General features: G+C 37.7%; 2 protein-coding genes and 1 non-coding gene across 8 annotated transcripts; 2 read left to right on the top strand and 1 right to left on the bottom strand.

Annotated features, from left to right (window-relative positions):
- The first annotated feature begins 26,681 nt into the window (after nucleotides 1-26,681).
- Nucleotides 26,682-46,028, top strand: cpeb4a (cytoplasmic polyadenylation element binding protein 4a). 5 transcript variants are annotated; one of them, XM_027165230.2, is made up of 11 exons: nucleotides 26,683-27,428; nucleotides 27,913-29,086; nucleotides 32,120-32,210; nucleotides 35,188-35,238; nucleotides 35,348-35,371; nucleotides 35,536-35,712; nucleotides 36,722-36,811; nucleotides 37,406-37,524; nucleotides 38,292-38,406; nucleotides 40,183-40,364; nucleotides 41,850-46,028. In XM_027165230.2, the coding sequence occupies exons 2-11, from the start codon at nucleotides 27,980-27,982 to the stop codon at nucleotides 42,075-42,077; spliced, it is 2,184 nt and encodes a 727-aa protein (XP_027021031.1). In that variant the 5' UTR covers nucleotides 26,683-27,428; nucleotides 27,913-27,979; the 3' UTR covers nucleotides 42,078-46,028. The 5 variants fall into 5 exon arrangements, with proteins under 5 accessions (XP_027021033.1, XP_027021031.1, XP_027021034.1 ...); XM_047819510.1 differs by having other exon boundaries at nucleotides 27,290-27,428; nucleotides 28,044-29,086; XM_027165231.2 differs by lacking the exon at nucleotides 26,683-27,428 and adding an exon at nucleotides 27,467-27,749.
- Nucleotides 46,029-48,727: 2,699 nt separating this feature from the next.
- On the top strand, nucleotides 48,728-70,122 carry msx2a (muscle segment homeobox 2a). 2 transcript variants are annotated; one of them, XR_007144128.1, is made up of 6 exons: nucleotides 48,728-49,237; nucleotides 50,389-50,432; nucleotides 50,605-50,694; nucleotides 51,710-52,945; nucleotides 53,850-53,926; nucleotides 55,680-56,755. XR_007144128.1 is itself a non-coding variant. In XM_027165225.2 (6 exons), exons 5-6 carry the CDS (start codon nucleotides 64,684-64,686, stop codon nucleotides 66,272-66,274), a joined length of 687 nt encoding a protein of 228 aa, XP_027021026.1. In that variant the 5' UTR covers nucleotides 48,741-49,237; nucleotides 50,389-50,432; nucleotides 50,605-50,694; nucleotides 51,710-51,755; nucleotides 64,517-64,683; the 3' UTR covers nucleotides 66,275-70,122. The 2 variants fall into 2 exon arrangements, 1 of the variants encoding a protein (XP_027021026.1); XM_027165225.2 differs by lacking the exons at nucleotides 53,850-53,926; nucleotides 55,680-56,755 and adding exons at nucleotides 64,517-64,933; nucleotides 65,838-70,122 and having other exon boundaries at nucleotides 48,741-49,237; nucleotides 51,710-51,755.
- LOC113654976 lies at nucleotides 60,656-60,814 on the bottom strand. Its single transcript, XR_003443600.1, has one exon. It is a non-coding gene; the product is annotated as a U1 spliceosomal RNA (small nuclear RNA).
- Nucleotides 70,123-72,089: the final 1,967 nt, after the last annotated feature.

The following is a 72,089-nucleotide window of genomic DNA, read 5'->3' as shown; positions in this document are numbered from 1 at the left end:
GCGGGCTGAGGGGTTGATTTGATGGCCATGTTGTGGCCTTGGCTCCTGCATCATCAGTCGCTGAGGCTGATCTGGATCAGGCCCAGAACATCACGCCAGAACCACTCACCGCGGTCATGTCCAGTCCCACGCATTTCCCAAGCTTCATCACACCAGGCAGTGAGGTTTACCACAGCTTCATGTCCCTCCCTCCCTTTCTGGGCGACAGGGGCTGCTGCTGCTAACACTCCACTCTATAATCCAATGCCTTTTGCCTATGGTTTTTTTTTTGCTTTTGGACATCAGTTTACTATGGTTTTGATTCAGTCTTTACAGAATGTTCTGTCGATTATACATGTTGTCTATGACCTGTCTTGACCTAAAAAGTTATGGATGTTTTCCACTAAGGATGTTTTCACACTTGGCCATAGTACTGAGTCAGTTCTCAAGACTGAATCTGAGTTCATAAAGTTTGTTTACACATAGAGAAGAATTCCTTTTGAACCATAGATACCTCTAACTGTATAAGAAGTATTTTGACCATGAAGACTTGCACAAAACAAACACCAACACCAAAGCTTAGTTTAATTAGCTTAATTACAGTGTTCTAATCCATCTGACCACTGTTTGGGTAAAGCAAGCCCCAGACCACTGCTGCTTCTCTGAACTGCTTTCACACTTATATTTTCACACCAAATATATTAAACACCCAGAGCTATGAGTGCTTGCTTTTCACCCCAAAACATCTTCTGTCTGTGTGTGTGTGTGTGTGTGTGTGTGTGTGTGTGTGTGTGTGTGTGTGTGTGTGTGTGTGTGTGTGTGTGTGTGTGTGTAAATTACCTTTGATCTTTGTAACTGAATCATAAGTTATGAAGATGTAATCGGTCATTTGTAAAACTGAGTAAATGCTTAGGTTAATACTACGATAGATAGAAGCCTTTATTTTATCACATATACATTACAGCACAGTGAAATTCCTTCCTTCATATATCCCAACTTTTGGGATGAGTGCCTTGTTCAAGGGCCCAACAATGGCAGCTTGGCAGTACTGAGGTTTGAACCCAGATCAACAACCTAGAGCCTTAACCACTTGAGACGCCACTGCCCACAGTGTTAAATTCGGTTAAATATCAAAGTGTTGTCATATTGCTACCCAGCCATGTTTCTTTATGTTCAACATGAATATGAAAGTAACCACAGAAGTCACAGTATCAGAGCCTGGGTGGATACAAGAGGTGCTGCCTTCTTCTGCTTCCTGGACCTGCCTGAGCCATCCAGATGCCCTATTTCTGGTTGAGTCTCATCACTTGGAGTCATGAGATTGCTGTGGATATTGTTACTCAGAAACCATATGGATGTTTTTGAAATATAATAGATACAATCTGATTTCTACGATCTCCATCAGTGAACAGTTAATATCTTGAACAAAATTACACTTCATGTTATAATTAGAATAAATTTCCATGTGACACAATTGTACTTTTTGACCACACGCTCCTGTGCCATCCAGATGACATTAGGTTCTTTTTTTGAGTCTAGTTCCTCTCAAGCATTCTTCCTCCTCACATTATTTTAGGGAGAGTTTTTTTCTCTCTGTCATAACCTTAACTAAACTGATAAACATATAGGGATACATTGAACAATTTCTAATTTAACATGCTTGTTTACAATGTTCATTGATAAAAGCTCTTTACAAATAAAATTGAATTGAATATTATTAAATAGAGTGCAGTGTCAGAGCTTCTAGGACTGAGTTGTTAAGGACTTGTTAAGACTGGTTTATGCTCCCTTCAGGGGAGGATTAAAGTAGTTCAGAGAGGTCACTTTCTGAACCAGAACTAGCCGCGCAACCCCAGATGATTGTGAGTAAATGTGCAATCCCACATCTAAAGTGATGAGTCAGAAGAGATTTATGTTTAAATGAGATTATCTGGAAGTAAAATATATTATTTGATACTTCCTTCCAGGACTATAAAGATACCAGGCAATGTCTTTGTCATCATAGTCTTGAAGAGTACTGCAGACACATGTGGCATGGCTGGAGTGCTGAACGTTTTGAAGGTACACTGATCATAAAGAGGAACAAGATGAATCAGAAACATGATACTGCATTAAAATGTGATAAGTGATTCGAGCGGATTTGAATGACGCAGTTTATATAAGACATTGAGTGGATGATTAGAGCAGTGTATATTTCTCAAGAGAAGGATTGGGTCTATAAATCAGTTTTATGCATCATGCTTACGGGAAAGTACTTAAACCATTTGTTTGTGACGCAGGTAGTGAATGAAGAGCTGGTCAGTCAGAGGCTAGTGCAGGAGTGCTGGTATTTCCCTCTTGTTACTCTCTATTGTGGAGTTTTGTTTAACAGGAAGGTGAGGATTGATATTCAGGCAAAGTGCTGCCATATTTTAGGCCCTGGCAGCAATTTTTCACAAAGCTGAACCTGAGCTGAGCACGCTGAGAGCACAGCAGCCTGTGTGTAGGTGTACGTGTCCAGTGGCTACTCACAGAAATGAGGCATGTATGTGCAAAAAACGCAAGCTGGCTTGCAGCTTGGGCCGGAGGAATGCATTGCCTATCTGTCAACAGGAGACTTTTTCACTCTCTGGCATTGTCCAGGAATTTCATAACCTGCAGACTGTGTGGATTTTAGAACACATTCCTAATGCCATAGTCACCCCACTCCCACTTTGGCAGCACCTGTCCTTGACTATGAAGGGTCACTGGAAGAATAGTTGTCCTTGAGCCTCAAACTAACTATATATATATAAGCGTATTATGTGTGGCTTTGATGGAAAGGTGTCAGATAAGGTGTTGGACTAATCAGTTCTTTAGCAGAGTCTTCATCTTTTGGCTTCTCCCTTCTCTCCACCTATCCCTATATTCTGCATCTTGCACCCACTAGCTTTATATCCCCATTAATAACATCCATATACCTCCTCTTTGGCCTTCCTCTTTGCCTCCTGCCTGACAGCTCCATGTCCAACATTCTCCTACCAATATACTCACTCTCCCTCCTCTGAACATGTTTTTCTGAGAAAAAAACAACAACAAAAAAAACAAAAAAACAATCCACCAAAATATAGGAAAAATCAGATTTGGGCCACTTCTAAAAAAGTAATACAGAAAGATGGTAGCTGTCATTAAGAGGTTGGAATACTGATCAAATCCCAGGACCACTAAGCTGCCAATTCTGGGTTCTTGAACAAGGCCCTTAAACCTCAGGTATATTGTTACATGCAAATTCAAATCAACAAGTCAATCAAGAAGGAATTATTTTCTCAACAATAATAATGACAGAGCTCAGTTGTGTAAAGAGTGGTTAACGAGGCTCGTGTTGTCATGGTTATGCCGGAATCGACTAATTGAACTACATTACCCATCAGCCCTCAGTACATCACATGTCTACATCACAGGTCCCTTCCACATGTAACCTCTAAACAGCACCCCATTTACGTTTAGCTTTTTGTTTGTCACTGTCAAGCTTTTGTTGTTTTTGTTGTCATGTTTTGTCACAAGGCAGATTACATTGTAACAGCTAGCTTTAACCATTCAGGTAGTTTGTACCGTAAGAAGTGTTATCTTTCTAGCTGGGCTGTGGGGTGTGGTAGCTTAGTGGTTACAGTGTTGGACTACTGAGTGGATGGTTGTGAGTTTGAGTTCTAGGTCCAGAAAGCAGTGATGTCTGAGCAAGGCCCATTACACTGTTGCTCAGTGGTATAAAATGAGATTAAATTGAGTCGCTTTAGATAAGGGGAACTGAGAGATTAGGAATAAAGCTAATGTTTTACCATGTGGTTTCTTAGTGAAAGTACAGTAGGAACTTACCTCTCGCCTGTAGCTAAAATCAGTTTTTCAGTTATAAATCTTTCTTGTACCTTTACTTCCATCCTTAATACTTATGAATTACTAATGAATTCGTTAAATAAGTTAAATAAGTAATTGTGTGCACATCCCATCTTCTGGCAGGTGCAGGACAAAAGAAACTGCTAAAGTGAAAAAATGTGATGTCTGCAACACTGTTTATAACTCCCATATTTATTAATTTATTAAAAAAGCAACTACTTGACCCTACTGGGTCTTCTTCAGGCAAAACCTCTTCTGTGTGTGTGTGTGTGTGTGTGTGTGTGTGTGTGTGTGTGTGTGTGTGTGTGTGTGTGTGTGTGTGTGTGTGTGTGTGTGTGTGTGTGTGTGTTGCCTGAAGAAGACCCAGTAGGGTCAAAAAGTTGCTTTTTTAATAAATTAATAAATATGAGAGTTATGTGATGTGTTGCGGACATTACATTTTTTTCACTTTACTAATGAATTCGGACACATTTTGACTGTTGAAATTACATTAAAATGATGAAATAAAAATGAATTAATTACACAGTAAATCTTGGTGTATCACTTCAGTGGGATATTTTGTTGTAGAAAGTATAGCACACCTTAGCATTTTTGTTATATCTGTGTTTATATGAATATATTTTCATTATATTTACAGATCACCATTTATTTCAGAATCAGCATGGCGGACATGTGGGTTCACATTGCTTGGCATAAATTGAGGTCATCAGCTTTCTAGGTCACTAATATCTATGTCTATGTTATACCCAGAAATCACATTTTGCTCCCCATGTTCCCTTCTCCAATATTTCTCTATGGTCCTAGCCAACAGCAAATGAATACTGTTCTCTGTGTGGGGCCTGTGAATGCACTCGGGGCCTGATGGGCACCACCTGAGTGATGATTCTGTCTCTGCCAGAACGTCTCCAGCATGGCTGACCTGCTGGGAACACAGTCACCCTCTGTGCTGTCCCTTCCGTCTCTCTCGTAATTAGAAAGGTCCGAGCGCACAGCACAAGCACTGCTCTCATGCTGTCAGGCCACATTAGGGTGAAGGGCACTATCCTGGGACACTAGCTCCCCTGTGGCTCCTTCCTCGTTGTGGCCCAACACACCCCAGTGACCCCAAAGTACACAGCTCACACAAGAGTCACTCTCAGCCTAGATGGATATTATTAGCCAAATGTGTTTAGCATTGCCATGAGTAGCAAAAACCAGGTACTTGTGGCACATCCAATCATTGCTTAGCCTGTGACTGTTCTTATTGCTACACTACAAGCTATATGACAGTTGCATACATACATACATACATACATACATACATACATGCATACATACATACATACATACATACATACATACATACATACATACACATATATAAAAATCTTAAGACCCATTCTAAGTATTTGCATTCTGGTGGATCATAACCAGGTTGTAAGAACTGCTTCAAAATGTCAAAAGAATAAAAGGGAGCAAGAGATGAAAAAAAAAGCAAAGATTTATTTTTAATTTATATACATATAATTATATTAATATAATTTATTAAAAACTGCATTTAAACTCAAACAGGCTGTTCATCAGCTGATCAAAAGTTTTAGACCATAGCCCGAAAATTCCCACAACAGAACTGTTTTCAGGAGGCTGGTGAGAACATTGCTCCATGTGGTGAATATGGCTTCATGAAGGACCTCCACAGTCTGCAACTGGCGTCCGTTTTTATAAACCTTATAATCCCTCACCATCCATCCTCAAACATTCTCAAGGAGATTTAAATCAGGGGAACACGCATGATGGTCCAGAGGTGCAACATTATTGTCCTGGAAGACGTCCTTCGACAGGCCTGCGTTGAATTGGAGTGTTTTCCTGTTGAAAGACCCAGTCATTACCACACAGATGTGGGCCGTCAGTCAAGAGGGACGTCTGCTGCGACATGTCCACATAACCAGCCTCCGTTTGACACCCCTGCACAACCTGAAGCTCCATTTTCCCAAGAGAAAAGAACCACAGATCATAATGGAGCCTCCTCCACTGTGCCGGGTAGAAAACACCTCCATTCGAATCTCCTTGTCATGCCAGTAACGTTGGAAGCCATTAGGACCATCCAGGTTACATTTTTTCTCGTCCGAGAATAAAACTCCCTTCCATCTTTCAATGTTCTTTGTTTGTTGCTCCCTTGCAATTTCCAAACGGGCAGGTTTGTGATGTGGGAGGAGACGTGGCTTTTGAAGATGTTTTTTGTTCTTTAAGCCCTTCTCTCGCAGATGCCGTCTTATGGTGATTGGGCTGCAGTCAGCATCAGTAATGGCCTTAATTTGGGTTGAGGATCAAGTGTCTTGTTGACTGTCTGAAGGACAATGAAAATAAAGTCATATTTTTGCACAGATTTAAATTTTAAAGGCTATGGTCTTAAACTTTTGATCATCTGATGACCAGCCTGTTTCAGTTTAAATACAGTTTTCAGTAAATTGCCTAATCTCTATTTTTTTCCTCTTGCTTTTGTTTCTTCTTTTCACATTTTGAAGAAGTACTCACAACTTGGTTACGATCCACCAGTGTGAAGTGTGAATACTTGTAATATTTTCCCTGGTCCTAAGATATATCTACAGTATATAGTAATGGTTGACATAACATCTGCTGTATATAGACACACTGTGTATATACAGTACATTGATCTTCCTTCTCCTAAAGAAACAAATCATCCATGGTTATAAATCATTACTGCAGGGGTTTTGTCACATTGCTTTAAGAAAAATAATTCTAAATATCCTTATCGAACATCTGAAGTGTTATTGTGTGATAATAACAAAAAGCCTATCAAATCTCAATTTACCTGGAGAAGGATATGACACCAAAAATCACACGATGGTTAAAGTCACAGAGAGATTGAATTTTTGATTTACTGATGAATGAAGTGAGCATTAATAGAAGCTCTTGGGTTATATCTGCAAGATTGTATGAATTATGCTGCCACCACATGATTGTATAAATGCACAAAAATGCAGCTGTACAGGTGTTCCTATAATTGTTCCCGTATGTTGGTCTTCTTCAAACTATTGCTCCAAATATGAGTCTTCTTTTCACACAGCTCAGATGAGCACACCACGTGACTCATGTGCCGATGGCATCACCCACAGCACCAGACATTCAGACAGGAAACTGCAAAGGAACTTGCTGTTCTCCAAACAGATAGGTTACTGTGGTTAACAATGTCCCCACTGGCCTTGCACGACAGCCATGAACTCGCAAAGAGACGTGCACAAAACCCAGTGCTCTTTCCAGGCCTCCTTTTGTCTCCGTATGAATAATCTCCAGTCCCGTGAGGTAATCAAGCCTCTTAGACGAAGCACTCTCACAAAGCTTGTCATTTATCCCTATTAGCAATGCTGTTACCTCATTTCTTGGTTAACTCAAATTGCATGGAAAAGGAACAAGTCAGCATGGTCGAAGGTTTGCCAGCAGACTGAATTAGCTGTACAGCGGCACATTATGAGTGCGGCAATTACGGTCGGTTAAGCTGCATAGATGCACATTGTATGCCTCCCTCGTGGTCTGGCGAGCAGGGGGAAAGCCAAATAGTGGACGATGAGGTCATGATTATGCAAACGCACATTTATGGGATATGACACAAACTGCTAACCCATGCACCATAACTTGCACACACAATTACACTGGCACACGCACAAACATACACACACACACCACACACACAGTCAATCAACGTAAGTACCAGTTTTGAAGACTGAAGTGTTCCCTGTCTCTGTGTTTGCTTAGTGTAAACAGGACATGGTGGGAGCCAGTGAAATGTTTATGTTGCTATAAACCTGCAATAGTATCAGAGTTACCATGTAATATGAAAGTTTATGAAGAATCAGTTTTGGGCTGGAAAGGATGCTCTGCCAGACAATCTAACGTCACTAATAAAAAGGAGGATTAAAGCACTAGTTTGCCCCATAATGAAATTTGCTCAAATTTTCCATTACACTTAAAAAATGTAGTAGATCAGAAACAGTCTGCGGTTTTACTGCAGCTGGTTTTACTACTGGTGATACAAATCTAATGTTACTAACAGGTAACTGAAGCTTATAGCTCACTTTGAGTGTTGTGTGAACTGTATTTGTAGAAACTGCCCCACACCTTCATGGTTAATGGTTTGATTCCCACCTCCATTCTGTGTGTGTGGAGTTTGCATATTTTCCTTGTGGTTCTACTCTGGTTTCTTCTCCTAGTCCAAAGACACATGCTGTAGGCTGACTCGCATCTAACTTGTCTGTAACGTGTGAATAGGTGTGTGAGTGTGTGTGATTATGCAATGCGATGGTTATAATAAGCAGCAGGTTCCCTTTGACCCTGTGTAGGATATATAGTACAGAACGTGGATCCATGGATAGATATATTATATTATTCATTCATTCATTCATTCATTCATTCATTCATTCATTCATTCATTCATTCATTTTTTACCGCTTTATCCGAACTTCTCGGGTCATGGGAAGCCTGTGACTATCTCAGGTGTCATCGGGCATCGAGGCAGGATACACCCTGGACGGAGTGCCAACCCATCACAGGGCACACACACACTCTCATTCACTCACGCAATCACACACTACGGACAATTTTCTAGAGATGCCAATCAACCTACCATGCATGTCTTTGGACCGGGGGAGGAAACCGGAGTACCCAGGGAAATCCCCGAGGCACGGGGAGAGCATGCAATCTCCACACACTCACAAGGCGGAGGCGGGAATCGAACCCCCAACCCTGGAGGTGTGAGGCAAACGTGCTAACCACTAAGCCACCGTGCCCCCTATATTATATATTATATTATATTATATTATATTATATTATATTATATTATATTATATTATATTATATTATATTATATTATATTATATTATCTCTGCTATCACACTTGATGCTTGTGATAGCAAGACTACTACCATAATTATTAGCTCCAGCACAATTTTTAAGATAAGAACATGATTATTTAGACATGCAGTTCAGTAAGAATGTCTTGTGTATTAGCGTAATGAAAGAACTTCAGACTTTAAGCCAGTCGACTATGTTTAGGCTCATTTGGTCTATCTGACTGTTGCACCAAACTTACAATTAAACAAAGGAACAAATAGAAGTATCGGTAGCGTTTAGACCTAATGCGATATCTTACAAACCAGAATTATCATTTATAAGGTGTTTTATCACTATACCGAGTTGTACTGTAAACACCTGGGTATGGGAATGAATAGTGGGATATTTCTGGGACATGTCTTAGCCAAGCATGAGAGCTTTAACGATTCTCTTTTTGTCCACATTTGAAAATTTGTGCCCTTGTAAAACAGATGGTTGTTGCTATAATTTTATACCATAGCAAAAACCTCAGTTTATTAAAGAATGTTTTTTTTAGTGCTAGTTAGAAGTAACTGTGACTGAACCAGTACTAGCTAGCTAGTTTAGGTAAGTAATGGTTTTGTAGTTAATGCTATGAGGTCATGATCAAAACGTCATGATTTCAGATCCTATCGCTGTCAAGCTGCCATGCTCGGATACTTCAGCTATAAGACATATAACCTTCAAATGTTCAGATGTTTCCTGCTTCTATTGTTAACTTATTATTAAAACATTTAGAAGATCAGCCAAATGAGCAAATGGAAAAACTTAAAGGATTATATTCAATTTATAATTCCTTGGAACATACAGTGATATGTGGTAAAAGTTAGAGGTTATTGTACATATGTTATACAATGATTTAGTGTAAATCTACAACACTCTACGGGCAAGACTGCTACAAGCAAATTATTATATATTTTACAGTGTAAATTTTACATGATGCAATTTCTTTGCAGGTTAATTTGTCTGTGATAGTTGTGACTGATTCTACACTTAAAACCAGCTTGAAAAACAAAGATAAGGATTAAAATGATAAATGCTAAAGATTTAACAGACTAAAGAACAGACGCAACATAGCACACCACCAAACCTTTGCATTTAAAATAAAAAGTAGACTAAAAACTATTCCCAGTGCCTGATATTGCCTGTGGCACAGATCCTAATTGGCTTGTGGGTTCTCTTTTAGCATGTATGACTGGTGACCTGCTGTCCATTGTGCTGCTATTTTTCACTGCTAATAAAATTAACTAAATTCTTAGAGACCTTTTTTTGAATCTGACTCCACTTGCAAATTCATTTACCGAATGATATTTAGTCTACAGACCAAAACAGCAAAGTTTATATAGTGAGAAAGGACCCAAGGAGCTGGAAATATTTTTTTCATCAAGAGCCGTAGCAACTGTGTGTGTGCCAGGTGTGCCAACAGGCTGCTGCGGTAATTAAGGAATTTAATATCATGAGACATCGTGGAACAAATCATGGGCAATGTTGAATATGTTTAGAGGATGAGAAAGTCGAGATGTTTTTTAGGAGGATTACATTTTTTAAACTGACCATATTTTATGATCATGGCAGTTTTGGTCCTTTAAATTGAAGAACTACAAATAAAAGGCTGTCATTTTTAAATCATTCACACAATTTCACTGTAGTCAGAATATTTATCTGTGTAGAAGTGAAAATATCTCATACATCTAATATATTACTTATTTTACACTTAAATAAATGTATAATCACACTTTCAAATGTCACAGGATAGCATGGGTTTCCTTTTGAATGTCTTTGGGTTTCTCTTAGGGTTTTCTTTGCCTCTAGTTTGCCCAATAGGGCTAAATCTATATGGAAAAATTCAACTTTGTAAAATCTTATATTTCTAAAAAGCTATTTAGAGACAATGTCTATTGATAAAAGTGCCATAGAAACACAACTGAATTGAATAGAACTAAATTGAATACTTTCATATTTTGTGACTTATTTTGATGGCGTCTTTGGGGGAAAATTACATTCATCTTCTAATCATTAAAGACAAAGGTTCCTAGGTTCCTTCAGGAAGGGAAAGTATTATTATATCTTCCAGTTTAGACTCGTTTGAAAATCCATTCCTAAATTATCACACTCTTAAATAGCAAAATAGGTTTGCTTATGTGGTTTCTGTCAGTCACATGGCTAAAGGTAATCGTAAACCATTTAGAAGCCATTTTCTTCTTTATTGCAATGGCTTTCATTTTTTAAACACATCAATATACCTGAGAGTCAGTCACCAAAATATTAAAGTATAAATGATGCATATGAACCTGTTTTGATTACTTGTGAATTTATGCATAAATGTTCCACAATGTAAAACTGGTGGATTTATCTAAATTTTACTTTTATTATTACTTAGTAGATAAGGAGAATTTTGCATGCATTTTGTGTCTTTTTTCTTAATCTTTTAAAGTACGGAATATTGTATATATGCTCTCAATTCATCTGGATACAAGGTTCATAGATTATAGAGTAAGGTGTTTTACCTAACTGCTCCACCAGAGGGAGGTATAGTACCTGAATCTGAACTCCACATAAGAGAAAGCAGAAGCAGTTCAGTCAAAGACCTCTTTAAGCCTCTTTTATGTTCTTCACAGTCTTGGTGATAAACTAAGGCTGAATATTAAAGCTTTACAAGGTATTAAGGATCATTTTCAAGAACAAGCACTACAGTTTAGTTTTAGCTAATGTTTTTTATTCATTAGAGACAGAGAGAGAGAGAGAGAGAGAGAGAGAGAGAGAGAGAGAGAGAGAGAGAGAGAGATGAAAATGAGAGAGAATAAGAGAGATAAGAATGAGAGAGAGAGAAAGAGAGAGATGAGAATGAGAGAGAGAGAGATGAAAATGAGAGAGAATAGGAGAGATAAGAATGAAAGAGATGAAAATGAGAGAGAGAAATGAGAGAGAAATGAAAATGAGAGAGAGAGAGAGAGAGAGAGAGAGAGAGAGAGAGAGAGGGAGAGAGCCATTAGAATGAGAAAGATGAAAATGAGAGCAAGATGAAAATGATAGTCGAATGAGTTGTTATTAGAAACTAAAATCGTTGAGTCATATGAGGCAGACATCCTTTTCTTTTAGAAATTCATTCTTGTACTAATGCTATCATACTACATACATAACTAAATTTAAGAGTTTATACTTTTTACATTTCTACAGCTTTTATTCACCTGAACGGTTGTCTTGGGTAAAGTATGGAGTCACTTTTACATAATGTACCTAATTAACTGCAAACTCTGTATTTTTTACTGTACTTGTGTTGTCTGTGCTGATAGATTTTGTCAGTTCTCACTGCAAATGGCCATCTGAGAACCCTGAGAAATGTCCTAGAAATGTTTAATAGTATGCCCAGTGTGCAGCCTCACATTAAAAATACAGAATAAACTCTGCAAATCTCAGAAATTGATTTAATGTGTCTCCTAGCATGAAGAGAAATGCCATTTGACAGTTTGCGGAGCAAAAATGGAATATCTGCCAAACAAAGAAGATGGTAAAGTAGGCCATTTTTTTTTAATGTTGCATTCACAACAGCTGACTCTCTCAGCTGACTTTCTTATCTGTCTCATCACATCATTATGCAGGAAAGACTTGATTAATATTTAATGCGGCTTCTGGAAGCAAAATCTGGAATAAAATATGGAATTATTAACAGTGAGCATCACACTGCTATGTGACCGTACACATCCTGCTGTTCATACTGCTTTCATATTACATCTATTCATAAAGATCAGCTGACTAAAATAATGTCAATAACTCCCAGCACCCAATAAACCCTCCTGTTGTGTTGAACAATGAATGTTTGTGTTAGCCCAGGCCATATACCACCATATGCACATGCTGTAGATCTCTAGCAGTCTGAGGAAACTTTTTAAAATTAAATACAGTTTGGAAAAGTACAAGTAAATATGTCTCCCAATTGCATGTATTACAACAACAAGCAAAGCCATATCATTTTACATACTTATGCTAACATCCTTAATCCAAAAAAAGGAGAAAATTGGGTTTAAAAAGTAACCTAATCTATTTATTGTAAACTATTACAGACTAATTTCTCAGGATCATTAGACACATCTGTTTCATGACCTGAGTTTAAAGGCTTGCACGCCATTTAAGAGCTTCATCATCGTCGACTGAGCTTTGTTCACGCTATCATCCATGGGGAAATAATCCCCTATTAATTCAATTAGCTCTGTTCTGTTGGCTGCATTTCTTGTTATGTCTATTTATTAGGCCATTTAAGCTTTTTTCTAAGGTCTGCTGCTGTCATCTGTACAGAGCGCGTAAGCGCTCTTCTCTGTTTTGATGACTGTGACATCGGCAACTAAATCAAATCCTGACTTTGACTCACTAGTTCTTTTTAAACCATCTCCACACATGTACTGAGTCAGCTGAGATAAAATACTCAGCCCAAACAGTGTTCTGCAGCTGGGAGTCATCATGAGAAGCCTGAATTATTAATTAGCTCTCGGAGATCAGAGCGTATTTGACACTTGTAGGTCACTACAGACTGACAGAAGTTCAGCCACTACTTGAAAGCTCCTTGCCACACAAAGTCATCAGTTTAACACTCCTGGGGAAACAGTACACAGTACAAATGCGTTACAAATTGATCTTCTTCTAAGCCCCTGCAATGAAATATTTTTTCCAGAGACGTCGCTAAATCCCTAGAAACCCATCTCAATTATTAGCAATATTAAACTCTACTTAAGGTCATAGCCCATCTGATGTCTGTGCATACAATTTTTAAATAAGATATTACACTAATTTAAACTTTATAATATAAATATATTTGTTTACTAATTGAATGTTGTACACTGAGTTTACCTGGATTCACAGATCCAGATCTACAGCAACCCTGAAATCAAGACACTTTTTTAAAAAAAATTGTAAATAGTGTTATTTGAGTTAAGCTGATTAGGGATTGAAGTCTGTTTAAATGTCTGTTTAATGTTCTGTGGAGTCAAGGGTGTGTGTGGTGTGTAAGTGAAAGTGACGTGACATACGGCTAAGTACTGTACGGTGACCCATACTCAGAATTCGTTCTCTGCGTTTAACCCATCCAAAGTGCACACACACAGCAGTGAACACACACACACACTGTGAACACACACCGGGAGCAGTGGGCAGCCATTTATGCTGCGGTGACCAGGGAGCAGTTGGGGGGTTCAGTGCCTTGCTCAAGGGTTTAAAAAGTAACCTAAAAAAAATATCAACCTCAGTCGTGGTATTGCCGGCCCAAGAATCGAACCCAGTCAGACTCTCTAACCATTAGGCCACAACTTCCCCGTGTGTGTGACTCTGTGTGTGTGTGTGTGTGTGTGTGTGTGTGTGTGTGTGTGTGTGTGTGTGTGTGTGTGTGTGTGTGTGTGTGTGTGTGTGTGTGTGTGTGTGTGTGTGTGTGTGATATGATCAGGCCCAACACTTACCTTTCCAGAAAAGATAAGAGCTCTGCTGCCGTGATGTCCTGTAGTGTGAAAGTCTGATATACTGTATTATTTTTATATTTACTGATATATAGTGTAGAATAAGACTAAATAATAGTTTCCTTACATGGGGTAACTTTGATGTAGGGTTAGCTCTGTATACACTGACAAGATGCATTTGACTAGATGTAAAATTGCATTTCTACCTTCATTTAATATATTATTCAAGATATAATTGTGAGTCTTATAAAGATGGATTTTGTGATTAAAGCACAGGATACATGTCAGCATGTAAATAGTGTTTATTTTAAGGGCCAACACTTGCAAAATGTGTTGAGAGTTTTGCATACAGTATGTGGCTTGAGACCATGCGAGAATAAGCTTCAGCCACTGAGAATTAAACAATATGTTTGTTCAGAATCAATGAAGATCTGACAGATGGATTGAAAAGGTTTTTTTTTTCTTCTCTTTTTTGGAGTTTGCTCCGGTCAAATTTCATTATGATTGTGTATAATAATACTGTTAATAATGTGATAAAAATGTTTTTATGTAAAAGTACTTTTTAAAAGCCACATTTAAAAACAGATACCTGATAAAGCCGATCCATTGCCTAGACTCTGATATAAAATAATTATAGAATGTACTAATTAGTATAGTAATTATATGCATGCTTTATAAATGACATAAAATGCTCTAATATGCAGGACTAATGCTACATTCACTCAATCAGTGATTTTACTGCGTCATGTCTCCTGTAGTTGTTGCCATAGTAATAACAACATAATATTTGAGAATCAGCTAGTATTCCAAATCAGATTTTGCTGCTAAAATAAAACATTTTAGATGGAGATTTGAAGAAAAGCAGCATGTGCTCTTTGCCACGAATCTCATGCACTCTACTGTCTTCACTCCCATTGGTAGTCTCTGCAGCAAGTCGCTTCATATTTGCATAAAGTTCAAGTTTTCTCAGCTTTGTCATATCTCTTCACACGCCCACATCTAGTCAGCAAACCTTGCTGTTGCTGATGTCACCATCTCACTCACAAAACACTGACTATTCTTGCAGAAATTAGTACGATGAGAATTCTAGGGCATGAAAGCTGTCAACACTGTGACACTGGCCTTGTATGTTAAAACAGTCTCGATATATAGAAGGAACCTTAAATGAGTAAAGTAGATAAAAACCCATGCTTCTCACCCAGGTGCAATCTGAAGGCTGGATAGCAAAGCGGTGTTTCCGCTGAACTATTTCTGTCCCAAACATTCCTCCCACCTGATAATACACATGCTACCAGCTGGCCAGGCACTCGCTTGATCTACAGTATCTCTTATCCACAGGCACGTTTGCTGGGTCTCACTTTGTGAGTGTTTAGTTGTCCATGGTGTGTTATTTTTAAACATTTGCACACTTAATGTTTATTGCATCCTTTTTTATTAAAAATTACTGTAATGAAGTTTGTAATGAATAAAGGTCTTTCTAGACCATTATGTCTAGACCTCTAGGTCTTTCTAGATTAAAAGATAATCCTAATTTTGAAGATACTGTTCACATCAGTTTGCTTGTTTTAAGGTTTATATGTACAGTTTGAAATTAGATCCTTGTCCAGCTGCGACAGAGATGCTCACCACTGTTCCATAAAAGGGAAATTATGAGGCATGCATATCATTTTAATATGGGTTGGAGTCAGTTGGGGGAAAGGAAAGGCCTCTGTGGTCTCTTTGTGATTGCAAATCACCACACAGGCAGATGGCTCTAAAATTTACAAATTGCTTAATATAATACACAAAGCTACATCCTACATCACCTAGAAGACCATTTAAGATGCACCTGATAGGATAGTCCAGTGTCTCAAACTGCATTTTATAACTAATGTTATATATCTACCTGATGTGTAATACTGACTGAATTTTATTGTTATCACACATACAATAAAATTATTATTATCACATATACAACCAAAATTAACTTAAATTAAATTAAACTGGACTTGGGGGGCATGTTGGCTTAGTGGTTAGCATGTTTGCCTCACACATCCAGGGTTGGGGTTCGATTCCCACCTCTGCCTTGTGTATGCGGAGTTTGCATGTTCTCCCCGTGCCTCGGGGGTTTCCTCCGGGTACTCCGGTTTCCTCCCCGGGTCCAAAGACATGCATGGTAGGTTGATTGGCATCTCTGGAAAAAATGTCCCTAGTGTGTGATTGCGTGAGTGTGTGTGTGTGTGCCCTACGATGGGTTGGCACTCCGTCCAGGGTGTATCCTGCCTTGATGCCTGAGATAGGCACAGGCTCCCCGTGACCCAAGAAGTTCGGATAAGCGGTAGAAAATGACTGAGAGCGTGAGTGAGTAAACTGGACTTAGGTGTACACAAAACTAAATAAAATGGAATTAGCAGTACACAAAAAAATATATAAAATAAAAAGAGCTGTGCAGTATCAAATATTTAAAAAATACAGGATATAAAAAAAATCAATATAATGATATATAGTGATATGTGGTGATAGGAATATACACTAGAATGACTGTTTCTAAATAAAGTGCATGTGTGGGAAAAAGGTTGTGTGCAGTAGAACAATAGTTCATCTGAAATATAAACAATTATAGTAAAGAATATATGGTATTATTTTTAGTATAGAATAGACGGTATTATTATTACTGTATTTGTTGGACAGACACTTCGGTCTTAAGTTGGACCATTATGCAACAAAATCAGAACAGAGACAGAACAAGAGCAAAGATCAAACAGTGAAAGTGACGAATACTAATTACAAAGTAAAAGTCTCTGGAATTAAACGTAAATGTTTTATAAAGTCTATGATGAAGAAGAGGTTTCTTTTCATGGGATGGAATCCTCTGCTAGAACAAACATAATTTCTTTATATTTGTTCTATATTTGGTTATATTTTGAATATCTCTTAATTCAAAATATAACCCAAAACACAGTCCCTGTTTCTGGTAATCCCTCCAATAATAATAATAATAATAATAATAATAATAATAATAATAATAATAATAATAATAATAATGATAATAATGATAATAATATTTATTATCATTATTATCATTATTATCATTATTATTATTATTATTATTATTAGTATTATTATTATTTTTATTATTATTATTATTATTATTATTATACTTTATTTATAAAGCACCAAAAAAGTGCTGTACATCAAAAAATACAGATAATTAAATAAATAAATAATAATAAAATAATAGTAATAATAAATCATGCTTGTACAAATGCCATGGAATAAAAATGAGTTCTAATTCGATTTTTACACATGAACACAATAGGTGCCTGTCTAATGTGCAGAGGCAAGTTGTCCCATAGTCTAAGGGCAGCATCCGAGGAAGAACTGTCCTCTCTGAGCTTCCTCATTGATTTCCAGGTATCAAGAAGCATTTGATCAGCGGACCCTGATGCAGTTCAGTTTTTGTCAATTTTATTGACTTCTGTTAGAAATTCAACAATGTGTCCCTGTTAATGCTACAGATTTTAAGGCTTGTGGGTTCAATTACTTGAGTGCTGAGGTTCTCCATTCATAAAATCATGTTAGTTATGTATTTGGTTTTCCACATGTTGGTTATGTATTTGGTTTTCTTAAATAGCATCTGGTTATGAATGAGTGCATCATCAATATGTTTGTGTATGGGGAGTTTTGACAGACTGGCTTTCTTCAAGCTTATAGCAAAAAAAAACAAAAAAAAAAAACACAAAAAATATCCAATGTTATGGGACTGCAGGATCAGGACTGGGGAACATCACAGCAGCTGCTAGAATAAAGTGTGAATGTGAAACATTTCATGTCTGATTTTTACCCTATGCATTTTACTTTCCAAGTCATTTCACACAGTATAAACTGTGAAAGTAGGCCATGAGGAAAACAGCCGTGAAGCAATGAAGATGGCAGTCTCAGTAGTGGGTGTGTAACTCAGAGTACACAACAATCGGTTTTCCTGTTTGACTAGTGACCAAATACCAGCACACTGCTATCACATCATACCATTTTACTCTGTCTCAGGAAATAAAGCTTCTTTACAGTTATTATTCAGGAATAGTGAATTCTCTGAGAATGAAAAGAAAGGACATTCCAGGACAATTGTTGCTGATTATTTCTAAATTGTGGGTGAAAAAGTACAGGCGGTTACTCAGCAGGGTTGCGAGGCTTACTGGGAGGAGCCTGCCAATCACAGAGGGCCTCAGAGTTTAACCACTGCTTCTCCAAAATGAGAGGAAGTGTTTCAAGCACATGACAAGGATACCTTCTTCTAGTAGAGCTAGTACCTTCATCTCTACCTTCTTCTAGTAGAGCTGTATCCCAGTATGTGCCAATGGATGGAGACCATGGAGGATAACTATCTGGGTTAAGAACATCTGGAGAACCCCCAGGAGGAGACCTTCTCAGCATGTGTCCACCGTGACCACCAGCAGGAAAAGCAGAAGGAAAATGACTGATTGACTAACCGACTTGCTGAATGAACGAACAAATAAATGCTTATGAGTGTTGATTTACTGACTGTCCTTCATGCAGAAAAGATTGCTATAAATTTGTGAGGGAGCCAAACAGTAGACTGTGCCCACATTCATTCCCTGACCAACTCTACACAACACCATGTACCTGAAATACACTGACACACAATTTGATTAAAGTTCAAAAATGTTGAAACAAACTGAAACAGTGTGATCAAATAAAGTGTATTACATGCCTGAAAAAACAGTGAGTTTGTGCTAAACTACTTGGTTGTGTCTACACACCACCTGTGAGAGTCTGAATACACACACACACACACACACACACACACACACACACACACACACACACACACACACACACACATATATATATATATATATATATATATATATAAATATATATATATATAAAAATATATATATATATATATATATAGAGAGAGAGAGAGAGAGAGAGAGAGAGAGAGAGAGAGAGAGAGAGAGAATTCATTGCTTAACAGTCATCTTCACTAATTACTCTTGTGTGAACACAAAAAAACACACACGAACACACAAAACATATTGATGGAATAAAGTAAAAGTAAAAATGGAATCTTCTTTACCATGCAGAATCATTCTGATTGTGAAGATGATTAAATTGACCATAGACAGCTTCATTTCTCATAAGTTTGCCTCTGAGACTGTGAGAGGCTGAGATTTGCGGACATGGCCATGGAACAAAGACTTTCATCCTTTATCCTAATCAATACATCTTTATCGCTATGAATCTACAGTATAGTAGAATTCCTTACAGATTCATCACAGATTGGCCATAATTTAGCCTAACTTGGTCTCATTCTCCTGTTGCCATTCTGGTGAATATGCATGTGGGTATATCTGTATTTGTAATTTTGTATCCTTTATTGCTGTGACATGCCATGCAAAGCTACAATCCATATGTTATATGGTATTCTAAATGCACCCCAAAAATAAACTGTCCCTCTAGGATGGAAAGCAAAACAAAAGAGATTCCAGTTACTGGAAATGAAATGTAAGGAGTTGAGAGTCAAAAACGTCTGTTGAGAGGGAAGTCTGAAAGTGGGAAGTCTAAAAGAGAAAGATAAAAAAAAATTGCATGGAAAAATACAGAGATTTTAAGTGTGCTTTAAGGTGTGGTTTGGGGAGTGAACTGAGCTTCTCACTCAGCCCTTTTCTTTCCTCACCTACATTTTATCCATCGGTTTTGAATGTAACAGTGTTGACATCGTGTTCAAAGTCAAACTAACACTATGTAACTGGGTCAGCTCAAGCCAGAGGGCACCAGCAAGACTCATGGCTTTGCTGTCTGTGTCTCAGAGCTACTGTTGACCTCCACTGCATGACGCTTTAACAAGAACGACACCATCATCTTTCATGCTTTCTAGTCTAAATGCTCCAAAAAACAGAAAGTCAGAACTGGAGTGTTAGTAAATTGAACTCCCCAGCCTTGAGGGCTCATCACACACCCACAATGCACGCACTGTTTTCCACAGCCTACGTGCCTCGCCGGCTACTGTTTCTTTCAAGTTGTTGCCATGGTGAGACAAGATATCAAAGGGTAAATCTGAATTCCATGCAAAAAATCGGTGCCTTTAGAAAATGTAAGATAAATGCTATAAATACATGTTGTGATGCTTATAGTTTAGAGTCTATATCTATTATTTTAAATGCTTACTGAAAGATACTGAAAGTTCTAGGTAATATTTTACTTTGAAAGACTAACACCATGTTTTACTCTTCAACCTTCAATGAAAATGCTCTTTTCAGACAACATTGAGCAATCTTTTGCGAGAACAAGAATACACATGTGGAGACACGATTGAAAAAGTTTAACTTGAGGCTGTGGTGAAATGTTGTTTTGAGCAACAAATAAAAATAGTGAATTTCCAAGTAAATTCATTTCTGTGTAAAGTTGGAGCTCAGTGTGAGTCAGCAACAATACTGTAGCATAAATGCGCCATTAATTCTTTTTACCAGAGGCCAAAAGATAGAATTTGCCCCTGTTTTGAATTTAAATTTATTAAATGTCTTTGTCATGTCACAATCCATAGTGTTGGTTATTATTGTGAAGTGACGAGACATACAGCTAAGTACGGTGACCCATACTCAGAATTCGTTCTCTGCATTTGACCCATCCAAAGTGCACACACACAGCAGTGAACACACACACACATTGTGAACACACACCCGGAGCAGTGGGCAGCCATTTATGCTGTAGCACCCAGGGGGCAGATGGGGGGTCCGGTGCCTTGCTCAAGTGCACCTCAGTCGTGGGCGGGCCGAGACTCGAACCCACAACCTTACGAGTTACGAGTCAGACTCTCTAACCATTAGGCCACAACTTTCCCCCAATTTCACATTATGAAGCTCATATGAAATTTAAGAATTTGTGTTTCTGTTTTTTACCTGGCCTACAAGTGACAGTAAAGGAATTAATTTTTTTTTTTTTTATTCTCACACAAATGTTTCATCAAAGTGAATGGTGATATCAAACCCATTTTTGCTCTCTAAAATGCCCCAAATGCTTGTTCAGAAACAAAATTAGAAGGCGCTAAAAAATCTGTGTAAAGTTGTCCCAACAGATGGAAAAACATACATCTCACACTAATAGCCAACAGCCTGACTCCTTTTATATCAGACTTGTTGTTATAAAGTAATTAATTTGTTTATACTGACAAATTGATTCGGCTGGCTGAATGGAAAACCAGTGTACTGGTAAAAAGAGTTTAAAATGATATGTGGAGAAATGAGTGCATGTCAAACATTTTAGTTAAACATAGTTACCTGCCGTGATGGAATGAGTTCATTCCTTCTGACATGAAAAGTGCACAGACGGGAAATTGGGTGAGTTTTAGAGGTAAAGCCTGTACTGCTGTTTGTGTTAGTTTTCCATGCCAGGTTTTTGAAATTCTGTTGCCAGATATGAAATCTTGTTATGGATCACTCCTCTCCTTGGAAAACTAATCTTTGAGTATAATGTGTATCTAAACTTATCAGTGATGTAAGGCAGAACATGTTCTTGGCGTTGATTTATTTAATCTCCAATTTCTCTCCAGTCTCACCATGTGATAAGCAGATTCAGCTCAAGTTCCTTCCATGCAGCTTTCCTCCCCTGATTAATCAACATAACCTACATTTTGGGGCTGCATTTTGCTGACTACAATCGCCTAAAGTAGATTATTAAGGACATGCTCTGAGTTTCAAACTGATGTTATGCTCAGATCTTAATAATTACTGTGGCAAACAAAGCAGGCTGCAAACAGATTTATTTGCAAAATAGTTCATTTGAGCTTTTAAACAAGAAATTCATGAGACTTTCAAATCCTCGTTGTGGAGCTGAGTATGTGTAAATTTACATATAAGAAGACAGTAAATTCTAACGAGTTACTGCACTTTTACACACTATATATGGATTGTGTTGTCAAGTTTAAAAAGCTTAAGTATGCTATATGACCAATAGTTTGTGGAACTCTGACCAACACATCAATGTGTGTTTTTTAAACATGACATTGCAGAATTTGTCCATCTTTTCTCCACTCTTCTGCAAGGGCTTTTCACTAGATGTTGGAGCGTGTCTGTGAGGATTTGTGTTTATTCAGCTACAAGAGCATTAATGAAATCAGACAAGAATGTTTGGTGAGGATGTCTGGGTTTCAGTCGGTGTTCCAGTTCATCCCAATGATGTCCAGTGGGGTTGAATCAGAGTCAGTGCTCTGTGAAGGACACTCGAGATCTTCTACTCCAACCTTAACACATCATGAAATCGTGGGGCCTGCTTTGTGCACAGGGGCATTGTCATGCTGGAACATGACAGATTTGGCCCCATTATTGTTTTATGATCCTACAGTATATTTAGAAATTCTATATAATTATGTGCTTCCATTTTTGTGCCAACAAATTGAGGAAAGGTCACATATGAGTGTGTACACATATTGTTGGCGACATAGTGTACTTTTATTGGTATAGGTGTGAGTCAAAATAACATTTACCTCGACCTCTAAGAAAGTCTTTTTTGCTCTTTTTGAGTTTTGTGGAATTATGAAATGCAAATCAGTTATGCTTTGTACATGATAATTTACATGAGTATAAAATATGAGTATGACATTTTGGGGAAATTAGATTAAAGGGTAAAAATTGGTAACTGAGGACCATTGTGCCCATGTTGAATACATTTCTCTTTGGTATATTTGTGTCTGGTATTTACTTGTACAGTACTGTGCAAAAGTTTCAGGCAGGTGTGAAAAAATGCTGTAAATATAGAATGCTTTCAAAAATGGAAGGTTTAAACTTTTATTTTCATAAATGATCAAAATGCAGTGAATGGACAAAAGAGAAATCTAAATCAAATCAATATTTGGTGTGACCGCCCTTTGCCTTCAAAACAGCAGCAATACTTCTAGGTACACTTGCACACAGTTTTTGAAGGAACTCGGCTGCTAGGTTGTTCCAAACATCTTGGAGATCTAACCAATCTTCTGTGGATGTTGACTTTCTCAAATCCTTCTGTCTCTTCATGTAATCCCAGACACACTCGATGATGTTGAGATCAGGGCTCTGTGTGGGCCGTGCCATCACTTCAGGCAAAAAAAAAAAAAACACCAAATATTGATTTGATTTAGATTTTTCATTTGTTTGCAACCTTTGCATTTTGTAAATTGACAGAAATAAACATTATTTATATTTCTGAAAGCATTCATTGTTCACAGCATTTTTTCACACCTGCCTAAAACTTTTGCACAGTACTGTATATTATGATTTTTTATTTATTTTATTAAAAAAAACAAAAACGTTGGTGTAATTGCAAAACCTCAAATTTTACTTTAAATATTGCAACTTTGAAAAATAAGATGCACTGTGTCTATCATTAAAGTTCATATCTTGTAGTGGTTCGTCATCTATTAGACTATTAGGGGTGAGCAGGTGAACTGAGCTACTGTAAGTGTGTCAGGTAGCTGTGTGCAGTGCATTGAGGCTGATTTCCTGTGGCTGTGCACACCTGTCTGTCTCTCTGTGGGGTGACCTTGTGCCTGGGATCTTGTGACACAGCTGCCGAAAGATGGTTATTCAGGGCCGGCCTGGTTTCTGGGAAACAGAGCAACGAACGATGCCAGTCATGCATGCACTTTAATTGGAGAGCGGCTCGTATTGTGCCTCTGTGCTGATTATGGCAGCTTCTGTTTGACTTGTTGTTGTTAATGATACACTGGTGAGACAGAACCAAAAAGATCCTCCTAGGCCAACATATGTGTGGTATATTTATGCATGATTTGCAGCACTGTATATAATCAGCATAAATCTGTCAAGAGCAGCAGAAGCCTTTCTGTGTAATCAAACTTCACTTAATCACAACCACAAATAACAGATGAGCTGGTTTGTAGCACAGGATAACATGGGTATCAGCTCCCACTTTAGAAATCGGAATCTTCTGAAAGACAATTTGCAAACACTTATCTTGATTTTAAAAGCAGCCCAAAAGCCATGTTCTTTTCTCTGTGTTTACTGTAGGAGACTGTGTAGTGTGACAGGAAGACAGTTTTGTGTTCCATCTGAGTCACCTATTGAGTGATGCAACCATTTTTAAACTAATGCTGCCGAGAAACGTGCGATTTTGATCTGGCCTAGACATAGATAATCAAACGCTGATGCTCGATTATAGGCTGGAAATAGCAGCAGCTTACTTTAATGAGATTTTAGCCTGCAGTAAACACTAGAATGGCCCAGCACAACATTCTCAGTGCCTCCTAACCCATCATTAAAATGACATGCACAGCTCATATAGAGCTCACTGGATGCAGCCGGACTGAAATGAAAAAAAGAATGCACGATGCATTTACACAGCAATGAATACAGACAGGAAAATGAAAACAGAATAAAAATATGTGAATCAGAGTACATGGATTACATAATTTTATTTCTCAGTACAGTGTCATTTTCACTCCTCCATTTCCTTGCTGGTGCCTGGCTACTGTTTAGCACATTTGAATTTCTATGTCTTGAGTGAGCTCAATTTTTTGTACTTATAACTGGTAATTGTATGTTTTCATTTACAGCCATGTACCTTAAGGAAATAATGTTATGCAATAAAACTAATAACAAAGAAGATGGGTGTATCAAACAGTAGAGTTCACAGATAGGTTATGGCAACAAAAGGAGAACAGAAAGAAGAAGAAATGATTCTATGGATTTCAGTTACTAAAGTACATTATTGTCACTAGCAAGCAAGAACAAAGCAAAACTTCTTCATAAATTAAAGTGAAAGTAAATGGGCAAATAGAGATAAGCCTTTATCTTAGACAGAAAAGAGGCACTTCAGCTCACTGAAGAGAAACTGGCCTTAAGGGAGGTGTCTCTGCCAAGAAACCACTTCTTCAAGCAACCAACAAGAAAAAAGACTCTTCAGTGAGCAAAAGAGCCTAAAGACTGATGAGTGGATAATTGTAAGGACACACTCTGGACTGAGAGAAACATCTTTCATCAACATCTTTAAGACATAATAAGTATGGAACAACACAAACAATCCAAACACATGTTAAATCTATGACCTAACTATTTATATAGGAAAGTACTGCAATGATTACTACTCATCAGGTCCTTATGGGATGAACTTGTTCACTCTGTGAGAAAAGCATGTCACACAAGTCAAATAGCACACTGCCATACCAGCAACATACAGTCAACCTGAAAGCTTTTCTGAGCCTTCAAGAGAATAGGCATATATGCTGAATAGCCAGATAGAACAATACCGTTGCACAATGATAAACATTTTCATGTCTAGTTTTAAAACTACTCTCACGGCCCAGTAAATCTAATGTCTTCGACCATGCCTGTGCTTTTCCGGTGTTTAAATATGAAGATGTACATATGTATATATCTGCAATCATTATGAAACCTGAAGTGCTTTTACCGCAAAGAGATAGATGACCTAAATATCAGCCAGTGGATATAAAAAATACATAAGCAAAAAAAAAAAATAATGGCCAGGAAACAGACAAAAAATTAGTGCTGTTATTTTCTGCGAGAAAAGGTTTTGTCAAATAGATTTTGTATGAGTGTTGTTTATATTAATACAATTATTTTAGAAATGGGCAACAAGGTGGTGTAATGGGTGGTGGTGCACAGCTCTGGGTTTACTGTCTTTATAGAGAATTATGTTCTCCCTATGTGTAGACTTCCTACTGGTTCTCTGGTTTCCTCCAAATGATATATTGATATGTGGATTATCTATACTAAGTTGACCCTTATGTGTGAAAGAGTGTGGGTACGGTGCTCGGCAATGGATTGGTGTCCTATCTAGAGTGTATTTCTGGTATTCTAGGGTTAATTATTATTCTCCAAAGCCTTGGCTAAGATGTAGCACGTACTGAAGACGAATGAGCGGACGTACTGTTTTAAAATTGGATCTTTTTGTTTTGTGATTCATTGTATAGACTGAAAATAATTCAGAAGTTGCTCAAATGTTTTAAAACATTAGGCTTGAAATTAGCTTTAAAGCTAAAGAGGTTTTAAAATAAATGTAGAATTTAAGACATTGAAAAATTAATTTTCTATCCAATTAATTTTCACATTATTGCTCTATTTTTCTGCAGGTAAAAAAAATGTACTCTAGTATACAGTGTATGTTTGTGTGTATACAGAATGTGTAGCATAGTTTTGGATCAAAATGGTCAAAAATATTGCACTAATGTTATGAGCTGGGCGGGGCTTAGTATGAGTGTGGGCGTGTTGAAAACCGGAAGTGGATAAGATTGGCCACTCAGCTGTCAGATGCAAGGTTATGAACGTATAGTCTGTCTACGAAAAGCTGGGAAATATTATATTTCACTGCGTTTCTTAAATGAAGAAATGCTCCGATTCAGGAAGCTTGAGTTGTGTAAATTATGATCTGGTGGTGACACACACACACATGCATACACACATTGTTAGTGCTTCTATCGCAGTTTTAGCTCACTGAATATGATGCGTTTGTGTCGTCAAGCAACCAGAGCACTCACACAGACGGAGGCTGCGCGCTCACAAAGACCGAGGCTGCGCATTACACAGTCTGAAGCTGCGCGCTCACACAGTCTAAGGCTTGCCGCTCACACAGTTAGAGGCTGCGCGCTCACACAGTCTGAGTCTGCGCGTTACACAGTCTGAGGCCGCGCATTACACAGTCTGAGGCTGCGTGCTCACACAGTCTGAGGCTGCGCGCTCACAAAGACTGAGGCTGTGCGCACTCACACAGACAGAGACTGTGCATTCAAACAGACAGAGGCTGCACGCTCACAAAGACAGAGGCTGCACGCTCACAAAGACAGAGGCTGCGCGCTCACAAAGACAGAGGCTGCGCGTTCACATAAACAGTTTGCGCACTCACACAGACTGAGGCTGCACGCTCACAAAGACAGAGGCTGCGCGTTCACATAAACTGAGGCTGCACGCTCACGCAGTCTGAAGCTGCGCGCTCACACAGTTAGAGGCTGAGCGCTCACACAGTCTGAGGCTGCGCATTACACAGTCTGAGGCTGCGCGCTCACACAGACAGAGGCTGCGCGCTCACACACATATCAGCGAGATTTCAGAGCCGGATATTATCTAACGTGGCCAGACACTCACCGGTTGCCCTTCAGAGAGGTCTCCAATGGCCGAAAACCCTCTTGTGTGGCTGTGACAGAAGGGAGACACACACACACACACACACACACACACACACACACACACACACACACACACACACGAAACGTCATCAACATTTTCCTGTAGTTAAATGGTCGAGACCGAGTAGGTCACCGGCGAAAAAAGGAGGATTAAAAAAACGGTAGGTCCATTTCCTTTTCTCTGATTAGATATCACGAGAGCGGAAGGGCATCGCGTTATTATCATCATCATCATGATCATCATCATCATCACAATGATCAATTTGGTGTAAGGTGTACTGGTTAGTGTTTAGCACGATATTTGCGTTTCGGTTCAAATGATATTTGTCTTCGTCTGGACCATAAAACGATGCAGTGGATGAAATTTCGTCCACACGGTTTACTTCCTGCACATATGCTGTAGATTGGGATAAAGGTTTTGTCAAATGCATTGAGCGTTTTATTCTAATTACATCGGGGAGCAGATCAGATGCTTTCTACAGGCAAGTGCTTTTTAAACCAAAGGGTTTTGTTTTGTGTGGATGTGGAATGAATGAATGAATGAATGATGAAATGAACGAATGAATGAGTTAATGAATGACTGAATATGAATATTAATTAATTGTCTCTGGCATGGATTAAAAACATTTCCCCCTTTCTCCCAAGATATTCAAAGAACTAGAAGGATTCTTTTAAAATAAGGAACCGACATATACTGGATTAGGCTTTCTAAATGGGGGATTACAGTTTTGGAGTCCTGGTTAAAAACAACACATCTAACAAAGCAGTTTTCCCAGTCAGAATCCACCCGCACCTGCAACATCCGGTCCACCAGCCATCAAGCCCACCTGCTTTCATAAACAATACTCCGAGCAGTGGTGGGAATGCAGGGTCGACTTGGCTTTTTCCTGCCGTAACAGCCCATGCTAATACGCAAGATGAGATACTGGAGTCTGACAAATCTAAGGCCCAACAGCAGCAACAAGAAGACCAAGAAGGACAGGAAAAGCGACCTCGGACGCCTCAGGGCCACCAAGAGACTGTGAACATCATGTCTGAACTGGAAAACTCCATGCCAGAGGAAGGTCAGCTGGACAAGGGGGCTGTAGAAAATGGCAATGGAAAAGAAGGTCTCCGGATTGAATCTCCTGTGTTATCTGGGTTTGACTACCAAGAATCAGCTGGCATTGGGACGTTGGCACATTCCAGTAGCTCCTCTTTGCCTGGCTTCAGCAGCTGGTCCACGGCTATTCCCGCCAACCCTTCTGCCATGATGGAAGAGGTGGGTTTCTTTAGCCAAACTGCCACCACTGCTAATGCTGCCCCTCCATTGCTGTTCCAAAACTTCTCTCATCACGCAAGTCCTGGGTTTGGGGGGAGTTTTTCCCATCAGATCGGACCACTGTCCCAGCACCATCCTCCTCCTCACTTCCAGCACCCTCACAATCAGCACCAGCAGAATCGCAGATCCCCTGCCAGCCCACACCCTCCTCCATTTAACCACCGCAATGCTGCGTTCAGCCAGCTCTCTCATTTGGGGAATAACCTAAATAAACCACCTTCACCATGGGGAAATTATCAGAGTCAGTCCTCTACCCTTTCCTCCAACTCTTGGAGTCCAGGTGGAGGTTATGGAGGGTGGGGAGGATCTCAGGGGCGAGAATACAGGCGAGGCCTGAATGGAGGCATGACTGCAATTAACTCCATTTCACCCCTAAAGAAATCCTTCCCAAACAACCAGGCTTCTTCACAGAAATACGCCCGTAACAGCTCAAGCTTCAACCCCAAGCCATGGATGGAGGACAGCATAAACCGCAATGACAGCTTCTTTCCTTTTCAGGTAAGAGACCTTGAGCATGTGTGCTAATTTACCTTTTCTTTGTTTCTATTGAGGAACAAGGCCTGAATCTGTTCAGGGAGTAACAAATATATAGTGAGAATCTTTCAGAAATAAATTACCTGAAAAATTAACTGAAATACCAGTGACATTCGGTCACATGATACATGAAAGCACATTGTGTCAATGTATGTTCATAGCTGTTTGCCATGCTTTTAGGCCAATCCCATTATGACTACTAGGCACTCCTGAGGCCTGGTTTGATGGATGTGTTCGAGCACATCCCAGATGTGCAATGTTCCCGTGCCATTGTACTTCTCCAAGTGTTGTGTGTTGCTGATATAAAAAGACACAGTTGAGTGAGTCAGTGTCAGAGGATGGTCTGTATGATGCAAAACTAGATGGAAATAGGAAGATAAATGGTGCCTGGTGTTCTTAATGGCTCAGAACAGCATGATTATCTGTAATTCTGGACTCCAGGAAGGGGAAAAACAACAGGGACTTCTCTAAGGTCAATCGTCCTTCTTCCACCACCTGTCACGCTGTAATGACACGGTGCTACAGTGGAGCTGAGACATAATATGTAATAGTCTAATCACACATTTGTTTCTAAATACTATTACAAATATATTTAAATATCATTTTAGTATTCGGTCTTGGTGTAAATTAGAAATGTGTGTAAATATACATATACTTATACACTTATACTAGCCGGTTAATATTTACTGTTGCATGCTCCGTTTATGTTTACTTAGATGGTGCTCTCATTTGAACCCAGTGGTAACAGTGGGGACTTTGAAAACACACACTGTTGTTTCATATGCTTAGTCAGTCCTCCCCTCTGCACAGCTTCTAGCCTAATTCCAAGAACAGAGCTTGTATTGTGCCTGCAAGCTTTTTTGCCCCCCTCTTTTAGACCAGGCCTGTTCTACTAGCAGACAGTTCACAACGATGAGGAACTGCATGGCATTAGCTCAGCTTGTGAAAATATACACAGTATTCGTTGCTCCACTTTGGATCTACGTTATCACTGTTGACATTTTTAAGCTTTGTATTATGACCCATTATGTACAGTATGATAGCTACACTCTGCATTGTGCACATCATCACTATCATCATTGGACATCTCCTCAAATACCACCTTCGATACACTACGCGCTACAGTATGGTTGATTCCAGAATTATTGGTAGCCTTCATAAACATGAGCAAATCTAAAATAAGCATTACGGTTCACGCAAGCACCTTACTTTTCCTTTAAAATCAAAATCGGTAAAGAATATCGTAAGATCTTTTGAAACAAACCTGTTTTCAGAAACCATATAACTTCCTTTGACATTTTGATTACCTGGAGTATAAATGTGTAAGCAAAAGAACCCAAATATGACGGTTTAAGAACCATAGCATTTAGTTGACTCTTTGGGTTGTCATTTTATAAAAGCAACAATTTTATGTCACCTCTAAAACGCCCAGCTTTTTGTTGTTCCTGAAAGAAACATACAAAATATGGCCTATGAACTACATAAAACTTCATTTTCATTGGTGTTGCAGCTGTTCTTGTATGTTAAGGTTATAGGATCTGAGTTTTGGGCCTAATCTTTAGGTCATCAGATTGTTTAAGGGGAAAAAATAAAGTTTCCGTACAAGTACTTGATGCCCACACTGAAATATGAATGCATTTGTTGCTGGTGCTTCAGGTACTCTGTTAAAGATTGAAGGCATTGTAAATTATGAATTATCTTAAACTTTTGATTTATGATTTAAACTTGGCTATAGATGAATTTTGTAGATGAAATTCACCTTAAAGTGCAATAAAAAGGTAAGTGTTTGTTACCTCATCTTAGTATCTGGATAGGGATGTGAACCTTATTGAAAACCAGTGGTCTGAAGTGGAAAGAAGAGTACACACAACAAACTCAAACATTATAGAGAAGTTTATAGACATGTTCCGTATAGAGGATGGACGAAGATCCTCTACAAGTGTCTCTATCTGTGGCAGCAAGTGGCTCGTTACTATTATTCTCCCAAAGCGGATGTTGCACCTAATTGTCAGAAATAGGTTTGAACCAAGCATGTCACCAAAAAGAAATGTGTTTAAGAGAAGAAACACATTAAAAAAAAATGTAATATGTATACAACATCTTCAGATCTCTGTTGTATTTTACTTCTGCTCAATTTTCATGACGGTTAATAACATATACAGTATGGAATTCTCTATATAAATGGCTCTGAAAGCTGATTTTAAGGTTTGACAGTTTATTAAACCCACCGCTAACCCTGATATTAACATCTTGCCTGCCATTATCTGTTTTATCTGTGTCGTGCCAATGAGCGTTTAGTTCTTCATAGCCCTTTTATTGTACAAAATGATAGTGATCTGTCATGCATTGCTCTACTTCATAGCCCTGTACAATCCTTCACAGCATGAGGATTATCACTTTTTCATCACATCACAACACGTTGCTGAAACAATCTAGGTTCTCAGGCTGACCTGTTTAAGTATTTAAAGATCTTCCATTGCATTGCATTGCAGTGCTCAGGGTAGATCAGGTTTGTGGGTTACTGCAAGTCACTTTCGGTGCACAGACAAATGTGTGTGGACCATTCCGTAGTACCGATTGTCATTACTATTAATAAAACACACGATTATTCACAAACCTACAGAAAGACTATTGAGAACACTGCATCTTCAGTCCAAAGGGCGTGCTGTAGGTTCGCTAAGCTTGGGTTAAATATCCTAAACTCCACCTATATAATCCTTAATTGGCCTGATTTCTACTTTTATTTTATCTTCTTTTTATTTCCTTTTTTCTAATTTCCGTTTAATTACCATAATTTTTCTTCCTTACTGTACTTATTTCCAAATTACTTTGTAGGGTTCTTACCTTTGTGTAGAAATCTAATTTCATTGGCGTTCTTTTGATTAGGTGTCACAGTGTATATACCACAGTGTAGAGGTGCCTGGGTTTAAAACTGAGCAGCTAAAGGGGATCTCAAGCTGTAAAGATTACTAACAGTTCTTTCTGGGCTCTCTACAGGAGCGCAGTCAGTCCTTTGATGGCTTCAGCATGCACTCTCTGGAGAACTCACTGATTGACATTATGAGAGCTGAGCAGGATTCTTTGAAAGGTATGTAATATGCTGGCATCTAAAGCACTATCACTTGCCCAGTAACTGATGCATCTGAAATGAATGCTGTGGATATTCTCTTGGAGAAAAGAAAACTACGTAAAAAATAATTGTCAGGAATTCCAAATGATCTTCTTGTTATTACTTACTTTTTGTTTCACTTTTACATGCTTTGATGTGGTGTGCTGTGTTTTCAGTTCCTACTACACTGGTTACCTCTTGACCTGTGTATCGCTTTGTAGTGGAGTGTCATGGAGTCATGTGATATTTAATTAGCAGTAATCTTCATAGCATTTGATGTTTATAGACAGTTTTCACTAACTGCATGCCCAGAGACTCTATATCATGTGACACTAAAGTCTTACTAGTCATGGCCAAAGAGCTGTCTTTACGATTAATGATCAATTTACCTGATATATTTTTAAGCCTTTCCTAAATATTCACCTTGCGCTAGCACTCATGTAACTCATTCAAAAGACTCCTGTCTTTTGGGAAGCATTGAAGGATGGGGCAGAATATAATCAGAATGGCAATTCCATCCACAACAATTAATTTTGAAATGTAAAGACTGTAAACTACTCGTGGGCTCTTGTTTTTAGACGATAGCACGCTTAATGTATGTTTTCCGATCCAAACCTAAGAAGCGCTTTTTTTGCAGTGGGGTTTTGAAGCGGTGTTGGCTGGTCTGTGTGTTTAATGTTTTAATGTTTTGTACTGCTTGTGTTGATGTTTTTAATCATTTCCATCTGTCTGATTATTAAACAGACAGCATGAAGACTTTGCGACTACAGCAAAACTAGCAACAGCCATTAAACATGTTTATTAACTTGCCGATGTTAAAAGCCGTTGTTTAGCAATTACGCAAGATATTTTTAGGTTTGATCTAGGTATTTACTTTACTTTGTGGTCAATTCAAAAGATTAGTTTGATGCCCACACCACCTCCCATTATTTTAAAATAGCTTTTCTTACATCACCGACCTCCCCCATTTTTTTCTTACAGGACAACATGCTGAAAAAGTGAATGATGGCTACAATAGAAAGGTGTCAGAAAACCTTTACTGAATATAGGGCTGTGACTGTGTTCTTATAGATATTTTTCTGAATCCTAAACAAATATTAAAGTAATGAATAAATATTTGAGCATTTAAATTATCCACTTCTCTAGAATTTATAGAAAGTGTTAACATTTCTGTTTTACTGACATCAGCAGTGAAAATATGGATGTAATCCAGCTGACTCGGTATACTGATTGATTCTCGACATAATATCTGTCACAGTGTTCAGACATTTGATACAAAAGCAAATATTTTGCTTGCAGTGAATCTGCTTCGGCTTCGAGACATGACAGGTGGCAGGATTACAAAAATTCCCTCATGACAAGCTTTTCTGACAAGGGTTTTAATCTGAGCAAAGTTCAACCCTACAACAATAACACAGCAAAGTCACACTTTGAATGGAGTATTTACTCACTTCAGTGATATCAGGATATAAGAGTTGTAGTTTCTAACAAAGGTATCCATGTATCCTGGAGACCACAGCTACAGTATGACAGGTATTGAGATATGAAATCCCAGTTGCCTTTCAGCATTAAACCAGTTTACCTTGTACCTTGTATGACCATCTACAACTTGATAATCAATTAAGTTATTTTTTTAGTTTGTTCTAGTAAATTATATTAAATTACATTGGACACTGGACTAAATCCGAATCAGAATCAGATTTATTGGCCAAGTGTGTTGACACACACACAAGGAATTTGGTTCCAGCAGTTTGTGACTCTCAAAGGTACAGACATAAATAACAGAATACTATACAAGAAAACAATGCAGACGATGAGATACAATATAGACAGAATGAGTATAAAAAATGGATACAGAATGAATAAAATATATAAAATATGAATATGGAATATGAACGATCAGTAACGTACATAAAGTGTGGGAGTGCAAATGACAATATTGTGCCATATTATGCTTTTTGTGCAATATACATCAGCAGTAATGTGTAATATACAGATGATGTGATGACTGACCGTCCTGATAATGCAGTACTTATGATAAGAAACAGTGAACGTAATTATGGTTAGTTGTTGATCAGGGTGATTGCGTGGGGAAAGAAACAGCATACTTAGCATAAAGACATACATGGCTAGTCCAAGCCAGGAAACAACAGACTTCTGATTCTCTTGAAGCTAAATTGGCTAATTAAATAAGAAAAAATGTAATTTTATTCTAGTGCTCTATTTCCTCTGAAACTGTAACTAATAAAGCATTAAATCAACACTGAAGAATGAAGGAAATGATTACCCAGGACCTCAACATGAAGCTTATTACATAGCTAAATAGCAACACGTTCTTAATTTGAGAATATTGACTGCATATTAATTTATCACCGTGACATGATATCTTACTGTTAGTAAAAAGTTTTCTAAAAAAATATATTCCAACAGAAAATGTTTCTAACAACAGAAACTGCCATATTTACAGAAGCTTTACAGAAATCTGTAAAGAGATTTCACAAGAGAGTCTTGTGATTAGCATAGGATGGTTTTTCTTCTTAGATCTGTGGTGCTCAGGTGAAATTATGGAAAGTTTCATATTAAGAGGAAGGAATTGATTAAGATGAATCACCGGAATAACAATCGGGCAGAATTTAATGGACATTAATAAGAAGGAAAATAAAACGAAAATGCTCACAAAAGACAAACTACAAGTAACTTGCTACTCAGTGTGAATGTGCCATAATTTTTACTGTCAACAACATGATATGAAACATAAAACTATAGTAGTAGTAGTAGTAGTAGTAGTAGTGGTAGTAGATATTCAATGATCTGGTGCTCAAAAGTGACAGTTTTCCAAATAACTCGACTGATAAATTGGTGTATTAAACAAATGCATCTACAGCAGATCAGTATTGAACTAATTTTACATGTTGGCCTGTAGGATGTTTATAGTCTGTGCTCGATTTACCTGTAGGTCGCTTTGGCTTTTCTCATCCACCTGAAGAAGGCTCTCTCTCTGGAAATGGTATGCCTTATTACACAAAGTTTTCCTTTACTCTTTGCTTTGCACACATTATTAGACTTCACTGAGTGATCTCTATTCTGAAATCTATTTTGTCCTACTTTGCATGCAGCAAGGAATTTTGGAAGACGACGAGGTAAATGTTGCATGGAGTATTTGTGTTTAGTTTGGCTTCAGGTCTTTGCTCAGGTTGAAATGTCTGTTGCACATTCTACATCTCAACTGGTTTTATGCTTATGTCTTTTACCGTTTAATCACTGAGTGATGATGATGATGATGAAGTGTACATGTGTGTGCTAGGTCCTTCGTCCCTGTTCCCTATGGAGGACGAGCGCAGTTTTGGGGATGATGAGCGGTCTGAGCAGAGCCTTGGTGGTCTGGGTTCCACACACTGCTTTCCTCATCAGAACGGCGAACGTATCGAGCGATTCTCTCGCAAAGTGTTTGTTGGTGGACTACCTCCAGATATAGACGAAGGTAATCTGAAAGTGCAACCAGTAAATTGAACTCTTGACCACTGTACTTCTGTATCTGCACACAGGCTTATTGCCACTTCAAACATTCATTCATTCGTTCATTCATTCATTCATTCATAAATTTTCTACCGCTTATCCGAACTTCTCGTGTCACGGGGACATCTCAGACGTCATTGGGCATCAAGGCAGGATACACCCTGGACGGAGTGCCAACCCTTCGCAGGGCACACACACACACTCTCATACACTAGGGACAATTTTCTAGAGATGACAATCAACCTACCATGCATGTCTTTGGACCGGGGGAGGAAACCAAAGTATCCGGAGGAAACCCCCGAGGCACTGGGAGAACATGCAAACTCCACAAACACAAGGCGGAGGCGGAATCGAACCCCAACCCTGGAGGTGTGAGGCAAACGTGCTAACCACTAAGCCACCGTGCCCCCCCACTTCAAACAGTTTGTGCTAATGTGATATACAGTAGATGGTGTATTTGCTGCTTATTCTATTCAGTCACTATGCAGTTAATGTGCACGTTTCCAAAAGGTTCCAAAAACTCCCGAATAAGAGCTACAGTTCCTGGATGAGTTCCTGTTTTGTGTTTCCGCTGTACTGCAGTAACCATGATTGTTACTGATACAGAATGTTGCAACTGTTAACAGAATTATGCAAGCTGTGCATGCCAAAATTGAAAGTGAACATGGAAGTAGTTGAGTAGGTTTGTTTTTGACTCTTCACTAAAGCACTACAGGGTCATTCTGTATTGCTGGCTGCATTGTTCTTTTTGATATAAAACTACCTTTTAGTATTTTTTTATCTTTGGTTAAGAGGTTTGTTCATTCCGAGCTCTACCTGAATTTTTCCAGTCCTTAGAAAAGTACCTAATTTGGTGCAGGAATTAAAGTTATCCCTAAATGCCTCTAAAACTCAAAAACACCTTTCATGCAAGAAATATGCAATAATATGCAAATGATAGCATTGTTGCTAATGGTGTTAATGTCTTGTTATAGATGAAATCACTGCTAGTTTCCGTCGGTTTGGACACTTGTTTGTGGATTGGCCTCACAAAGCAGAGAGCAAATCCTACTTTCCACCCAAAGGTAAATCTTATAACCTTATACATGTTCTGTCATGATAAATATGACTATTCCCCCATATTGGTGAATGCATCATCAAATCCTGATAAGATCAGGACCTTTTAGAGTAAATGATGGTTTAAACCATGCAATCGCACTTCCAGTGTCTATAGCAACATCCATTCTATTTTCGGTTCTAAATCAAGTCATGTTAATTAATATATGTACATGATAGAGATATACATTCATAGATTCTTTCCTAATTTATCGCATTAGCTAAATCCTGCCTGTCTGTCCAGGGACAAAGTTTGAATCCAACAGAAGATATCATAGATATGTTTACAGTCAGATATTAGTTGTAAGTTAAACAGGACAGTAACGAATCGTAGTTATTAAGTGTGTGATTTTCCTTATACAGTAGTTCATTAAGTTAAATGCACTGGGCGCCTGGGTCATTAGGTCCAAGCACTGTAAGTGATCCATACAGGAGGTATGTGTTTAGCCTGTGTTCCGTAGACTCAACAGGGAGGTTAATACAAAAATATCAACATATATTTTTGCGACAAACTATAGAAGCCGCTATTATTCTATTTTGAATAACACATCCTCTTTTCTTAGGTTATGCGTTTCTACTATTTCAAGAGGAGAGCTCAGTTCAGGCATTAATCGATGCCTGTATGGAGGAGGAAGGGAAACTCTACCTGTGTGTGTCGAGCCCTACCATCAAAGATAAGCCTGTAAGAGCCAACAGCTTGCATATCCACTCCATCTCTGAGTATTTTTAACCTTCTACACGATTCATGAAAAGAGGCAGTGGCAACTTTGCACCAGTGCTCTCAAAGTAGGTGCAGTTAAATATAAACCTTCAGAGCAACTCTGGACTTCTGTATACACATTGCTCCATTTGCACAGCATATGGGTCAGTGGAGCCGTGCTGCAGTGCCAAAATTCACAATGATTTCAAGTCTTTTGAAAGCTTTAAGAGCTGTGAAATTGAAGGGTTTTACATGAAATGCATTATGTAACCTTTTGTAGCTCATGTTTTAGTATGTCTGGTTTTTCCACAGTCAAAGTCAAGCACATAAACATTCTGGTCCAGACATAATCTTCAGTCCTTCATTTGTATAAAATCTAAAATTCACAACAACTCTGTGATGATGACAAAATTATTATGGATGAATCAATGCCCTTTTTTTTTCAAACAAATTGTCAAATTATGAGAACAAATGTATGTTTTGTTTGATACAGTAAACTAGTTTGTATTAACCTACTTAGTCAGGGGATCAAAAGCATCAAGGTATATTATTTCCTTAGTTTATTAAGTGGCCAAGCGCATGCATGCACATTTATGCACATATGATACTAGGCTTACAGTATGCTTTATAATGTGCATTTTCTAACCACATTAATTACCTGGGATTCGCTCTCAGTGCATCTCTATTTATATCAAAACAAAAATAGGTCATTTGCAGCTGAGGCCTAGAATATTGCTGTGTATTATTAGGTACAAATCCGTCCATGGAATCTGAACGACAGTGATTTTGTGATGGATGGCTCTCAGCCTCTGGACCCCAGGAAAACCATCTTCGTTGGAGGAGTGCCGCGACCTCTTCGAGCAGGTATGGAGCTCGGGTTTTGAAGACATGATCGATAGATATGGTGTGACCCCGGACTTGTATACCAGTTCACTGAAATGTATTTCTCTTCTTTCCAATGTTTGAAATCTAGAACTGACTGTAGCCTGCTGAATGCTTCAAATTAGGATGTGTTTCATTTAATTTAGTTGCACATGTGACTGAAGGTTTGTGATCACCTGACCATCACACCGATATTTGAGCCTTCCGTAAACTGTTGCCATGAAGATGGACACGTACAATCATCTAGCATGACTTTGTATGATGTATTACTACAATTTCTTATCGATGGACCTAAGAGGTTCCAGCATGACAGTGCCCCAGTGCACAAAGCTACTGTAGCTCCATGAAGTCATGATTTGTTAAAGCTTGAGTGGACAAACTCGAGTGTCCTACACAGAGCCATGCAAAGTCATTTGTGGCCTAGGTCTTGTCACCTGACACCAGTGCCTGACCTCACTAATGCTCACTAATTGACTTCAATAATGCATCAAAGGAGGAATAAATCTGAAATGGTACAGTATGTTCAAAACCAAATATGGGTCTGATGGTCACGTGATCTCATTTTCTTTGTCCCTGTTCCCCATCTATCGAAGTAAATTGAGGTGTGCCAAATCCATATTACATACATAAGGGACTAGTGGGAAAGTCCTAGCTGATTCATCAACTGCATTCAATTCATGGCTTGTTTTGTTGTCATATGACAGGTTCATGAATCGGACAGAAATTCAATTGTACATCACTCTGTGTGATATGGGCTTGTTTCTATGCAACTTTGATTAATGTGTGTTCGGTAAGTCGGCCATATGGTGTATGTTTACTCCATACGCAGGCAACTGAATAATTATCACCATAATTAAAAGAATATGCCTTAAAGGTAAAAATGACTGATGTAGAAAAAAAGCATGATCTTGTTTATAGAATGTTAGATGTACCAGATGGCATTCATACGTATGAGCTTTGCTACCTTATTGGCTTTGTTAACATTTGGAGTTAATTGGAGTCTAATGTGTCCAGGTAGCATGCTTTTCAGACATATATTTGGTTGATTTGTCAAGTCATCATACAACATGGTAAAAGCTGTGGTTTTATCTTATGTGTTAACTAGCATATGAGCTGATAAGATTATGGAATTGATTTGAACATTTGAAATTTTTTTTGTTTGTTTGCTTCAAAACAGTTTTTTCCTAAATAACTTCCTTCCATAAGCATAAACAATGTCTTCATTTTAGCTTGACATCTACTTAGGGCCAGTGCAGTACACAGAGTCATGTTTAACAGGATTGTGTCAATGTACTGTCATTTTTGACGTTTTTTTTTTTCAGTTTCGCTCATGTTCATGATTCTGAAAAGAAAACAAAATCAAAGTAAGATGATTTATGCAATGACTAATACAAGTTACATAAAAAAAATTATATGCCATGGAGATTAAAGGCACCATTGTCAGCACACATTAATCGGCAAGCAAACTTCAGTTAAGTATCAAAATATCAATTGACACATCAATGGTTATTTGAAGGACCTAAAATTTATGATCAGCATAAGACATAACATAGTTTTCCACTGTTATTCGTATGACATGCAGTGCTAAGACACAAGGTTTTTATACTGCAGTGCTGCAATGCTGACACTACACTGTGTGTGTGTGTGTGTGTGTGTGTGTGTGTGTGTGTGTGTGTGTGTGTGTGTGTGTGTGTGTGTGTGTGTGTGTGTGTGTGTGTGTGTGTGTGTGTGTGTGTTTCTCTCTGTGGTCTGTGGCAGTGGAGCTGGCGATGATAATGGACAGGCTGTATGGAGGGGTGTGTTATGCTGGCATTGACACTGACCCTGAGCTGAAATATCCTAAGGGAGCCGGACGCGTGGCCTTCTCCAACCAGCAGAGCTACATCGCTGCTATCAGCGCTCGATTTGTGCAGCTGCAGCATGGCGAAATTGATAAACGGGTTCGTGAGGGCACACAATGGGGTGGGGGAAGTGGGCGGCAATAGCGACGCAAATGACTAGATCAGAGGTTCCAGCTCAGCATTTTAAAGCTCTTGGCCCACACAACCAATCACAAAGCTTCATGGACCACACCAGGCTGGAAAGATGCAATTACAGTTCCTGCACCATAATCAACATTTGAAATTGGAGAAAACCGGACTAGACCAGCTACAATGTGGCTTTACAATGACCTCATGCTGATTACAGAAGAAGCTGCCCAGTCAGGACCTCCAAAAAACTGGGACCTATAATTGATTGCAAAGATTGTTTGTGAATAAATGAATATCACACACCACTTTACCTAACCAGTGGTAGTGCAAGCAATATTTTATAGCAGAATATGAGGTGAAAATATCAGTGATTGATTAGTATTTTCAGTGACTGACAACAATTAAACTAACATTATTATTATTACTTTTAGTAGTAGTAGTATCTTAACTAATATCGCATTAATTCTTGAACCTTATAGTACTAATGTCAAGTGTGTCATGCATGTGGAAGGCAAACATTACACTTTATTCTCAATTGTTAAATGTAAAACACCTGATGAAACAAACATTGTAGGTATAATATTTCACAGCAGCATTCCACATGCCTTTTGCATTTGCAGATTAGTTTGTATAACCTTAAAAATGACCACTAAATGACTTGTATAGAAAAATAGTATTGGCAATTTTTTTTTTTTTTGCGAAATTTTAGTAGACCATGCTGTTTTAGGAGACATGAAGTGTAGTGACGTGATGTATGACTAAGTACGGTGACCCATACTCAGAATTCGTTCTCTGCATTTAACCCATCCAAAGTGCACACAAAGCAGTGAACACACACACAGCAGTGGGTTCGGTGCCTTGCTCAAGGGCACCACAGTAGTGGTATTGCCGGCCTGAGACTCGAACCCACAACCTTAGGGTTAGGAGACAAACTCTCTAACCATTAGGCCACGACTTCCCCCTCAAAGCAAAGATAATATCAGGTGGAATGTTTATTTGTTAAAAAGTCAGTGGTGTTAGATTATTACAATGCAGCTTTGAGCTAGATGAAAATGTTTGTTTGCTCAGCATTTTAATATAAATATCTATTGTGGCTCATATCAGAATCATCAGTGGCTGCTGTTTCTGTTTTTAATGATATACAGTAGCTACAGAGCGTAATTGACAACCAAACATTTTTAACTTTAACTCTTTTTGAACACGTTTTGATGATGAAGATGATGCTTTTTCAGCAGACTTTCAAAGAATATATTTTTATCTATTTTTCTAGTGAGGTACTTTGGGGAGTTGAGTATATTTCAAGGGTAGCAGGCGCTCTGGATGGCACCGGTGAACAATGCCTGTAGCCTAAACCAACTAATCGGAAAATGTTCAGAATCAAATCATGAGTTTCCATTGCAGCCATCCTTTATTACTCTCCATATTTTTGTGCTAATGATCTTTTTTGCTCTCCAGGTGGAAGTGAAGCCATATGTTCTGGATGACCAGCTGTGTGATGAGTGCCAGGGCACACGCTGCGGGGGCAAGTTTGCACCCTTCTTCTGTGCCAATGTCACCTGTCTGCAGTACTACTGTGAATACTGCTGGGCAGCCATACATTCGCGTGCAGGGCGAGAGTTCCACAAGCCCTTGGTGAAGGAGGGAGGAGACCGGCCTCGCCATATCTCCTTCCGCTGGAACTGACCCAGCACACAGGATGACTGACCTAGCATACATGCACTTTTTCTTTTTTGTTACATTCTTTCTATTTAGATTTCTTTTTAAAGTTTAAAAATTAATTTATTCTAAGTTTTTAATTTTTGGAAATAATGATGATAAAAGAAGTATATATATATATATATATTTTTTTTTTTGCCGGACCGCCGAGTAGGTCGACCAAGAATATTAAATATCCCTAATTGACTGAATGACTGACTAATTGATTCCTTATTGTTGAATCACACATGCAAAAAAATCTTAAATGATTTTAATGCAGTGTAAATGACAATTTTTGAGGTCACATGCAAGACAATAGTTTAAAAACTGAAAACACTGCATGCAGCAATACATGGCTGCCATACACTGGTTCTCTGCTATTCACAGGCAGATACTTATACAGACACCTAAACTGATCGATCACATCCAAGAATGATTATTTTCTTTGGCATTTGTTGACTTATAACCAACAGGGCCAAGTTTACACTTAAAAATGAACATATCATATACATATATACATACATACATACATATATAAAATCTCTGCCACATTAGATATTATGAAATAGTGTTCAACTTATTTGTCCAGATTAAATTTGTTCCTTTCACCACTGTATCGCCATGGTGATATGCTTAGCATAACGATATTGGTACATTTGTGCAACATAGCTAATAAAAGCTATCTTATTAGAAAGAAAAACACTAGAAACCTGGAATAGGCCAAGCAAAATGCTATATACCAGGAATATGGGATCTATATTCCTATAGTTCCATTATCTACATTTTATGTAACATACATTTAAGATATTTAAGTCGGAAATCTTTATATTATGTGTCATTGACATTCAACATGAAGGAAGAGAGAGGTCACCTGGAACCTGCATGAATAAATTGGCCAGGGAATCACCCTGTTGGCTGCATTTGCGGTCCGGCTAACCTAGATTAATGAAGTTTTAATTCAATGAACGTCTTAATTTGGTGTGCATGAAAACTTGAATGCTTTAGAATTAGTCACTATAGGTGTTTAGAGTGACGCCTCTAAACTGCTGTCTTACTTTTATCATACTACTGTTGAGACCTTGCCTTTTTGTTGTGATGGGTTGCATTAGGCACATGGACAGAACTACATGTTAAAAACGTAGTTGACTTGGTAGAGAAATGAGGCAGGATCTTTAAAGGTGCACATTTCACTGTAATTAAAAAAAATTAAATATGGTGTTGACTAGTTTTGAGACCGTAAGCTCAAATAGTTGCACAAATAAACACGTAGTAACTATTCTAGCAAGAAACACTCGGACCTTACTAGCAAGAGACCAAACCTACTGTAAAACTAACAAGATGCAGGTTTTTAAAAGGCTGTTTGAGCATCACTGGCATGTTTAGGTGGAATTGCGTTGGCCACTGAGGCAGACATATTGCTAATAGTCTACATAATTATGCATATTAATTTTTGCTCACTGCAGGCACTTGCAATCACTTTAACATCATCTTGGATTTTACTCACATGATAGGCTCAGTATATGTCTAAAGATCTCAAGGAGTAAGCACACTTTTTGTGTCGCCTGTTCCGCAAGTCAGACTGACCAAAGATAAGTCTTAGAGATAACAAATGTCTTCACCTCCCTGAAATTACTGTTGTGTAAAATAAGTAGGGCAGACTAGTATTCATGTCATGTGATTTAAAAAAAAACAAAAAAAACACACATCTAATAAGATTACTTAAGAATAATAATGCTTGTGATGGTAACAGCAGTAACATTGCTCACTTGTCAGGGAATTTGTGCAAATATTGTAGTGCTAATGAGAATTACCATGTGGTGTATTGATAGTGCTTTATTGCATGTTTTTTTCCCAAGAATTTTTGCCGTTCTAATTGAGCAGTGTAGTAGCTGAACGCGTTTTGAAGAATTTTCTGTCACAGAGAAACGGATATTGTTTTATACATGGTTTGCTAATTTTTGTACTGTGTTTTCTAGATGGTTATTTTCTCATTAACATAAACATATGCACTACTTTTTCTATATATTTTTTCCCCAAGTCATTTAGGCACTTTTTTTCCACAAACAAAATGTCTTTTTGCAATACCTCATTTTTTTTCCTCGATTGTTGGGTATAGATTTTGTACCTTTGTTATGAAGACACCTGGAAATAAGGCAAAAATTAAGAAAATAAAAAAAAATGTAAGGCATTAATAATTTTCAATTAAGTTTTTTATAAATATAATCACGGAAGTAAATATTGACATAAAAAGGAGGAACCCTTTTAGAAATATATAAATTACCAATCTGCTGTCCATAGTGATTGTGGAAATAAAATTATGAGCAATGTAAATAAGGTTTATGATAGACTGTACTTTGTACCACAATTAGGAATGTTCCATAGTGAAATATCAATGCTTATCACTATAGAAGTATATATGAGTGTACTGTACCACGACTTGTACACTACCTGTCAAAAGTGGAGACACACCTGCTTGCACATTATTACTACTGTATACTATTTTTGACTATTTTCAAAAAATTATGAGAACATTATAATTAACACTAAGAAATAAGTTTTAAACAAACCAAACTCTGATTTTGCACAGAATTTCTTTAACCGGCTTTTTAGGAGCATTTCTTAAAGTTCCTCGAGAGTTCCTAAAGGTCCTCACTGTTTCTCTGAAGTTCATAATTACAGTATTTTTATATTTTTAGTTCAATTTTGAAATGTTAATGTTAAATTCATTCAGAAATCTATTTCAATGATTAAATTTTTCCACTCATGCTTGTCTTAGAAACTTTTTTTTTTTGTATCAAAATTTTGAAAAAGACGAATGAAAAATCGTGTGCAAACTTTTGACTGGTAGTGTATTTACATAATAATACGTATAAACCCGAATGCAAAAGAGGCTAATATATGTATAATAATATGCATGAGCTAAATTTATGCTAATATGGTATGATACGGCTTCAGTAAAATTACAATTATATTTTATGTAACTTCTTCCAACCTCACTGAATTATAGCTTTCTTAGTCTCAAGATGGGTAAACTACAATATAAGCTCTCTCCAATATACTCCAACATTCAGAATCCCAGACCTCAGAAAAAAAAAAAAGACTTTTTTCTTTCTTCTTATTTCATAAAGCCCACAGTGATTCGGGCCTCTGAGACTTGAATGTGATATATCTTGCAAAATAACCTCAAATTATGTGCAATATGGTTGACTCTCCAAAACCAATCTCTGCAGTGTATTTCTTCAGTTGCTCACAGACCCACCTCTTCTCATTATTACCTTTTCTTCATTCTCTGATTTGTACTAAAATGCCACTAATATTTTTAAAAAAAAAAAAAAAAAAAAAAAAAAAGGTTATTTTTTACTTTTTTGTGTATTCACATATTTTCCTACTTAATTTTATGCTACTGTGATTAAAATAACTGTAAATATTCAGTGACGAACGTACGAAACGTTATATTTTCAATTGGAATGTTGAACTCTCGTCTTTCAAACATAACTATAGCGATTGGTAAAAAACTGTACACTTATTAGAATTCCAAGTTTTATTAAACACAATATTGTGCATCATGTCTACAGAAAAATAAGAAAAGTATCCGAATATTCTTGGTGTAACTGCTAATTTAAATTGACAGTTTATAACTATCAGAAGGTTGTATTTATCAATAGATTTTTATAAGAGGTCTAATTTTTTGCTATGCCATTTATAAGTTTAGATTTTACTTTTTTTTTTTTCTTTCTTTTTCTTTTTTTATATATATATTTTACCACCATATGGAATTGTGAGAAAGAAATCATTGTTTTCTAGTCAGGTTAGTCAGTGTGCTGTTGTAGTTGAGTCCCGCGTCTTAATTATTTGCAGCCAGCTATTTATAACAGTATGCCTAATTTTTAAGTATTTGTATTGTGAAATGTTGAATGAATAAACTTAATAGCAAGAACAGCCATAGTGGTCTTTAATGAAAATACATGATTACTGTATGAATGGAAATGCAGTTTGTTTGTGCGTGTGTATGTGTCTGCATGCACGAATGTAACTTAAATTCTAGGTAGGCAGGTAGGTTGTGGTTTTCTGGCATGAGGTCAGATGTATTTTTAGATTCTGTTTTAAAGGGTGTACTGCTGCAGAAGTAGAGCAATATAGACGTAAATACAGTACCAGCCTAAGGCATTTTTAAACAGACATGCAGAATAGATGTGTGTGTCTTGAGAAGTCAGGATGTGTATAAAAGCAACTGACGATTCAAATTCTCATTAAGACTGTTTATATATGGTGCAGCACTTGTAAGTATCCTAAAATTGTTTCATTTCTTATGTTATTCCATGTAGTCCAAAGAGATTAGGTCATTTTAAAAAATGTTGTGTGCATGTGTTAGTATAGGTTTAGACCTACAGTACACTGTGTTGTATGTTGCGCTGTGATCTTCACACTGATGTTATGTTCATGTCAATGGGGTACAGTAAAAAACCCAATTCATCAATTGTAATCCCATTTTCTTTTAAATTTCACAATGTAACTAACTGAATTTAATTCTAAGCCAAGCTGGGTCCTACTACGAGATTTAAGGCTATTGCAGAGATGTCGAGTGTCACGCATTGAGGGTGACAGTCACACATTTCTGTCTTTTGTCACACTTTCCCACCACACATTGTATTTGTCATGCAGAAAAACTTACTATTTATCATATATTTAATATGCTGCAGCGCCCAAAATGTATCTGTCTGCACCGCTGTCTCTATGAAACCGGGCAGGAACCAAACGCGTCTCCCCTGGAGTTCTTAGTCGAGCCTGTCACTTATCAGCCAATCAAAATAAAGAGGCTACACAATATCAAATCAGAAAATAGCACTATTGTATATGGGTAAAATTTAAAGCAACAACCAATGAAAAAAAATCATATCCTGCAATTGTTCAGCATCATCCTCGTTCACCCACAGAGAAAACCACTGGAGCTGGGGAAGACATGTTTAAAATATGTCACTCTTGCCTGTCTTCAAAACTTGAGAGCCCTGCTATTATATTAGAACTTTGAAAAGCCTGTGTGAAAAATTGCACTGAAAATCAAAAGCACATCAGCGATGTAACCCGTGTTAGCACAGTGGTTAAGGTGTTGGGCTACTAAACGGAAGGTTGTGAGTTTGAATCCCAGGTCCACCAAGCTGCCACTATTGGGCCTCTGAGCAAGGCACTTATCCCTCAATTGCTTAGTTTTAAAAAATGAGATAAGTAAAGGTGAATAGTAACTCCAGTACAGCAGTTTAATGGTTTATGGTATATAATCTCACCATAGGTCTTACGTTTATTTTATGAGTCCATATGATGCTGCAGCTTTACCCCAAGCTGAGTTCCACTCCTTCAAGATCCATAATTGTGATTAGCATTTTCATTGTCACAAAACCTTATATTTTTATTTTTAAATAGTGGCCCCCAAAACATGGAGCCTGATAGACTATATGGTCGAATGGTTGTGGACATCTTGACCATCCCATTCCAGATTTAGTCCCACTTTGCAGTTGTAATAAGATCCACTCCAGTCTGAGACAGATTTCCACTAGATGTTCTGGGCTCTGTGCAGGACACTCAGGTTTTTCCAATCCAACTTAACACACCGAGGCTGCATGGAGCTAGTTTTGTTTAAAGGAGCATTGTCATGCTAGTTTTGTTTAAAGGAGCATTGTCATGCTAGTTTTGTTTAAAGGAGCATTGTCATGCTGGAAGAGGTGTGAGCCTCAGTTCCCGTGAAGAGAAATTGTGATGTTACAACATACAAAGACATCACAACAACAGCACAACCTGGTGGTGTCATTTGGCATTAGGAAAAGTATATATTAGTTATTTTACTTATAACTATTTAACTATGTAATATTAATATATTTATACTCATTTATGTGTGTGTAAAACAATACTTAAACAATTCCATTTGTGTTTATTAGTCACTCTTTAAATATTTTAAACAGAGCATTTCAAATCATATCAATTTAAATGTAAATAAATCCAACATCAAATTTAACATCCAGAATTACAACTTAGCAAAACAGTTAGCAATTTTTCTGAAGAAAAATGAACATGTCTGCTTTCTCTGGGAGAAGACCTTTCCTGGCTTATTGTATCTCCAGCTGTGGAGAAAACCCTCTCAGAGGGGGTAGATTTGCTTCATTGTTGTAGCTTTGGAAACGAATCCACACTTTAGACTTTTTTTTAGACATGTTTAACACAAAGTGTACCTCAGCACAGCAGCGCGAGTGACTGATTTCTGTGGTAAACTGCGTTAATCTGGTTGCGTGACTGTAAACACTGTGAACAATTAATATTCATGAGGTAAGACGTGGCTATTTAAAGTGACCGCTCCCAGCGATTTGCCCGTCATCGCATCGGAACCGCGTTTGGAACCGCAGCTTAAAAATTCCGCGCGGTTAATAAATAAATTAGAACCGGTTCTCGGTTCCCAACCCTAGTGATGAGTCTGATGTGTGCGCGCTGTGTGTGTGTGTGTGTGTGTGTGTGTGTGTGTGTGTGTGTGTGTGTGTGTGTGTGTGTGTGTGTGTGTGTGTGTGTGTGTGCAACCAAATTCCTTGGCCAAGGCCAATAAATCTGATTCTGATTCTGATTCTGATTTAATTCCTTACTTTGAATTGACTGGTGAACTGTTGCTCTGTGATTGGTTGGGCCATGAAGAACTGGTGTTTTGTGATTGGATGACTGACACGCGCTTATAAAATATGCACAAACTGTCCGCTACGGTGTTGATGACGTAAACGTGGAGACGTTAACCTTCGCAATATTTGAATTTCGACGGTTAAGTAAACGAAAAACTAACAAGCTAAATTTGTTTCACTCATTTTACCAGAAAAAATAATTTGTATATAAATATTGTGTTATGTCTGCTGAAGAAAACTCTCGTTTGCAACGTCAAAAAGTACCAAACGCGAAATTAAAAACGAAATCAAAACGGACAATAAAAACGAAGTTGGTGATTAGTAAAGCGTTTCTGTCGTTTCCGGTTGGTCCTAAAACGTCTGTGACCTGCTTATCGAGACCAACAGACGCAAAGCAGAGCCTCAGGTCTGGTTCTTCAGAAAAAATAAAGAAGAAGACCCGGAGTGTTACACCTGGCTCAACTCATAATAAAGACACCTCTGTTTATACACAAGGTAGATGAGCTAACTAAATAAATAAACTATATTGTTTTATACTCAACACAATAGTAATAACAATATTCTATAATTATATAATAACAATATTATATTGGACACAATGTATTACTATTGGTCTATAACTCAAAGATGAGCTACTGAAACTTCAACATACCCACAACATCAACATTTATAAAAGCAGGACAAGATGCAGTATCTATCTATCTATCTATCTATCTATCTATCTATCTATCTATCTATCTATCTATCTATCTATCTATCTATCTATCTATCTATCTGTCTGTCTGTCTGTCTGTCTGTCTGTCTGTCTGTCTGTCTGTCTGTCTGTCTGTCTGTCTCAAAAAATGCTAGGTCATGTCATATCTATTATGAAGAAGGTAGTATTTCAAAGATTTCTTGCTTTTTAATGTTTTCATTATTTACATTCAGTTGCAATAAATTTCTACTACTGAACTACTGTATTTGCAAGCACAATATTAAGTATTATTATATGGTGGGTCTGTGGTTCAAATTTGTTCTTCCCTGGTTGAACCATGAGCTCCGGTCAACGTCTGTACATTATGGATAGCAAGAGCCATATTTCTGCTAACAAAAGGTCATGTCAAAAGCTCCTGACAACATTCACCAACCTAAGATAAATAAGTAAGGGTGTCATAACACTGGCAGGGCACACCTAACAGCTCCAGGGTCCTTTGTGCAATCTTGAGCTCAGGTTGCTTTCTGTGTTGTGTTGTGTTCTGTGTCATGTTCACATGTTCTCTTAATGTGCTTCTCTGGTTTCCCTCCTCCACCCCAAAACATGCTGAAATTAACAGCATTAATGTTTAGAATTTTCTTATCAGGATGTAATTGTACCTTTCATAACTAATGAAGTAATTCAAATGAGGGTTTTTTTTAGACTTGTGATTATTGTTGTTGTTTTTTAACTAAGACCAAAAATGGTCTTAGTTAAAAAATGCATTTCAAATAATGCATTTCAAACCAAAAATGCATTTCAAATAATGTCCTTTCTTTTTCCTCTGTTTATATATATACACACCATAATTTTCAATGCTAATTGAAACCAAATGTTTGTGTGCACTAAAAATGTCAAAATGTAATGTTTTTTGTGTCCTTATATAAAATATGTCAACATTATATATTGACAGGACCATTAAAGAATGCCCCAGCAGGTAGAAAGGAGAAAGGAACTGTAAGTATTTCTGCTTGATATCTAGGCAACCCAACCAATGCAGTGTAATTAGTTTAAGGCTGCATTCAGGAGGACAAGCCTGGATATGTCAAAAACACACCTTCTGCCATATCCTGACAGATACTTAATATTATTGCCAACAGTTTACAAGGCCTAAATGTTTCTCCCACAGTGTGAAGTGAAACAGAATGTGCTGAGGACAATATCCAGGATGCTGCAGGAGAACAGGACCATAAGAGAGCAGCGGATCGGGTTATCTCAGGTAAACTTTACACATAAAATTACACAAAACCTTAAAACATCTGGATATTTCAAATCACTGTATATCCCTGCAGAAAGCTTTGGATCTTCATGAAACTTTGTTTTTTAAGGCTTCACGTGTCTAAGAGAGGCCTCTAGTGGTGAAAAGAATATTGGCCTGGGTATCATTTGAATCTTTTTAAATGAGTGTTGCATTTGTGAACCAGCCAAAAAGAAAGAAATTCTTAAAAAGTGTATGACTTTTCTGTCATAGACTAGAAGTGAACTTTAATGGCTCAGCTTTTAGGCCCCTGGGCTTCTGATGAGAAGGCTGACTGAATACTGATTGAATACTGCTATTGCAAAACTGGGTGTTTTCTAGCATTCCTATTAACTCTCATCTTTTCAGCTCAATTCTTTGAAACTTTGGATAAAAGCAGCTGTTAAACTGTCACACCCATATGTGTTTTGTGGTTCAAACCCCAACAGTTGGAAGCACACAATTATATAGAATGTCTTTGTATTCTGTTGTATTATACTTCCCCCTCAGTAGAACCGAGAGGCCGAACCTGTTCCAGTATGACAGTTCTATGCACAAAGCCAGTTCCTGCACAGAGAACCCTGACCAAAACCCCACTGAACATCATTGATCAACTGGAATGCAAACTGAACCCCAGACCTCCTCAGTTGAAATCAGTGCACAGATATTATAACAGCAAAGAGTACCATTTTTTAACTTAATGTTCAAAAAGCTCAACTTTGAGTCTCTGGAAAATGGAGAGTGATAACAGAAAAACCTGACTGATATCAATTAAGTTTGAGATTGTTAAAACTTTTCCTTCTATTAAATGCCTTAGCCTGGTCTCACTGTTTATTGTTCCATATGTTAGTTAAGACCTAATGTTTGGGTTGGGTATTTTGTTTGTTTGTTTATCTAAAACAGCAAACTTCTAAACATTAATATTGTAAATACACCACTAACCAACAAATTTCATTATATATTGAAGAAATGATCTGAACTGTGTTTTCTACCAAAGGCAGGAAAAAATGATCAAAGAAGAGATGGACTGTTGTTCACCCAAGGTATACATTATTGAACATATTCATTTAGACACATTAGATTATTTTTCATGCTTATAACTTGTACTTGGAGAAGTAGAGTGATGTTGCAAATGTTGTAGTACAACTATTAAGACTTTTCTGTCATTATGCATGAAAAGAAAATGCATGCTGAAAATACTACTGTACATGTTTGACCCTAGATGGTGCTGTACTCAAAGCTTTAAACAGCTGACGGTTCCATATTATGGGGTGGCATGATTTATTTTGAGGTTGACGTTTATTTAGGAATTTGTTTCTTAACAGTTTGTTAACAGTAAACATTGTGATGAGGGCCTTTTGTATGATTTTCTGGTAACTTGAGGTTTGCAATGATGTTCACACTCTGGTTGAACTTGCAGAGTGTAAAGAGTTATTTATTTACGACATTCACTGTTGTGCTTATCAGTTTCTATAATGTGACACACACACACACACACACACACACACACACACACACACACACACACACACACACACACAGACACACACACTAGTACATGTCTTATCCAGAAAATATAAAAACAACAATCAAAGTGTCCTCAAACCTTTTTTCAGTACATTACAATAGTGTTCAGTTTAAAGTACAAAGGAAATTACTGTACATTGTCAGTTGATGTATGAGATCTTAAATGTACAACAGTCTGAACTGACTAAATGTTTATGAGGTGTAATTTTTACAAATATTAGTACATTGTTAGTCAAAAACAGAAATGTGCTCTTTTTGTCCCTGTCTCTTGTTTAAGAACTCGTGATTGTGACTGTGTTAAATAGAGAAGCACTATGATGCATTTTGACAGTTTTTCAGCCAAAGAAGTAACATCCCCAATTTTTTTGTAGATTTTTCAATAATTTAATGTATTCACTTCATTGAGTCTTTGTACTTTTTGATATATGAGAGGAAAAACAATTGGGTATTCCGATTATTGTAAAAAAAAAAAAAAAAAAGTTTGCTAATCTGCCTAATGAACCCTAATTTTAACTGTCAGCCTTTATTAACCATTCATTATTCATTATTCAACCATTATGTCCATGAACATTATATATAATTATTGACGGTTAAAGTTAATCAGGGTTAATCGAGGTTTCCCAGCAGAACATTTCCCAGAGGATCACACTGTCTCTGTCAGCTTGCTGCCCACTGAGAGTGCATCCTGTGCCCATCTTTTTCCCAGGTAATTGATCCTCTATTCACCTGATGAGCAGAATATGTACTTCATCAGTCTAGGCACCTTCTTCCGTTGTTTTCGATTGTGGACATGAGTCAACATGGGCACTCTGATTGGTCTGCATCTATCGTTTGTGCTTCTTTGTAATGTATTTGTACCATATGTTCAAAACTTAGCATCAGCAGTGGGCTGAAAGGGACATTAAATAGTCTGTTTGATGACTGGGGTGTTTCCTACTGTTTTATGGTTCTATGTGGTTTACAGGATGAAGTCTTTAGATGTAGCTGTGCTTATATAAATAAAGTGTGGTTTTGGAGGCTTTGGAAGTTCTACATGATATGTTGAGATCACTTAAAGGATAAGTGTGGTTATTTTTTAAAGTTTCTTTCTCTAGAACCACAGAAGTGTTTATTTTTTTACTGTGATTGTGCTTGTTCAATCAATCCTGCCTTTAATTGTTGGCCAAAACGGTTTTCTTGGTTGCCTGGTATTTCAAAACATAGTAATTTAAACTATATCTCTCTTTAACGACTATCAAAATTTTAATGAACAGTATGCAAACGTGGTCATAATTATTGGAGCTCAACAATACCTTAGCACACTGCAACACATTAGCATGGCAGTGCAGAAGGAACCTCAAGATGATATTTACATTGTTTTTTTTCTCTGCTTTTACATTAAAAAAATCTGCCTACAAAAGACAGCAAATTATTCAGAGGCAGACAGCAACTATGTTTTCATAGAATGACATGCCTATGAATTGAAACAGGTCTTATCATGATTAAAGTATGGATAAGTATCAAACAAGGGCTTTAGGATTGAGCAATAATTCTATGGGTTTGATATTTATTAGTTATGTGTGTCCTTCATTCTTTCTGTTAATACTTCCTTCCTACCTGTCTATGTGCAGTTTTGCATGTTACCCCCATGTCAGAACAGGTTTGATTCAGGCTTCCCAGTTTCCAAACACTTCCCAAAAACCTGCCGGTAGGTGGACTGGATTCTAAATTTTGCCTAGGTGTGAATGTGTGTGTGAGTTTGTGTGTGTGTGTAATTGTGTGTGTGTGTGTGTGTGTGTGTGTGTGTGTGTGTATGTGGGGTGGCCTTATACCCAGAGTTCCTTTGATAGGCTCTGTATACATCATCACCCTGACCAGTATTAAGTGGTTATTGAAAATGAACAAGTGAATGCAAGCTCTTATGTTTTTTCCTGAGTGTTCTTTCACTTATTATCATGTCACAGTATTAAAACATGAATTTTGTCCTTCATATTTTAGAGCATGTTTGAGCTTTTGCTTTGGAATTTTAAAAAGCTTGTCTTGGATAAATTGGATGCTTCACCACAGGTTAAGGAAAATTGTCAAAGTAAAATTCGACTGATTATGATAAATGTGATGGTTATAAATCCTATCATGTGAATTATTGCCACTATAGAGATGCCAACAGAACAGATACATCACACTAAATCGTTACAGCAAGATATGTGAAGTAGAGTGCTTCACAGTGGAGTGCTTGCTCACCTTAGTTTTATGGGGACTTTTAGTAATTTAGTAATTGAAAAACCTTGGAAAGCCCTTGAATTGAATATAAATGGTTCTGGCATTGGAGATTAGCATTAGACCTTAATGTTGACCTAGTTTTGAAAGCACAAACAAAACTGTGGTCCTGACAGTATTAGGCTGAAAGCTGCAACTAGAAAAACGTGCACCATATTGTCAATATTAACATTGACGTTTTTCTCTTGTGAGAAGTCATTGCTGCTCTACTTGGTACAGCTGAACCAGTCTATCCCCTGGAACTGGACAGTATTATAAAGAGAAAACAGGGTGCTGAGTAGTTTTCTGTCACCACGCCACATTATTAAGGCCATGTACATTTTGCTTCAGACACCAGAGACGAATTAAGCTGTAATTATTTTTACCACTATGCTCATTTAATGTCATATGTTGAAACGGGTAAAAGCAAATAAAGCTCCACCCAGCCTTTAATTGCTGTAATATGCCACCTCTGCTCAATATAATCTCCATAATGGTGGGTAGAGAAACAGGAAAAACACAAACGGCAATTATCCCTCTTGGGATAAGCGGGTCAAATTGGGCCACACTGACTCAGTGTACACAGTTTTCAAATGGCAGCTTCCAACTAACTTCTTACATTTGCTTATACATAGCAAGTTAATTACTTTTTAATAGTTTATTTTTGGGTGGAAAACAAATGATGCAGAATAATTGATACTAAAGCAGTTTGATCTCAGATTATACAAAAGCTCAGTGTGCTTGCTTCCCCCCCCCCCCACCATTCTAACATGTTGTAGGATGTGTGCTTGAAAGATCAATGATCAAAAGTAAATAATTTTTCTTTATTTCTTTTTAATTACATTTTTTTTTTAGAAAATCCTCATTCACATCTTCTGTTGATAATCTTTACTTAATTTGAGTAACCAGACAGACAAATTATTTGACAGATAAAATCTGATCTTCTATTAATTGCTTGCATTTGTACATGTTGCACAATAATAGGGACAAAGCTGTTATTATTTCACCCAATCAAAATGTCATATCATACTTTGCCAGATTGCGTTTGATTAAAGTACTCAATGTCCAACAATTATTTTGTTCGTTAGCATCAATTTTGAATCTAAAGTACAGACAGTGCATCTATTATATGAGTCTTTGGCAGAGCCTTTAATATTTATGGGAATTGTGTCTGCTTTTTTCATTGCTGATTTTTTTTTTATTAGTTTCAGGTCTTTTGGGCGGATTCAGAGATGTGGTTGGGCTGAAAATCTTGAACACCGGTGTAAAGAATGAGCGGCGGAAGCCATGTGCAGGATGATATGGCAGTTTATTATAATCCCAAGCAAACAGTTCCACATCACAAAATACACTGATATTTGTAAAAAAAAAAAAAAAAAAAAAACACAGATCAATAACCAGAATAGCAGTCAGCGGAGCAAACAAAACAGACAGGGGTAAAGCAAAAAGTGTGATAAATCCAAGAAACAAAGGCAATGGTCATTCACAAAAAGGCAAAGAGAGCACAGGGCAAAACAATCGGCTTGGTATGCAACATTGTTGACGATACTTTGCATAATGTGAAGTGTGTGTGTCACTTGAATGTTAATTCACCCAGAAGGGAAAACCGGATGTAAACCACCAGTTCTCACACCTGGCAACCCTGATTGGTGATATTGGCTCTCATTGTAAATATAGTTAGACTTTATCAACGTCATCATACCCTACTAAAACCTATGATCCTTAGCCAGTGCTGTGTGGAGTAATATGTTTTGAGTTCTTTCTGCAGGAATAATTTAATGCACGTTTTAATTTCACTCCATTCTCCATTCATTTTCTGTTCCAGACTCCAAGAAAATGACTCTTATTGTTTCTGTGGGCCACACACCGCTGAGTTTAGTGTTATAACTGATTTAACTCATTACTAAGCCCTTCATTACTTGAATTGGGTGTGTTGGAGACTAAACAGTAAAAGCAGTCCTGTGATTCTCCTGCTTTCAACTCAAACCTGTGTTGTATAGAGACAAAATACAGACCTTGCACTCATCATGTGTAATGGTGTGGCACATGGGTGGTATAAGGTGTAAGATGTTGCCCTTAAAATAATCTTTGCCACCCAAGCTTACCACAGATCAGATCTCGGGGAGGTCGATACTCCTGTCCATGTATTATGATCATGTTTGTCAATATTGTAGTTTGTAATAATTGTTTTTGACCATATTCCATCAGTGTTTGAACTTCAGTGTTCGATACACTAATATCATTATGCAAATACAAATCAAAATAAATCTGATATTCTGCTTGTCCTGTACTTAACTAGAGAGACGGGATTACAAAATCATTGCAAATTAAATATTATTCTGACTTAGCCCCATAATCATAAACCTTCCTATTGAGAGCAACCTCTGTTTTGTCAGCCTCTCAGGATGACCCCATATTCACATCTACATATGTACTGATGTAATATTATATATACTGATATTATATATACTTATATATATAATCATACAGTTATTGAGTAACAATACAGTTATTACACACACTCATCAAACAAAGAGTAACGAAAAAGAAAATAAGGAAATAATCCCTGTTTAAAAGTTTGTGTATTTTTCTTTAGTTCATTGTGCATTGCCCTCTTTAGCATCAGTGATGCATGCAGTCTTTTGTGCATGAGGTTGTTAATTCTCTGAGGTGGTGTAGATGCTCATTCTTCTTGGCAAATTGCCTCCAGTTCCTTTACATTTTTATGGGTGTCTTGTACAAACTGCATGTTTGAGATCTCCCCAAAGTGGCTCAATGATATTGAGGGCAGGAGACTGTGATGGTTACTCCAGAACCTTCACCTTTTTCTGCTGTAGCCATTGGAGGGCTAACCTTGCCTTGTGCTTTGAATCATTGTTATGTTGGAACATCCGAGAGCGTCCCATGTGTAGCTTTCATGCTGTAGAATGCAAATTGTCTGCCAGGATTTTCTGATAACATGCTGCATTCATCAATGCCATCAAACTTCCCTGTGCCACTGGAGCTCACACAACCCCAAAACATAAGAGATCCACCACCATGCTTTAGAGTGGGGATGGTGTATTTTTCACCGTAGATCTTGTTGACTATTCTCCAAACATATGGTTATGGTTGTGACCAAATGACTCTGCTCCAGAAGCTGTGAGGCTTGTCTAGGTGCTGTCTGGTGTACTGAAGGTGGGACTTTTTGGGGCATGGGTGCAGTAACGGCTTTCTCCTGGTAACTTGAATCATGCAGGTCATTTGTGTTCAAGTACCTCCTTATTGTCCTCCTTGAAACAACAAAACCACTTTATTCCAGATCAGCCTGTATTTCTCTATAAGTTGTTTGTGGGTTTTTCTTTGTGTCCCAAACAATTCTTCTGGATGTAGTGGGTGAAACCTTTCTAAGACTACTTGACCTTGGATTAGTATCAACAGAAACTCTTAAATAAACACCTGAAAAGTCTGATAAAGAGGTGGAAAATATCTTTTCTGCTTTATAAATAACTACCTTATTACACAGGCAGTTATTTTGTCTTCCCTAATGGTGCAGTATCCAGTTAAGTCAGTGCATCACCTCATGAGCTGAGAAACTCACTGTCTGTTTATGTACAGACACACGTAATTACAATTACAATGAGTCACAGGTGTGGAAACGTCCCTTTAATATTGTTTTCATAATGTGGCCAAACATTCAAGGATAAACTTTTGATCCGGGTTATTTAGGTGACACCTATGTGATAATAAATGACGATAAAATTCACGTGACCACTATCCTTAAATAAGAAAAAAATTCTTTTGCATTATCTTATCTAAAGAAATGCCAATGTTTAACAATTTCTTTCAGGATATGCAAACTGCACAACTACTGTATATATTTACCATTTATGCACATCTCTTTAAACTTCTAATGTAATCACAAAAATAGAAGGTAATCTTGTGCTCAAAAACAATATGTATGTAAGACATGGAAAACTTTGTAAGATACTATAAACTGCCGGCATTATTGCTTTATTAAAAAGCTGTAAAGGTTTATTATTACTGCTTTGAGATGTCTACACTAAGAAGTAATTACTGACTTACTGACTGTATTGGAGTAGAAGCTTTGATCCTACTAATTAAAATGTATGGCACAGACACAAAATATTCTTTTCACAAGCATTTAAAAAGTGATTTGTCCACCCCTAGCTGCTTATGTTGGACATGTTTATGAGGTTAGAACTTCTTGAAAGTTTGCAAACACTGGTGTACAGATCAGTTGTTCTAATTGTTACAAAATGTTAGGCACTTATCAGCACACAAATGTGTTATGTCATGCTTCACCACATACACCATACAAAACTTATACATATAACCATCATAATCTGATGCTGATTTACAAGAACAAATGTGCTCGCAGGCTTGAGGTTTATAGAATATGACGTTCAACCTGTCTGACAGCATAGTCTTTAATCACTGGTTGATGGCCTGTAAATTAAGTCGATGACATGTAACTGATAATTAGCCTGTCGTTCAGTTCGTTCTAAAAAATTGCTCTCTGTTTAACCCTAGAGCACAGATATAATTGCACATCGCCTAGAGGAACATGAGGTGAGCACTATGAAGGGCAGGAGTGAGCTTTGGCGCCATGTGTTATGTAAGCTCTGATGAGAACATGATAAGACCTGGAGCTGCATCCACACAGCCGAGAGGCAGGCAGGCCATCTGTGTGACGAACATTAGTGCTGATTTGATATATGAGAGTTTAAGTACTTCTGACACCCATGCATAGTCAACTGTGCATAGTTCTCTGTGCAAACTGAATTGTCAGTGGTGTTTGAACTAGCTTGGTCTGTTGTTCTGTCGGGTTTTGTTTTGCTGCTGTGATAAGACTACAGCCAAAGGCAGCACTGTTTGGAGTAAAATGTTCCTGTGGTGCAATCCAGCCCTAAAAGTGGAGCTGTCTAATGCTCTGTCTCCTGGGGCTTGAACTGTTCGTAATGGTCTGCTTACATTTCACTGTAGCCTGACGAACAGAAATTGGCTGTTTTAGGGCATCAAGCAGCGTGACTGCTTAAAGCAGTGCCTTTTTATTTCACATTATGTCTAGTACTTCAAAAAAAAGTTCAGATAAACCTTTTGGTGTTGTGCATTACTTTAAACCACTTTAAACTCACCCATTGTTTTGACCTGATTGTTTTTAAGCTGTTAACATTTTACGGTGTTAGTGCGCCTGAGAAATCCTCAGACACATTACACATGGTTCCCACACTAATTTAGTGTGGTAAGGGTGTGGAACTGATTGATTCTTAAATGCTTTCATCAATCAAAGCTGTTTAGGTCACATTTGTGGCTATACACATTCAGGCCAGATTTCATAACGCTGATGTTTAAACTAGACAATGCAAAAAAGGACAAGAAATAAAATGCTGACCATGTAGATCATTCATGAGTGTTAGCATAGCATATGTGTTACTAAAAGCAGTTGTGAAGTGATTGTCAGAACATAAAGAAGGTTTGAGTAAACACGAGGGCCAAATGGTTTATGCTGCGCTCCATTTCCTCAGAGCATTTTGTAAACACAGTAATCGCTTTGATATACTTAGCGATGTGCTTTCATTGTCACATCTTTGAACTGAAATAGGAGTTTGATTTTGTTTACTGTTTTAGGCGTCCTTTTGGTTTTTGCCTCTTTCTAGCCGACCCACCCAAGACATGACATTTATAGCAAGAGGAACAAATTCGCGTCTTTAAAAAAAAAAATCATTACGTTACATTACAGAAAAAGGCCTGCAGAAGGGACTATCTTTATAGGGTCATAAAGCAAAAGATAGGATTATTATTTTACGATCATTACATTTTCTTGCTCTACTGTGGAAGAAAATGTAAGTGTACTCATGTAACCCTAGGATCACACCAGCAATAGATAGCAATAGGTGACCGATAATTTCTTTTAAATGTACACAGAAGAAGAAGCCTTTATTTTTGTCACATATACATTACAGCACAGTGAAATTTTTTCTTTGCATATCTCAACTTTGGAGGTTGGGGACAGAGCGCAGGGTCAGCCATGATACAGCACCTCTGGAACAGTGAGGGGTAGGGGCTTTGCTCAAGGGCCCAACAGTGGCAGCTTGGCAGTGCTGGGCCTTGAACCCTGATCCTCCAATCAACAACCCAGAGCCTTAAGCACTTAGACCACCACTGCCCCCAAATTAAACGGGAGAGTGCAAACACAGTCAGCCACTATCAGAAATTATGCAGTCAAGATTCCTGCATTTGGGGAATTTGCAAAGGTCAGCACAGCCAGAGTGCAATGGCTGAGCCTCACTTTGGGCAATCCACCTCCTTGATTATGGTATTGCCCCTGCCAGAGCCACAATTTCAGCAACAACCAACAAAGTGACACTTCAACTGATGTTTTCTTAATTCCCTGCAATTTAGAATAATGCAATAAGGCAACAAATCCACATATCTCACCAAAAGAATAGCACATAAGGTCCATTTTGTCATTACAACTTTATTTCCCAGCTTCAGTTAGTCCCATATACTGTTTTCTTTTTTACATAAAAATGAAAGCATACTGTGGTTTCATCTTACCCTGACATACTGTATATGGCACATCTGAAGTTATGACTGTTAAGACTTGTCTATTTACAGTGAAATTATTGTTCTAGATTTGTACAAGCCTGATAACTGCTAATGATAACTCTTAGATCATAAATAAAGTTGCTAACTATAAATATTGCACACTCTTTAAAAAGACTTCAAAAAGCATGTAAAAAATACCAGTAAACTTGCTTGTAACTAATTGGTACAGATTGTTTTGTAATTCATAAAGTTAGCATACAACAATGCTAGTATACAGCCTAAGGTGTGACATTTATATCAAACACCTTTATACATTTATTTTGTGTAGAACTGTACTGTACAGTAGGTGCTACATACTGAATAGCTGTAGGCTATTGCCATTTATGTGAACTAATAAAAAAAAGATCATAAAGTGCACATCCGCAAACAGTTGCACTTGGTACACACCCACAAGAGAACTGTTGCTTGCTAGTTTAAACCTAGGTTACAGAGCACTTGTGGCATCTGTGCACACTTTTACTATGCTGCAGTCAGGCCTATATAATCCGTGAGGTTTCCCTGCCTATAAGTACAGTACTGAGAGGTTATTAGAGGATCATTATTTAAATGTCTCTGCTGCATTCAATCACAAATATTTATGTGAACAATTTAGCTGAAGGCAACTCATCGAGAGGTTAATTGCCTTTTACACTTTTTTCTTTCCTTTTTTTTTTTTTACTCTCTTTGGTCTAATTAGTGAATTGACAGAGAAGTGTTGATATACATGTATGCACTGATTGTTCATTTCAACTTCATTCAGAGTCTGGTACACTAGTCAAAAGTTGTACTATGAAGTGCAAAAAAAATAAACTCTTCAGTTGATCTTCTTTATAGCTATACAATCACTAATACATTCACTAATACAATTTTAGGGTAAACATCATATGGAAAGCTGCGTCTACAACAGCCACATTATTACTATGTTCAGAAGTTTTCTTCCGTTGCTGATGTAGGATTTCTTATTTTATTTTACTGAGACAAATAGGCAAAGATGTCCTATTATTATTTGCCAAGAACAGTAAATCATACCTGCTTGTGTATCAAAATAGAAACAAGAGTTTAAGATGTTTTCAGAAAACTATTGAACATTTTCCATACTGATTTTTGCCCATAAGCATTTTCACACGCATTTTTCAGAGTGGTTTGTTTATCATACTTTGTGAAAAGCTGTTAAAAATGAACCGCCCTCTCTTTCATTTCATAATGCTCTTTCATCATTTCATCATGTTCTTTGTTCTTTCAGCTTTGCATTTGTGGTTAGTACTCCATGAAGTGTGTTAATGTTGTAAGTAATTACCTGGCAGAACTAAATACAAAGAGTTCTCCCTTCAACCGCTAATGATTGTTATGCTCCTGGATATGCTCTTCTACTGTAATAGAATTTCCTGCTAATTATGTCTTCTTTTTCTTCTCATTAAGTAGCCTTAATGACTCCAAATTAGCCACAGAGGAACAAGTTCGCTCTGATTTTTAACCCACTAGTGCTCCTTAATCACCACTTCTGTGAAGGGGACTTGTGAAAAAGATGAAAAGGCAGGTTCTTAATTGATTTACAGGCATTTACACCAACAATTCAAGCTGTGAACACTGCGATTCATAAACCTTAATGAACCTATAAGCCCATGAGGCCTTTGCCACAGCATTAAACCTGTCACAATTACAGAGCAGCGTTCCCCTCAAGGGCTGTAATAAGAATGCAGGAGCCCAGACTCAGTGGAGGCACTTAACTATTACTCTTGACTTGTACTGTTGCATTCCCAGAGTGAATCAAATAATTACCGCACTGCACTTTATAGAGGAAAGGCTCTCTTTACAGTTTGTCACTGACGCGTTGTAAATCTTGTTATCGGACCCAGCTGGCGGTGGGCGTTCATGAAAAGCTGAATGCATTCACCTCCAAACTGTATTTGCAATAAACAGTAATCGATTTTTGTTCCATTTGTCAAAGATAAGCTCCACACCTGGACTATAAAATCAATCTAATTTCAGGAGGATAAACATACACACTTAGCTTTGGTTTCTTGCAGTCATGTATTGTTGCAAATACAGCCCTGTGTACAGTTTGAAGGTCAAATGACAGAAGAGCAAAATTCATAGCTTTTAAAATGACAGTCTCCGACTAATCAGCGTGGGCGCCATACACCTCAGGAAGGTAGCAATTTTGTGTCATTACTGTTAAATCCCGGTTAAAAGAACCGGATTCCAAAGGCCTAATTACAAGGTGTTAATAATAACAATGTAATGACAGTCATTTTCAGGCTAGCCCAATCCCAGTGCCTTTCACAGCCTGCTAAGAGAAGTGCACATGGGGAATTACCTTTATCAATCATCTTTCCTCTGCCTGAATTATTAGTCAAGCTGTGATACACAAGTTCAAAGAGGATTAGATTTCACTTTTGGACATGTTTATCATTATCAAGCAAGTGTGTAGTTGTTTTTTTCTAGTTTTCAAATATAGATCAGGACAGTGAATCAGAGACAATGAATAATGACACAGCACGATATGTGTTTTCCTGCTGTGAAAACAGTGCTGACAGATCAGTGTCGAAACATTTTGAGTGATTACATAAATATTTCGTCATTGTGTTTCTCATTGATTTGTCATTATTTGGCAAGCAAAAATGGATTTTTTTTTTTAAATCAGGGTTCATACAGTCACAGTTCTTATATTTGTTAGCCTGCTGGTCCAATGCGATTATTTTAGTTATTTTTCATAAATTTATTATGCAACATAATATTAAACTTCAAGCTTTTCTCCAAAAGTTCCAATTATATACCTTAAAGCTTCAGGTACCTCAATCTACCGTACGAAATGAAAGGTAAAAAGCGAATAGGTACAGAATGTGTAAATACCACAGCAATAAAGATACTCTGTCCTAATAAAGGAACACTATATGCCCCTTCAGAAGTTAAAAAAATATAACTATAACAAAAGCTTAAAATTTCATGACACCACCTCACAGGGAAAAGGTACTTGAATGATTATCCTAAAAGTGACTCCATTTCAAGACTCCCTGCATAGTAAGACCTCACTGGTGATGGTACACTAAAGGGTCCACTGTACTTTTAGTGTTTTTTTTATATCGTAATGTAAATGTTTAACTATTTAACTGAACCTTAAGGACCACTTTTAGACCTTAGTATAGATTACACATACCTTTCCATGTGAAAGAAGGATAGTAAATGAAAAAGGATGTATACCTGAGAGTTTAGATTTAGTTTAGTTTTTTTTTTACCTTTGTTTGCTGACTGTGTAGTGTGTATATATATATATATATATATATATATATATATATATATATATATATATATATATATATATATATATATGCTATTACATTAATTTACTTTGATCGCATCTCCTGGTGTTAATCAGGTATAATGTGCTAAATAAATGAGCCAATGGCACGCACTAACTTCCCATAACAACTTTTTTCTTGGCTGGGCGGAGACGTTGACTGCCTCCAACTTTGCTCCGGGATGCTCTTGAATCGCTGACTACTTTGACTCTGAACGGAGTGGAGGAGAACCTGGAGCTCACGGACGGACTGGCGTTTATTATTATTCCATTCCACTTGTTTATTTTGAGGCTCGCGCTTGTTTGTCCCAGACCGACGCATGAGGCAAGGTATGAGCACGGAGCTCCGTGAAGACGCCGCGTGCTCTGCGCAGCGCGCCTCGAGCTTGCCGTTCAGCGTGGACGCGCTCATGGCTCCCACGGAAGCGCCTCGTTACGGCACCGGGCGCTCGACGCTCATATACCAGCCGTCTGCGCCAGATGACTGTGTCCCGTCGTCTCCTGTCAAGTCGGAAGCATCGGATCGAGACGAGGCAACCTGGCCCAAGTCTTCATGCTCACCGCAACCACGTAGGTTTACGCACAACATACTGTATTCACAACAGAGGAGCTTCTACACTACAGCACGATATTTCCTTGTTGCTTTGGTGAGCTTTGGTGCTTGTGTCAGTGACAAAAGTAAAGGTGTGCTCTTGAAGACAGGGTAAACTTCAGCACTCTAGTATCTGAATGTGTAGTGTTGAGGTTTGTCTTACTGCAATGAAGAAGCAGTGTTGACATCATGGTGCGCTAGGGGGTTTATTTTTTAGTCCAGCTGAGCATCAATACAGACTGTAGAGCTTTGTTGTTGTTGTTGTTTAGTACATTGTATAGTACATTATTTAAAAGACAGTATTTATTTTCATTAACCAGTAACCAAGTAGCTCAATGCTTACATATGTCTTGTAATGCATGCAGAAGGTTACCACTGGAGTCCTCATACCTTTTTCATCCAGGCGTTATGGACACAGTTTATCAAACATTGGATAAATTAAACATGAACAACCATACATTTGTGGGAATGATTAGCGTTTTATTCACTGACTTTACCTACAGAACCAACACCATTTACACAATGTTTATATATTGATGAAAAAAGTATTGTTATCAACGCATATGTTGATATAGTTCATACATGTTTTTAGTTATGAAGCTTTACAAAAAAACTCTAGAGGAGGCACATGAAAACTAATAGTGGGAAAACTACAAAAGCATAATTATGAACCCCTAGGCAAAATGTCATGGATCACAGGTTTGAGAACCACTGAATTAAAAAAGTAAGCTTGGCATATAAATATAAAAGAGTACATAAATGAGAATCTTTAGTGGAATTGATCTTTTGCCTTGAGGCATATTGAATGAAAAAAAATGCAATCGTTTTCTCAGGTTTTTATAGAACGTAGTTGTGATTTCTTAGGATTTCTTTTGATTACAGGACATTTGGTTCCGAACACGTGTTCTCTCAGGAAGCACAAGACAAATCGTAAGCCTCGCACTCCATTCACAACAGCTCAGCTCCTGGCGCTGGAGCGCAAGTTCCGTCAGAAGCAGTACCTCTCCATTGCTGAGCGTGCAGAGTTCTCTAGCTCTCTCTGCCTGACTGAAACTCAGGTGAAGATCTGGTTCCAGAACAGACGGGCCAAAGCCAAGCGACTGCAGGAGGCTGAGATAGAGAAGCTCAAAATGGCGGCCAAGCCCTCAGCTCATTCAGGCATCTCTTTCCCGTTTCCTCTCAACAGTCAACCACAGGGAGCAGCAACGCTCCTTTATGGACAATCAGGACACTTTCCTTTCCGCAGATACATGCTCCCTATGCCTCCACTTGGGATTTACTCTACACCTTTGGCTTATAGTATGTATCATCTGTCCTGAGTGGCAATATGGATTTTTTTTCATTCATTCAAACTGAAGACTGTTTGTTGGTGCCTAAACATCTTTGCCAAGTGGGCTGATATGTAATCTGAATAGTGTGTCAATGACCAAAACAACAAAACGTCTAAGAGGCCTGAGTGTTTTTTTTTTTGTTTTTTTTTTTTTTGTTTTTTTTTTTAACATAGTAGTAATTTTATAAAAGTTTTGAAAAAGATGTCAAGAGCCCTAGAAAAACAAGGCAAAAAATCCTTATATATACAGTTTGGGAGAGGCTGTGTCTACAGTACATGCACCTTATTATAAAGACTATGCAGGTTCAGATGCTGGATATACTGAACGACTAAACTGAATTTGGTAGACTGATTTAAAAATTTTAAGCTGTTATGTTTAAAACTGTTACGAAAAAAACGGGCAGACTGTTATGTAGGAAATCAGTATTTTACATTTTATAGAGGACAAATTTTAAAAATCAGAACAATGGTTAATGAGTGCTATTTTGTAAAAAAAAAATTTCAGATTAAGAAAAAGAAAACTTACAAAACCAAATACGTCGATTACACGAGCTCTATGTATCCTTTCATGACTTCGTGTAGTGGTCAAATGATTATATTTATATGAGGAACAAATGTACCATATTATGTTTTTTATAATAACATTATTGCTTTTCATTAAATGAAACTTTCAGATGAAAATTGCTGTGGAAAATTTGTGGATCAGAAGCTTGAAATCACAAACTAGTACAGGCCAATATAAAGGAAAAGATAGAAATAATAAAATATATATTGTTTTCCTTTACTGGATCTTAATTCTGAATTATTTGATTGGGGTTGATGATGCAGTATTTGAGAATGTGAGATAAGCTCAACCCCAAAGGCTGCATGGTTGCTAATGCTTTTTAAATTGAGCTGCTGAAAGGGGGCTTTTAGGCATTCATGCTCATAATCTTTTGAAATGTTGAGGTTGATCTGTATGGCTCTCTTTTTTCATCCTGGTGGTCTTGAGAAAAGTTAATTAAACGGTGTCATTACATGACGCACTGAAACACTGGGTCTCTCCTAAAGCTATTCAAGCTGGTTAAACTCCTTCTGTGTATAAGCACAGGAATGTGGATCCCTACTGAGTCTGACATGTTGAACCTTTTCATGTATTGTCAACACTATATCACCAATTTACTGCCTACACCCTGCCCTACACCCTGGCTGTTATTAAGTACGAATTAAAACTAATAATATAATAACAGCTTTGTATTCTAATTAATCAAGACTGTTCCAGGGCTTGTAGGCAAATTTCAGGTGGTATTTAAGTTCAGTAGTTTTTGCATGTATTTTGGGAGTGCCCTTATTTGCTGGCAGCATGGGTGTGATAATATATTTCTAAGGAACCTGTAATTGTTATGGATTTTTAAAGGAGCTTTGAATGTTTTTTTTTTGTTGTTGTTTGTTTTGTTTTTTTAAACCAATATAGCTTTTACAAAGTGAAACAGAAATCATTTCCATATATTATGAAGTTCAAAAGAAACAGGTTCTGGGCACAAACAGGAAATTATTGCTTAGTGTTGTTATTAGTTAATTTTTTTTTTCCTCTGCTAGTGAGGATATGTTAAAGTAGGGAAAAATTCAAACGGCAAGCAAGTTATGCCATTTTAATGGAAGACTATGGAACAAGTAGAAATTAAGTGATTAATACTGATTAAATGTGCACATCATGATGTGTTTTTGAATAGTGTATAGTTCAATATAATATGAATTCTTTATGCAAATCATTTAATTTCTGTACAGTGTTGTATATGTTAAGTTAGAACATTAAAAAAGGCTTCGAATGAACATCCTAAAATTTGAAAATCAATTAAGTAAACAGAGAAATGTTTGTATTAATATTTCAAGCATGTAGCAGACGCTCTTATCCAGAGTGTCTTACATTATCTATTTTTTTTTTTAATACAACTGAGGGTTAAGGGCCTTGCTCAGGGGCCAACAGAGGCAGCTTGGTGGACCTGGGATTGATCTCACTACCTTCCGATTGGTAGTCCATCACCTTAATCACTAGACTACCACACGCCCCTTACACATCCTTAAATAGAAAGATTTAGGTATTTGATGGAAGGCTTGTTTTATTTTACTTTTTATGTTCTATTCCTGCCTAAATTGTAATTATATGTGTGAAAAAGAACATGGTAGACTGAAAGAATCTGATGCTTATTTGTACAAATTATGCTGTTGATGTTTAACACCTTCACCCTTCAGCACACTCCTTGCCTTGTTCAGTCTCTTAACTTTCATTGTCTTTGTCACTTCTTTATGCTATAAGCGGGCTAGTAAATATCTTGGGTACTACATTTACAATTAAAATTTTTTGTAAGTGTCATAAAAATAAAATGTTTGTCTTAACACAGAGCATTTCCAATAATCTAGCTTGCTCTCCACAGGTTTCAACATTGTGGACTGACATAAAATATAACATATCTTCTCCATCATGCAGACATGTTGAGTTCTTTCAAAACCTTCAGTATCCTGTTTATAGATGTGATGGATCCAGAGCCTAACCCGGCAACACTGAGCATGACGCTGGAATACACCATGGATGGGACACCAGTTATATACTTATTTGCACATAGTCATAACCATTGCTGCTACCAACATACTGTATGTGTGAGAAGTGGGAGGAAAACAGTGAGCCCAATGGAAACACTCATCGGATATTGGGATAACATGCTGAGTAACTCCACACAGAGAGCTCAGGTTCAAACCGGTAGCCCTGGAGCTGTGAGGTAGCAACACTAATTACTGAGCAACAGCTTCCCAACCCTGTTCCTGAACTGCACATTGTAATGTTTTAGCTGCTCCTAGCACATCTGATTCAGCTGATCAGCTGATTAACAGCTCTTCCCGAGTTAAAGTGGATGTGTTAAAGTTGGAAAAATACTAAAATGTGCAGGTTGGGGATCCTGTGCCTTAGGGAATTACACAAGTCTAGAAAGTGAACACTGGTACTTGTTCTACACAGCTCCTTGGCTCTCGACTCGTATATCTTCCCTTTTCCCAAAGCTTTCCAGATTTGGGATTTGACTTATCAGACAAATATGATCTTAAATGCTGTGCTCTATGTCAACCAGACCCTTACTTAATTGTGCTTGACCTCCGATTTTAGTTTAACCACTGTGAAATCATGTGTATGTACTGTGCTCAGTGATAAGAACCAGAACACGTTTTGAGATCGGCCTTTACTCTTTCACTTAACTGTAGGATTTACTGGCTCTCTCTGACTGCCTCACTGTCCTGTGGAGCCATGTTACAATTACGAGCGATTTCACAGTCCATTTCCTTCCCTTTGTTTTGAAAACAAGCTCTGGCATTAGTTTGATAGCAGAATGTTTTCGAGGTGCAAAATTGCCTTTCGGCTCCAGAGATTAGCTTTATTCATTTGGGCCGAAAATCCACGACTTCTCTGCCAACTTTGCTCGGCTGCTCACTCTGTTTAGTGCTAAGCTTTGTAATGCCTCAAACCTGGGAGGTCCACAAAGGTGGCAAGATACTTATACTAATCCAGATATAGGACTTTAATGCACACAAATTACAGATGATTTCAGGCTTGCAAGTCTATTTATGGTTAAACTAGTCTGAGTTACTGTTCAAAAAGTGAAGTTTCCAAGCATCAAAAGAATTAAAACCAGCTATTAGTAAACAGGCATGCTTCCTGTGATGCTAAAATAAATTTTCATCAAATACGTAAGTTCAGTTTGGTATATCAACAGCGGTTTCCTGACTTTTTTTTTCTTCAGAATGTCCTAGATATAAAAATGGATGACAATTTTCAAAAAAACATACAACTGTGTTAAGGTGTTGGGACACAAGAACAGATTCAATGCACCTTAGTATTGATTCTGCAAGTGTCTGGAGATCAACTCTATCGTTGTACACTTTTCTTCCAACATGAATGGATGATGGTTGTAATGAGCACTGTCTAAAATCTTCCATAGGTTTTCAGTTGGGCTGAGCTGGGCTGGTTCCTTACAGGACAAAGGTGATCAGTCAGAAGAACTTTGTATTGATTTGCACTGAACCTTCTGTTTAAAGGGAAAACTGAATGCAAATCATGTCAGCATAATAAATACTGCATAATGGAGTCACCACTTTCATTTGTCATGTGTTTATTTTTGGCCATATAGGCAAGAGCGCCATCTACAGCAGCGTGCATTTGCAATCCAGAGCCTAGTACATGTGTTTTTGTAGTGTTGTTTTCATCACACACATTCATGTTGTAAACACATTCCTATAAATAGTAGTTTGGGTTTTTTCCCAAATGTAGTGTGTACAATATTCTTACATATTTGCGTAGGAACACCACTGAGAGGAATTTCTCAATCAGGTGGTTAATAAATGCAGGCTGCTGTAGGTGGTGCTCTTGGTTAAATCTTGTTTTTGTGTTTTGTGTGTATGTGTTTGTGTGTGTGTGTGTGTGTGTGTGTGTGTGTGTGTGTGTGTGTGTGTGTGTGTGTGTGTGTGTGTGTGTGTGTGTGTGTGTGTGTGTGTGTGAAACCCCAAAACAAACATAGCATACCTGTAGGTGATACAGTGACGTTTGGTGAATTCCGTACAGAATCTATTTTTTCTTTCCTGTTCATGTAAAGGTTACAGTCATGTTCCTCTTTTGTACACTTTTACATTTCCACTTGTCCATACCGAATGTGTTTTGAAGATGTTGTACACCTTTGTTACAGTAAAGCATTCAGACCAGAGCTTTCTTCCATGTAACAAAATAAACATGCGAACCTTTACTTAGTTGATTATTGAGGTGGTAATCTGAATGACAAATATCACTGACTTAAAGGTATATTCAGTTAACGTTAATTCTGTTTTACTCTGTGTTGTTTAATAAAGTCAGTACTATTAGTGATGCACAACTAAAAGAAACTATTTGCCACAGGTAATAAATACACATTATTTTCTGTGTTTTTACTCCAAATAAATGAGGGGAGAACAAGGCTGCATAATTGTTCAGAGGAGTGCACAGCTGATTGACAAAGAGCACAATGGCTCTGATAGGATGGGGGAGAAGGAGAGCGATGTTGCTGTGCCATTCTCCATACATACCTGCCAACATCACCGGTGGCTCAGACGTTTCTGAGCTCAGCCAAGCAGAAAGCCAAACCTTTGTGCCGATGAAAGAATGCACACACAAATGCAAACACAATCGCTCATCGCTTTTTTCTTCACTAGGCTCTGAAGAAATGTGTTTACGCAAAATGGAAATGTGCTGATTAAATTTTTGCACATCTGTTGATGGGAATTTGTCACACTCGTTTAAAGGAAAGCCTCGGTGTGGTGACTCATGCTGATATTATCTCTCTACTCTATTTATAGTCTGTAATGAAAATATTGTGTTGCATGTAACACAAAATAAAACTTTTCAGATGACTTGTGATTTAAAGTCTCAAAAAAAAAGTTTTAAGACCATACTTACTGTATCCTTTGGGAAAAGATACAGTATGAACTATACTCTACAGAACATCATGTGACTCAGTTAAAATCCTTGTGTTGCTCGATCTCAGTGCTAGCTGAATGAAATGGCTTGGCTTATCTGGTGCTGGCATTCAGAGATCCAAGGTGTTTTTTAGGGACCAGGCCTAGAACCCATTCTGTAGCAAATATATACTGCTATTATTGTACCTCATCAGGACGTATGGCTTGGGAAACTATGCAGATGGTTCACTAACCTCTAATGGTACAAAAGCAACTTTATGCTTTAGCTCTCTACAGTTTTCATGGATCCAAAAAACACTGTAGTTCTTAAGGAACTATGTTTCAGTTCAAGTCGT

The sequence above is a fragment of the Tachysurus fulvidraco genome, chromosome 10 (assembly GCF_022655615.1).
Source record: "Tachysurus fulvidraco isolate hzauxx_2018 chromosome 10, HZAU_PFXX_2.0, whole genome shotgun sequence".
In the NCBI taxonomy this organism is placed as follows: domain Eukaryota; kingdom Metazoa; phylum Chordata; class Actinopteri; order Siluriformes; family Bagridae; genus Tachysurus; species Tachysurus fulvidraco.
This window is presented reverse-complemented; position numbering and strand designations above follow the sequence as displayed.

What these genes read in the sequence shown, in the direction of transcription:
- cpeb4a (XM_027165230.2), top strand. Translation starts at nt 27,980, where the DNA reads ATGGGGGATTACAGTTTTGGAGTCCTGGTTAAAAACAACACATCTAAC. An exon ending in TGAGCAGGATTCTTTGAAAG is followed by an intron (nt 32,211 to 35,187) that starts GTATGTAATATG and finishes ATTTACCTGTAG; the next exon opens with GTCGCTTTGGCTTTTCTCAT. An exon ending in GAATTTTGGAAGACGACGAG is followed by an intron (nt 35,372 to 35,535) that starts GTAAATGTTGCA and finishes TGTGTGTGCTAG; the next exon opens with GTCCTTCGTCCCTGTTCCCT.
- msx2a (XM_027165225.2), top strand. Translation starts at nt 64,684, where the DNA reads ATGAGGCAAGGTATGAGCACGGAGCTCCGTGAAGACGCCGCGTGCTCT. An exon ending in TTCATGCTCACCGCAACCAC is followed by an intron (nt 64,934 to 65,837) that starts GTAGGTTTACGC and finishes TTTTGATTACAG; the next exon opens with GACATTTGGTTCCGAACACG.